Raw genomic sequence first — 62,453 nt, 5'->3', positions numbered from 1 at the left:
GGAGCAGTGAAAGAACAGCAAGCACAACAGACTGCTTCCAGTCTCCTGTGCTGCCTGTTGCCTTGCTGAAGGGACTGAGCATAACATGCAGGCAAGGAATTGGAGACCACCGTGGAGTGGGGGATGGCACGGGGGGAAGAGAGGGAAGAGTGGTATCTGGAAGAAAGCAGCAGTGTTTTCCCTAAGTGTTTTATTTATTTTTTCTTTTAATACCAAAACCAGTAACTAAAAGCTGTTTAATTGGCAATAAATTAAATTGATTAAAACTCCCCAACTCAAAACTTATTGCCCCCAAAAAGTTATGTCCTCAACTGAGGTTAGTATAAAATTAAGGGCTTCCTGGCCCTTCTAAAAGCAAACAGTACACAGGAGAACCCATGTTCTAAGTGTGTAATTATTCTGCTCCTTCAAAAGCTTAAGTCTTTTAACTAAATTTAAAAGGCCTTTAAGAAAAACTTTAAACAGAAGGAGGACTTGTGGTCTTTAAGTCATGGATTCCCACATAAATAAAAAAAGGAAATATTTTGTAGTTTCCTAAAAATCAATTAAATACAAAATTGACAAAAGCGCTCAACATAAAGAGGTAGCTTAATCAAAGTATTATTAGATACAGGAAGGAAAGGTAGTGCAATCAAAGTATCCATATGAAAAATATATTTCCAGTTTCTACATGACTTACTCAAATTTTAACAAGAACAAAATAAAATTTGGGTTAGACTTCGGGAAGTGACAAGGATCAAATACTCAAAACCAGTCTTTTAGAGGCATACTTGAAATCACAGCAACCACAATAAATTCTTTTATCACAAATCACCCAGCAGTTGTCTGCTCTATAACAATTTTCATCAGTGTCTGCAACACTGATTTTTTTTTTTCTACAAACTAACATCAGAAGTGCCTGTCTCCCAATCAAGTTTCCGTCATTTAAAAACATTGTTTGAACACAGATGTGCCAGACATGTCCCATGGGACATCTTTAAGTAAATATAACTTTCAATATTGGCAAAGGTTTTCTTACTTTTTGCCTGCTTCCTGATAAAGTAGGTATAAAATGAGCACCTCAGATATGTTGGTGGGAAGCAGCAACATGCATGCTAAGGACCTGTTTCCTGTACAAACCTTTTGTAAATGAGGGTGGGCAAGTACTTATTTAACCATACTCCATTCTATAGGCTTGCTGTATATGAGAGGACCCTGACACCCTATGGTCCCACTTCATTCTGCATACACACTAGAGAAAGCAGATTATTTCTTTTAAACCATTCTTCTGGGGGCAGTCAGCTCTTGCTGCACAAACTTTTAGCCACCTGCCTATTTACTGGCAAACAAGCAGCCATGATAGGGCTGACTTGCAGTGAATTTTAGTTGTAATAGGGACTTTAAACTCTAGATATTATTACTTAGCAATGCCTTAGACTGTGCATTTTATAGAAATCTGCTAGATCCTATGACACTCCAGGCAAGCTGTTATTAGCAATGCTAATTTGTAACGCTGATGAATGAACTAACAAATTCCAACGTGCAGTTTTTAACCAGGTTGTATCAGTCTTAGAGTCAGCTTTGACATTTGCAACTCAGAAGCAGACAGGCTCTGCAGATTTCTATAACGGCTACATGGTATAAATTCTGCATGTTCTACAAAACCTACACTTTATCTTAAATCCTTCATTTAATTTCTTTGGTTTCTCAGAAACAAAAGCTATTTAAGTGAACTGAGCAATGAAAGACAAGCAAACAAAGGTAACTCTCTCTCTGTCCCCTAAAGCTCCAGAGATGCTTGTAAATACCAGTTTTAGCAGGTTGCATGGAAGAATTCCAAATGAATGCAGCTAGAACTAGTTTTGGACCATTGCTTTCTAGCAAAAACTGTCTTTGGCACTTACATAATCCAATTCTATGATGTTACTTTACACACAGTCCCATATCAAGTTGGCTGAGGAAATTAAAGATGACTTTTATAAAGCAGGCACTTCAAATTAAAATAGGAAAAATCTGCTCCCCATTAGGCAATATAGGAGCTTTTTTCAGAATGACGGAAACAGCAAGTAGTACCAAAAATAAGATGAGGGAATTCAGTAAATTCAGACTGTCAGGGTGAAAGTATTACCCAGCTCCATTAGACTTAAATAACAGTAGCACCTGGAAAATCTGAAGTCTACAATAGACTGGACAAGGCATTAAAAATACATAGCATGGAAAAATTCTGTATGAATTTGTTCACCCTCCAATTCTACATTTAGATCTGTCACAGAGGTTTTCTTATGTAGGTATCTTTCTTCCACTTAATACATCTTGCAGTAAGATACAAGCAATGAGACTCAAAATACAGCTATACCCTAAGTCTCCTGTTTGGGAAACAGCTGAATATAGACATTTCTGACACAGGCATTAAGTGTGTCAGGCCAGACCAACTTCCACCATCAAATGACAGCACCGCTCTTGGGCTTTTCTGACATATTTACTGCAAGGCTCACAACTTGCATGCACAGATGCCTACATTCAGCTGTGTCAAAGAGCATGATCAAAGAAGCTCTAACAGAGTAGGAAAAGGTATACATAGCACACTATCCTTCAGCTAAAACAAAACAACACTAACCAAATCTGCATTCGGTGATTATGCAGAAGACATGGGAACAAGAGTTTTAGCTCAAATGTTTCCATTAACACACTCTAGGAAAAGTAAGTTTGCTCCTCACTTTCCCCTTTTCCTCAGTACAACAAAAACATTCTCTTGTGAACTGCTTTTATATGCTTAGGTGAAACAGGCTGGAAAATGTACGGCTCAACTGTATCCCCCATGGTTCTGCAAAGGATATTCTGCTAACCTCAATACATCCATACAATCTAGAAACCCTAGCATGGATTGTGCACTGTGAGCAGAGGGGCATGTGGCTGCAATCCTTAAAGCCTTGACTGTAACAAAGGTGGCAACTCACTACAACCTGCTCCATGTTAATTAGGTGTCTCTAGAGAGGTGTGGACATGTTCTTCACTCAGCACCCTGACCTGAACACCAAGTCACCTGTGGCCATCCTTTAACACAGAGCTTCTAAGTTTCTGGTGTGTCAGGGAGTCTCTGAACAGCACTTACCCAATCCCTAAATGGAGAGCACTAGCTTTGTTTTCAGGAGAAGTAGTTTAAAATAAACTTGTCATATCACTTCCCTGTTCAATTCTCTTCAGCCTATCAAAAACAGCCAGGGAGTAAAATCCTTTCAGAAGACTGAATTATCACTTCACAAGAAGTTGTGTGACAAAAATGCACCAAATAAGTCTAATCTTCTTGTCTTTCTAAAGGGAAGCTGGCAAATTAAGCAATGACCAGTTATACAGCATTCTCCAAAACAAGGTTTTATAAATTTTAATAATTTTAGTGACATGCCATTTCATAGAAAAGCTGAGTCCAAAAGAAAACTGAAATGTGCCACATTTTATATTGATCAAAAGAAATGTTTCTTCACTAAAGCAGTAGTGCTGAACAAAGTTGACATTAAAAAGGAAATGATGAAACTGGTGTCCCCAGTAGGATATCCTGGAACCAATGCTAGCTCTGAAAGGAGAAGCTTCAAGTCAACACAAGCAGCAAGAAGGGTATTTCCACCCAATGGCTACTAAAGTGTTTCTGTTGAATCCTCTATTCTTTCAACTCCCTCCAGCTAATTCTCCTCCATGCTGTATCACATGACCTGTCACTCTCCTTCACTCCTAGCTGTATTCAAGTATCACTTGTGAGGTCCCCAGATAGCAGAATCCCAAACATACCTCACCTGAGACAGTATTAAGATCTGACTAATCAGCACCATGGGAAAGCCTCTCTCATCTCTAGCATAACCCCACTAAGTGAGCTGGCTGAAAAAAATGACAGCTACAAAACCAAAGGAACACAGGGAAGAATTCCCATCTTGGGTGTAGGTATCCTAACGCCTGCACAACACAAAAAACAGTTAACAGTGCAGGCTGCTTAGTATACAAAACACTCTAGCAAAAAACGTGGGATAAGGTTGTCACACTTCACTCAGCTATAGCAAGGATATTGGGTCTCAGACTCTTAGCATTACAATATGTCATAAACTGTGATATATGTAGTACTGTATTAGCCTCTGCTCTCCAGTAACTCCTCAGGGCAAACTTACTGCCCAAACACTGAGATTTATTAATTGGGCCTACACAGACTGCTTACATATAACTTCAAAGTCACAAGTTCTCCCTGACCTTCTGACTTGGGCTTTCAAGTAACATAGTTGTGAGACCCATAACAGCAGGCACTGTTCAACTGAAGAACTTCTGCTTAGCAATAATGCTCCAACTAGATACAGAAAATGCTGACCACATAGGCTACAAAACACTGTGCAGCATCTCTCTCCAGTGAATGCTACATATAGCACAAGTATCTCAATATTATAAAACACTACACTCTATGGGTAAGAAAAAAGTGATCCTACAGGTTTCTGTACCAGAAGGCCAGTTCTTACAAAACAAACCTCTCTAAAAGAAACTTAATGCATCTAACAGATTTGGATGTCAGAACACAAAGGGGGAGAGGAAGTAATTGTAAGAAGCCTGATACTACATTGCTGAGCTCCTCCTGGAGGAATTCTCTCCTATAAAGCTTCTGAATTAACTGGCCAGGGAAAGTAACAATAGAGAGTTCCTATGGTTGACACAAGAAAAGATGCTGCCCTTTAAAAGTCCAAAGGTGCAAACACAGCACAGATTTAAGGTTAAAAAAAGGGCAGCAACTTTTATGGAAAACACCTGCTGATGTTTTCTTCAGTCTTGTTTTTGCAATTTTACATATGTATACTTATGATATAAAAGTGCATGAGTGGAGACATAAGTTATAATTATAAGTTGAGGACTGTCACAAAATCCTGATCAGGTCCTGCAAAGAGTGATCTCCTCCACCTGAACCATTACAGCATCCTACTGTTCTAATGAAAATTATGTTGAGGTGTCCCGTGGCATGACCAGGGGGACATGCCTGGACATTATCTGCCAGTAGCAGATAATGACAGTAAAACTATCAGGAGGGAGGGAAGGCTCACAGTCCCTGTCTGCCTTTCAGGTGACTTACTCCACCTACTGTCCAAAGAGGGACAGAGGCAGCAAACACCTAAAAAAAAAATGTTGGGTCTTGGTAGCGTGTTAATACCACCAGGCTTACCACTGTTTGCTTCTAAGTAAGCAGGTTTTATTTGTTTAGAAGCCATCAGCAACAAAAAGTCATGTTGCCAGCTGTCCATAATTCAAAATGTGAATGCAAAACGAAAAAATTCTTTGAACAAATAGATTCAACCTTTGCAATTATTTCCAAGTACCCTATTTGGAGCAATTTTCTTGCATACAAAAGGACCAAATAAGGCAGAAAGACTATCCAGCTGGGTTTAAAACTGCCCTGCCACATCTACAACAACTATTCAACAGTCTGGAAAAAACAAAGGTGAACACTGCAGGCTGGAATTCTTCTAGTGAAGCTCATAACAGGCAAAAATCACAACAATACCGACACATTGTCCATAGGGACTGAAGTTCACAACTTTGCTCACAGTCCATGCCTGGATCAAGTTGAGGCCAAGTGGAAGTACTGCATGCATGCATCTACAGTCTCTGGGCTGCCCTCTGCACCAACCAGGCTAGTTGCACTTTGCCCAGTGTTACAGTTCCCAGTGAACAACGTTCAAGCAGCTAGCTGCAAACTTCAGACGCTGTTTACCTTCACATCCTTTCAGAGTAAAGGAGCTTCCCAGTTTAACCAGAAAATATTCAGCAGCCAGCTTTTCAAATTTTTTTAATCCAGTTTTTTTAGTCTGACATCCACAAAAATGGCTAGCGAGCCTGACAATATACTTGCTGCCATTGTGTGGCACTTCGCTAGGAACTCCAAGTATAAAGACTAACAAGCATTTTATGGAAATCAATCTCAGTAAATAGAAAGCCACAGGTTAGAGGATGAAGATGACAATGTAATCAAGAAAACTGAATCCTTGTAAGGCCTCATCTTTGTAGTTGGAACATTTCATATGTTCATGTTTCATATTTCAAGATTCCATATCCCTCTAATGAAGCACTGACAGAAAGTTCAGCATAAACAGGAGAGTGAAGTTGTCTTCCTCAACAAGGTCAAGTAACCAAGTGCTTGAGCAAGCATCTGGTTAAGAAACAACATCAAGTAAACAAATGCTGTCTCAAAGAGGTTTGCCTTTTAAAAATGAGAACTTTATCTACACACAAGAATTTTAAACAAATACTAGCAGCTTCTTGGCAATAATCGCCAAAACTTAACAGCAACCCGTAGTTCCTCTTACCACTTCAGAGTTAAGTTTCTTCCAGAAATAAAGACACAGATAGGTCCACAAAAATGAGCTATATATTCTAACACACATGTCACACACAGTATGTGATAAATACCTCACCTATGTCCCACCCATGAAATTATATCCTTCACAGAAATTATTTCACTGCACAGAGAAGATGCTGAGCTTCAATATTTATGGCAAAGTGAGGACAAGGTAAAAGTAGGCAAAGCTATAAATAGCAGTGCTGAGATGTGGGGAACGTGTGGCAAATGTATGCATAAGCCCACAAAAATGCTTGGTGGATAAAAAAGGAAAAAAATCAGTAATGTTCTTTATGTCTGCAGGCTTTATGGTTGCTCTTTTCTGTAGTCCTTCCTCCCAGCCTTCCATTATCACTAAGTTAATGCACAGCTCATGACTAACCAGCTGCACCCTGTAACTCTATACAGGTGTCTATGTGCAGAGAGAGAAACCTTATGTTCATAGTTGCCTCTCTCCAATATGCAGAAGCCATTTTAACATACAATTTCAGGAATTTGTTCCCATTGGAGTAGCACACAGCACATTCTGTGACCACTTTCACTCTACAGAAAAAAAACCAGTGGGTGTTTTCAAGTTTATCAATTTATACGGAACCAAAATCAACCACCTTTAAAATAAAATACAAACGTGTATTGATGATCTGTCCAAATCTGTCTAAGCCCAAGTAATTTCCTAGGCTTCAGAAATACATGATCCCACCTTTGCTGTCTCGCCTGGCTTCAAATGCAGTTCGTGCACTGTCATTCTGAACCACAAGAATTTGAACAGCTGTCTCATATGGAGAGCATCAGTAGTACAATTAGTCAGAACAGTACTCAAACCCCTCTCCTAGTCAGGAAAAACACAGGCACTTGCCCAATTACATTCCCTGACAGGTGAGGTCCTCAGTACTCGTCTTACAGCTGGACTGACTGGACAAGTACAAAAAGGCATAAAATAGGCCAGTGTTTCTTCTGTTCATTACTTGATCATATGAGTCTCTTCATCAGCATCATAAAACTCCTCATCTTCACTTCCACTCCCTGCAGAACTGTCTTTGTCTCCAGACTAGAAACAAAAATGAAGTCATTGGTTAGCGCAGAAGCCACTAAATCTCAAAATATGTAAGCATGAACCAGTACACCTCTGTTGGAATGCTGGTAGAGAAAAAGTAAGAAAAGACAGGTCAAATCACTATTAAAACTTTGTAAGAAACATTATGTGAATTAAGATTTCTTTGTCCTTGGTTCTTCAAAATCTCTTTAAAAGAGATGGGCTTCTAGTGGACAGACTTTCTCTGCTCCATCAGTACACTAGAGAATACATGCAGGAGAGAGACTGGCTAGAATGGTTCTGAAGTGATAATCTACTCAGCTTTCTTAAGTCTAGGGTCCCTACCCTGTGGTGAGCTACTGGAAATAGAGGCTCAGAACACACAGATTACTGATTAGGTAAAAGCTTCTCCATCCTGAATTATTACTTATCCATGTGTAGCATGGGCATTTTCTAATGCAAGTTTAATTAAAATGATCCCCCTGCAATACTAACTAAAGGTGTTACTGAAAAGGAAAAAACATTACCACTTCATATGTTCTGAAAGTAAACTCCCTATTGTAGGCATACCTACTCCAGCCAGAGTCCTTTTAACAACATAATTTATATCATATACCCAAACTAAAGTCAGCTATTACAGCTAATTGATTTTTATTTGGCCAGTGTAGCATTTTTCCACAGAACAGATACAAATTATTCCAGTTAAAAAGACTCTCTTGCTAGTATAAACTCCATCTAGTTTGAGTATTTAGGATTTTTTTTCCCAGTATGCTTGCATCCACCCTAAGACTTCCGCCTGCCTAGTCATATGTGAAGAAGGGTGAGAGAGAGGGTGAAAAAGAGAAATGGAAATTATGTTCCTGACTGACAGTACCATGCAAGCAAAATCTGTAGCTTTAGATCTGTCTTCAGAGGAGTTTTGCTACAGCAATGTGCGTTAACTGCAAAGGAATTTCAAACAGTTTGAGCACTAAGACCTGTCAGAAGATATAAAGGGAACCATGTTATGCTTTTTTCTAGATTTCTAAAATTATTTGAGGAATGTCAGGCTATCACTGGATGCTGTCCAACTTGAATATCACATTCATGTATGTTAACAGGGACAAAACCTCCATTCTGGGCAACCAGAATGCATGTTATCTTGAAAGTGGTACAAAAGGACAATGAATTCCACAGGGGGAATTCAGGGTATGCCAAATAAATTCTACATCTTTCTTACAGCAGCTTCGTAAGACCTCTCCATGGCCTTGTCAAATAGGGTTAATGTTTAACATCTTTCCATTTTATCAGTGCTTTGTGAGCTTTAAAATAAAACCCTAATGTGTCACAGACATTCCAGATATAACTTCACTGAAGTACAGGATTACTTCAGGCCTGAACCAATGACTTGTTTTTCATTTGGATTCAATAATTTTAATCCATCTGTGGAAAAGTGTTCCTGAAGAATGTTCTCAATTTTTTCTTTTTTTTTCTTTTGTGGATCCTGTTCAGATTGGGATTTTTAAGAAGCCTGCAGAAGTGCAAGCAGGGAAGATTTAAACCCGAGAAGACTGCCTGACATAAGTGAACCAAGTTGTGCAAATACTGATAGACAGACAATACTTGTCACTCCAAATAGCAGTATTGACCTCACTTGGTTAGAAAGGAAAATAAAAATGTGACTTTCCCCCTTCTAAGTTGTAACACCTGCACTGTTTGCTAGAACTGTTTTTTATTAGTAAGCCATCTGCACAGTTAAGATGTAATAATGATGTAATTACCAAAATAACAGCTGGTGTAAACTTGATGTAAATGTGTACAATGGATTTGTGTAGCCAGCAAGAATGTGGTGCCATAACACATTATCCAGTATGGTTAAAAATGTTTATAAAATGTGCATGTAAAGTAGCTAAAGTATAAAATTAATTGTTACAGGGCTGCCTCTTTCAAGCTTTCTTCAAGGGTGCTTTTGTCACTAAACTGTGCTGTCCTGTCAAGAATTATTACAGCTAAAATTGGTAAACAAGGCAACATGTTGAAGCCTTTGAAAGGAAGCAACTATTCTCATTCTAGAAATAAACATTACTCTGCCTCCTCATTTCTGTGAAAATAAGTTTATGAATACCTGTGAATCTCAGACTGCTTGAACAAAAATTAATCAAATGAAAGTAAACGGTATTATAAGGATCCTGTCTCATCTCAGCCTAATGGGACAACTAACATTTTTTGTTATGAGTTGCCCTTCAAGTCTTCTGACCACTTATTCAATTATTATTAGTCCATCGATACTTAAAATTTTCGGACCAGGATTTAAACATTAAAACCTTACCCAAATTCAAACACCCACTTCCAGCTCTCTAGCTATTTCTCTCTAACCCGACTCCATTCACAGAGGAGCAGCCACGTAAAAAAACCTCCAGACAACTGGAGGATATACACACCTCAAGAGGTGTCCAGGAGTTTGACAGAATGAAGTATATAGTGATATGAAAAAGCTACAGTCAAGGAAACCTTACTGAAAAACACCCTGCTGCCACATTTATTTATGCTTATGCCTGGGAGTTTTGTAGTTCCAATGTTTTCAACAAATCTTGTTTCCCAGAATCAACAATGGGAGAGATCTCAGAGGTTAGTCTAGCTTTAACCTATTTAAAGACTCGCTAGGATAGGCTTAACTAACAATTGACATTGCAGAACAGCCAGTGCAGGTCAGGGCAGAAGTACAGGGTGCTGCCTTTGAGAACAGCCCTTCACAAACAGGCTTCTGTTTTCTTTAACATCTAAGGCTTCTCAAACTTCAATGGCCAGCTTTGCATGAAGCATGCTGCAGCAATCTGTCTTAGAGATTAGAGAGGCACAGATACCACCAAGTCCTTTACCCCAAAGGAAAAGATTGTAAGCTTTTGGCCTTGAAGGGATGAATTAACCCAGCTATGTTTCAGTCTGCATTTCCAGACAACATTTCAGACGTGATGGTAAGGTTACTAAACTATCTTCTGTATCTCCTTCGGGCCTATCCTCCACAGGCCAAGAATCACTATCCTAATCTATTTAGAGTGGCATATTCAAGCTGACAGCTGAAATAAACACAACAGAAAAGTACTAGGAAAAAACCCAAATATACCTGTGAGCCATCTAGGGCTTGCAATGACATGGCTTCATCACCCAGCCTCCAGTACGAGCATACCTGCAGGTCCGAAATAGTTTCTAGCAAAGGGCTGTTTAAGGTCTCTGGCAACAATAAACTTAAGAGCCCAGACAAAAGACCAGTCGCTCCAAACACAATGTAAGGCAGAGACCACTGTACAGATTTCTGGAAAAAAGAACAGAGAGACTTAGGTTGAGATAGGTTTCCTCTAGTTCATACTGCATATTAAAGCACTTAACCATTATAACCATTCCATCTGGCAAGCGTTTGTGTTCATATTTAGCATAAAAGTTACCAATCCTACTGTTTTTTTTTTTAACCAATATTGTCAATTTTATCTTATCAATACTATTAGATCCACAGAGATTTTGGGATGGACTTTAAATGAAATGCCTGCTGAATTTATACTCAGTTCTTGTCCATAACTATGTACTTTTTAACAAATGCAACACCACTTTGTAGTAGGGAAGAGATCACAGAATCACAGACATGCTGGTTGGAAGAGATCTCGAGGTCATCTAGGCCAACCACCTACTCTAAGCACAACTACAGCCAACACTAGACCAGGTCAATCATAGCTTTGTGTAACCAAGTATTGAAAAAACTCCAAAGACGGCAATTCCCTCTGAGCAGACTGTTCCAGGGCTACATTAAGCCTCTCAAAGAATATTTTCCAAATTTCCTAACCCCCAAGCCAAAACTTGTGGCCATTGACCCCCACTGAACTGTTTCACACTGCTGGGAAGATCAAAGGTGCAATATTCCCTCAAGCTTTCATCTGAAGCCATGTGCTCCAGGCCCCTGACCATCTTGGTTACCTTCCACTGGACCCTCCCCAGATTTTTCAACATCCCTCTAGAACTGGGAGGGAACTTAATGTGTTGGCCACATACTGAATTGGGCCTGATGTAGCTCAGTGTGAAGTTTGCCTGTTTGTGATGAGAGGACACTGCTAGCTCCCATTTAACTTGTCACCCATTGTTGTATCCAGGTCTCTTCTAGCAAGGCTGCTACTCAGCTAGTTGGTTGCCAGCCTGTACTGACCATGTAATTAGTCCACACCAGAAACAGAACTTTATTCTTCTTGTTGGCCTTCGTGGGATTTCTGTTGGCCCAAAAGGTCCCACTGGACTCAAGATCTACCATTTGGTGTGTCAATCACTCCTTATTTTGCATCCTCTAAAAATAAGAGGAGGATATATTCTGTCTTGTCTTCCACTTGTCACCAGCCACCAAATACTGAGCCTGTCACTATCCCTTTGAGCCTGGTGGTCCATGCAACGTTCAAATCTAATATTCCTTTCATCCAGGACACACTTCCTCAGCTTCCAAACAAGAATGCTGTGGGACAGTGTCAAAGGCCTTACAAAAGCCTTTCCTCATCCATATTACCTTCTGTGGTGAAATGGCTGACTGTCAAATCAAAGTAGCTGAGAACGAATGAGTTGTCCTTCATAAAACCCTGTTCACTGATCCTGATTACCTTCTTGGCCTTCACACGCTCAGAAACAGACTCTGAGAGGTCATGTCCCATGATCTTCCCAGAGACTGAGTTTGAGCTGCTCAGCCTGTAACTCCCTGGGATCCACTTTCTCATCTTAAAGATGCACATAGCATTAGCTTTTTTCCCACAGTTATCAGTAACCTTTCTCTACAAAAATGGTTCATCACAGCTGATGGACACTTGCCTCTATCACAGCCAGCTCTTTCACTACCTCTTAGGGAATCCTATCCCATGGAATGGAAAGCTTTCAGCTTTAAAGTGTTCTTGAACCTATTGGTCTTCCACTGTTTGCTGGCCCTCTGCTTCCTCAACTGTGCTGATAGGCAAAGCCTGACCTCAAGACGCTGTGCATATGAAGACTAAAGCAAAAGTGTTAAGTATTTCAGCTTATTCCATCTCATCCACCAATAGAATGTCCATCCCATTCAACAACGGGCTAAATATTTTCTCTAAATTTCCTTTAGCTGATGGAATCCCTATTTATGCTCCTTGCTAGTTCTAGCTTCCTAGTTTTAGCTTCAACTGAGCTTTGGCCTTCCTGTCATCACCCCTGACAGCCTAAGCAACGTTTATACTCTTCCTTTGATGCCCGCCCCTGTTTTCACATGGCTTGTTACATGCAAAACTACGCTGGGGAAAGGTGTGTGTAAAAATATGAGTCATCTACAATATAGCTCCAAAATGTGTACATTCAGACAACCAGTAAAGCAGGCTCATTTAAAAAAGGCAAGAGTTCAGCTGTTTCAAAAACTCACTTTGTATAGTAAAGAGCAATTCTAAATTGAGAAAATAACAGGCTGTGATCAAATACAAGACCAACATTTCATCTCTTATCTCAGCAATTAACTTTTCCCATTCCCACCCTTTTTAAGATCCCCAGACAAAAGATACTGAAAATGCATTAAAATAGTTGAAGAAATTCCAAAACACAAAAATACTTAATTCTTTCCTCAAATCAATGTTCATTTGTTATTTAAAACAACTATTTTCACTTTGATGGGACTCCTTCAAACATGAAGATCCAAGATCTGTGTCTCCTGCAGTGCCAAATCTCTGCTAGATATAACATAATGGATGCCCCAACTGCTACATAAAAGCTGCCTATTAAATCTACCTGGGAGACCTGCACCAGTCTTGGCTTTGCCTGTTGTACCCTGGAGGTGCTCACACTCTCACCTACCCAATGTTTCATTCTGCAGATTACAAGGCTCACTGTGCTCATCTGCCTTTTGCTAGTCCTCTGCCTGACATAACAAGACGGCAAATGGCAGAGAGGAAAGTTATTCCAGATGAAATCTGTTACATTAAAGGAATTGTCACTTGACCTCAACAAGCAGTTTGTGTGAAAAACTGGCACACCTTTACCTGCATACATGTAAGCCTATGAACACAGAGGAAAATAATGGTATCACCCCCATGTTTCGTTCTTCAGAATTTTATTTTGCCTTAACAGACTGCTGTGAAGTTTGTGCTCAAAAGCCTTGCCGGTATATATCAGGTCTCCACATCATCATCTTCATTCATTGAAAGATAAACCACTTTGCTGATAATTATAATCCATGGATATTCAATGAAGTGCACTGATGGTAAAGCTAATTTATTCTCAGAAATATATTATATTGAGCCCATATGCTTTATCTTGATGCAGTAGATCTTTTAACTATGTGGGTTTTTTGCTATTGCTCACTTAGGGTTTAAAATTGGGTATCACCATCTTGGTATTCTGAAATTACTATATTGCTAAAGTCCACTAGCTAAGTCTCAAAATTCTTACAGGGCTAAAACACCTTCTGAACTAAATAATGTTGAGTTTTTGTCTAATCACACAGATTATATCGCAATGCCTTTGGCCTACCATGATACTGTTAAGACATGCAATTTACATATCTTAGTTTATATACATAATTTATCCAAAATATTCCCACCTCTGTAAGCCTCTGATAGAGCCACAAAACAAAAATATATATAACAGTGAGAAGTTCAGACAAACCAACGAAGGGACGAAAGGAGCAATGATTCCACCAACACGGGAAAACATGGAGCAGGCACCCATTCCAACATTCCTAAGAAAACAGAAATCATTAATCAGTGACATTTGCATAGGAGAAATTATGACTTTTGAAAAGGGCCATTGAACAAGGGAAAAAACACAACTCAGTCATGACCCTAACCACATTAACTGGCAAAGAAAAGTCAAATGTAACTGAAAGCATCCCAAGACAGGAATTAAAACATATGCTTTGTGCTTAGAGAAGCAAAAATCCCCTGCATGTTCAAATTTCTAACATACATATACATAGAGGCAAAAAAATGCCATTTCAGTTAATGCATCTTGTCTGTCTGAAACTTTGGCTAAATTCCTTTATCCAAATTCTACTTATCAGCAGATTTGCCCACCTGTGAAAAACACCACAGTATAGTTTCACTGGTGGCTGATGATCAGCAATAATACCTGGTTAAAATATCTATTAAAAATTGCACCCATATGATAGATGCTTTTGTCTGCTCTGTCAGCACAAGTATGGAGTATTTCTGCCTCTAGTGAGTGAAACCTTACTGTTGCTTACATCAGCCTATGAAGCACCAAGTTACTTTTACAAAGCTTATTGACCAGCCGACTTCAGTGTTGCTGGTTAAGCAAGTATGAATGTTTAATAGAGTGGTCTGGTTTATAAAGCACTGAAAAAGTTACAGATATCACTCATTAAAGAAATACCAGCAATACTATTGTAATCCTCATTAGCGGAGAGAGGGCTGTGAGCATATCAAGCAGCCAAAGGACTATTTTACTGTTATATAAAGAATATGGTTAGTCTGAAGAGAACACTGCAAGTTTGAGGGAAGAAGCAGCAAGAAGAGGATAAAGGAAGAAATTTAGCATATAAAACTACAGTTAATCATTATATGTAACTGAAAATCTCAAATGAAGAGGTATAGTTAATAGAAAAGAGGGAAGTAAAAGGTGATCAAGTAAGAGAACCAAAAAAATGAAGACCTTAAAATTAACTTGTGTTACCTGATCACTGTAGGATAAAGTTCTGATGTGTAGATGTAGACAATGTTAAATGCAGCACTGATTGTCAGTTTCCCCAGCAAAGACAGAGAGCGACTATTCACCACTGCAAACACTCCAGTATCTGACAGAGAAAATGTGACCCTTGTAAGGCTTTTGAGCACTCAAATATATCTCCATAATAATTTCAATCACACAACAGGATAGAGTGAAAAGGAATCTACTGAAGAATCTGCCATGACAGCCAAGCATTTTTCTATTAAAGGATGGTATTTGTCAGAGGTGATCTGTACCTTCAGGAGAACTCTCAAAACTCAAGAGAATCCAAGGAGCTTTCTTTTAAGTAGCAATGGCAGAAATCATCCAGCATAATTTTTATTCTGTGTCTACAGATTACCTTTATCTGTGCAATCAGATTTGTACAAAGATGAAAACTCTCCGTGTAACACACTGAAAAAACAGATTTTAAATTCATGGCAGACTTGCTACTAGCCCAAAATTGTTTCCATTCTATTAAATATAATCCAATAGAAAAAGACTGGGTTAAATGACTGAACAGTCCCAGACACTACAGAATGGAACTATTTCTTAATACCAGAAAAAAAAAGAGAACTGAGTTTTCCTTTCCTTGTCCTCAGTGTTACAATAAGTGACATCGTTAAAGCATTGAAATCCTGCTTTAGAAGGATTTAGAAGTGCAAGATAAAAATCCTATAAACATAGTAAGAGCTGAAACTAAAACTAAATATTTTCTGAGTTTACCACTAATAAAATACTAAACTAGTTCTGTCAGTTGAAGAAAAGAATAATGGATACATTTTTCAAATGTGAGCAAGTTTTTTTTAGTAACAGGAGCCCTATTCAGTGTCAATTCCACAGTATGATAACATGCTTCTAACATTACTTTGGAAGAAAAACGAGAGACAGGAAGATGCTGTAAAGAACCATAGCAAATATCCCATCCAGTTCAGTTTTGTTCGAACAGCCAGTGCTTATTCACTTATACCAGGCACATCAGAACACATGTTAAATGCCTACCAAGGAAGGCTACAGCATAAACCATTACTGCTTTGAACAAACCATGCTCAGTAGAGACAGGTGCTTGCTTCTGGCCAGTTAGCCATTTCACTTCCTAAGGCACTTTGCTCCTGGCTGGCTTTGGTAGTTCAGCACACAGCTGATTTCCTTGCAGTTCTATCCTTTGAAAATATCTTTCTTTTCACATGTTATACTTGGACTGATATGCAAAAACTACTTGATGACTGGTACCAGCCTACCCAGAATATCTCTGAGTGTTTGGGCTCTAGCATCTGGAATACTTCTGGAAACTTGAGTTGCACCCCTTTAAAAAAGTTTTACCTATTAGATTCACTGCCATCTAGAGCAACTTATGCACTTTCTCATCATAAATGTTTAATCTTTTTGACAGGTGTAATCCTTATGACAGGTGTTACACATCCACAAATCTTACAAGCTGAGATGAATTTATGTACCCAGTTTTAAAAGGAAAATTGCTCACACTGCAATTTTGTTTCTATCATTTTGAAAAACATCTGAAAATGAAGAAATGAACGTTGTGTCTTTACAAAAAAGACATTTCATCTCATTTCTTAAAGACCCCTTGCTTCAGAAGATTTTCAGAATGTCTTCTGAACTATAAGTTATGTGGCCACATTACCAATACTACAATCACACCAGTCTTGTACATTACAGAACAGTGAGGAAAAGATGGAAACTTGCCCCAAGGTTCAATTCTCAGGATCTTTTGACATTGGTCTTTCACTTTGAGAGATACATACAAATTGCATGGGTACTACTTACACTGACATATCATTCAGCTAATGGAGACACCCCAAGAAACATCATTCATTGGGATTAAGTCAGAAACACTGGAAAGGAATGATTGATGTGATCAGAAGTAAAGGGCAGAATCCAAAGACAAAAGTTCAAATCCAAACCTTTTTAACAAGCTTTCCTTAAGGTCTTAGGAAGGTTGCTGTTTATCCTTTTTGTGAGTTAGCTTCTCTGGCTTCAAAAATTGAGACTCGTATGTGGTATGAGCCTAATCTATTGGGAAGCATCAAATTCTTAGGCTGTAGGATGCTGTGTTTACCAATTTTTACCACATACTCCAGAAACAAAAGGAAATATTTACCTTTCTTTTTAGGAAGAAACATGACAATAAGACAAGCCAATCCTCCCAGGAACAGAAATGCACTCAATGTTCGCTTCCGACCAAACCTGATGTGCAAGGATAACAAAGCTTTATTCTGCATTAGATCTGTAGTTTGCAGAGCAATGAGTCCTCTAAATTCACGTTGTCTCTTTATTTGCAGTTGGAAATTCTGAGTGTCAGCTCCCACAAACTTTTCCTCTCACACTGTTTTTAAACAAGCTTCTACCGCACTCTTAACAAAATGAGCACCAAGAAGTCTTTATGCAGTGGCTGACAGTTTCTAGGATTTTGATTTGCTTCCCACTGTGTGTGCACGTTTGTAAAGCTCCTCAGGAGACATGTAGAGAAGAGATTGGGAGGCGAATTCTACAAAAAGTGAAAGACATTGTCCAGAGTATCATGGCTCAAGAAAAGGCTAAATATCTGAATCAACAGCGCTGCTCACATGCTAGTGCACACAGCAACTATTACACGAAACCACACGACAGCTTCAGCTGAGTTTAGTTGCAACAGCTTTGACACAACAGTGAGAATAGGGGTTACGAGACAGAGGTGGGAAGAACGCCATCTTGTGTTAGCATCGAGTCAGCACAGCTAGGTTCGACTGATGTACATCAGCCTCATCTCTGAGCCAAATTCAGATGGCTCATTAATAATGAGCTACTGAGAACAAATTAAACTTATTTGAAATAAAGATATATCAATGGCACTTTCAAATTGAAGCAGGAAGCCCCACACAACATATAAGCTAGGAGATGCAATATACAGGAAACCTATCTTTGAGAAAAATTGTAACAAAACCCTGAATGGGTTAACAAATTTCATACTTACCATTTTTGGTTAATCAAGTAAATACAGATTGGGTATGCTGGGATTTCTATCAACCCTGAAAGGGCTAAATTGGCATAAATACTTCCACCTAAGTCACCCACATTAAGGGTAAGACCATAGTAAACCAAGCTGCACACAAACCTGCAAAAGACAGAAAAAGTAAAATCAGAGCTGCCGCTTTGCCTGCCAAATCAAAGCACTGGTCTGGCACAATACACTATAAGCTACATTTAGTGTTTCAGAAGACAGGTCTAAAATGTTTCTCTACAAGTGTATGATGCTTTCTAGGTAAAGAAACCATTTTGTCTCTGCACAGACCCAATTCCTGACTTACTACTCAGTTAAATTTAAGACTACACTTAAGAAGAATGTGCATAAACCAGAATAAAATTAATATGATCTTATTATTTGACTTGAGAAATTATGTCTTTGTTTTTTGTTTTTATCAGGTTTCACTTTTGTCCATACTTTTCCAATTGTGTGTAAATCCTTTCTCAAACAGTTGAGATGACACTTCTGCCTTCTTTTAATTTCTACACTCTGGTCCAGTTTTATTCATTCTTTAATTCTGATTTTTTACTTTTCTTTTGTAACCCTGACTGGCTGTTGTCTTTAGAGAGAGGAAAGGAACAGGTCACTAATTCATTCTGCAGGAAATCAGCAATTCTCATTTAAAGAACAGAAAAATCAGCTATTCTACAGTAAGCATTTGGAAAAGCAACAGGAAAACAGCTGTGTTGTCTGCTGACAAAATAATGCCATTTGATTTTTCTTAATCAATGCATCTTCCCCAAATATATGCGTTGTAAAAGCAACTGTATGAACAGTAATGCCAGAGGACTCACATACCATGTCATACACAAGGTTTATTTCAAAGTAGCAGCAAAAGACCTCAGGGCTAGCAGCGCTATCTGAAACAAAACAGGCACTTTTGGAGTTAAATTTCTGCTAGTGATTAGAGGTAGCATCATGGGTTCCTGCTCCTTACTACAGAAACTGCTAGCACTGGCAGCACTTTCTCTTAAGAAAATAAACACACTCATTAGACAAGGTAGGCCACCCACCTGCTAATGGGCTCCTTACACACAAAACAAAGAATAATCCATGTGACTGAACATACTGACACAGCACTTGGCCAAAGAGGAGGACAGCATGACTAATCTCAGCAGCCTTTGAGAGTCAGAAAGGAAGAGGTAGTTCTCAACTATTTTGAGACTCAAAAAGTATGACAGAAATGCAAAGATAAAACACCTCAGAACTAGACCATAAAAATGGCCTCATGTTAGAAATGCACTAAGGAAATACTATAATACAAGGATCCTTTTTAGGTATAGTGACCCTAATAATACAGGCTGAGACTAAGTACAATCTGCAGGATGAACCAATTCTCAGCAACATGTTCTCTCAAAGACTTAAAGAGGTAACAGTAGCACAGCTGGGCCTACAAAGTAGTTCACATACCAGGTAAACATCATGATCAAGGTGCGTCCCAAGAGAATCTTATATCGGAACAGATCCAAGAAGCTGCCAGCCTCTCTGGAGCTCCTCTCTGCTGGGAGTTTTAATGAAAAAGTGCACTTCTGCTTGCGGTTCCTCTTCGCAATGAGGTAGAGGGCATCTTCTGCTTCATTCAGCCGGCCTTGTGAATAGAGCCAGCGGGGGGACTCTGGAATGAATCTGAAACACACATACATACACAGACAGCTTTAAGGCTTTTCTTTTCTACGAGGCTGGACTTGTTTACAGAAATAAGGCTGAAATACATTTCAGTATAAAAGAATTTTTCAAACAACCCTTCATGTATAAAATTCACTTACTGAAACAGAGACAAAGCATGTCAAAAGGAAAGGGAACATAAGCCATATGTAATTTAGATACCAAGAAATTACACTGAGTATATACATATATACACACATACATATATGCACACTACAAGTTACAGTATCATTAGGATCCTGTCTTCAGAGACTTCTGAATTAAGGAGGCACCACATTACAAGAAGAAACACAGCATGTTTTTGTAACACCAACTAGCTGTCTTCGTCTTCCACTTCTCATTTTCCAACTTTTTCCCAAATTCTCTCCTGTAGACAGGAAGGCAGAGGCTGTACATAGGTCATGCTCTTGCTCCCCATGAGCACTGTTTACTTGATAGGTCTGTAACTCCAACACAGCCTACAAAACAAATCTATTACTTTCAGATTCCCAGAACTAATTTAAACTTTAGTCTTTTGCCAGAAGCTTTAAGATTTTTGCCTCTGACCAGAAGTGACATTTTTGCTTTAAATTTAAAGGAAAGTCATTCAGTGCTTTTATAAAAGAAAAGAGCTTAGAAAGGAACATGTTTTCTTCCTCATGCTAAAAAAATGTGGTAGTATTTTCTGCACAGACTAATTTTTAAGTCATGTGGGAAGGAGGCAGTGTGAAATTTGGAATAAAAAATCCTTTCTTAGAGGAAGACAGGCCTCTGAGCACAGCTCTGAAGTCCCAAGCATAAAGCACATAAAATTGTACATATCAATCTGAAAGTTAAAAATTTTTTCCAAAGGCCCCAAACACCACTAAGTTTTGAAATATCAGAAGTGTCATCTCTGCCTTTCACCTCACGAATAGCCTCTAAGACCTTTCCCTGAGTTCTGATGTTTCCTTTGAAAGGGTGTGTTGACTCTTTAGCAAAGAGCTTTATTCAAAAAGTTAGTTACTGAAGTTAAATACATTTGGAAGGAAAAAAGCCTTAAGTTTAAACAGCAGCTAAAGTTATTTTATTCTTTCAGTTACTGAGATTTTGCTGTCAGGAAGTATATAAGAAAAGAAGAGAACACTGCATCTTATAGCTTTCAGTTCTGAAGTCCACAAACACAAACCCCCTACTATCTTAATAAAGAAGCCTTCTTCCTATTCTTTGCTAATCACATTTGAAAAATAAAAGGAAGCTGCCCATTTCTTTTGCATGTCAGCTTTAAGACTGTACGTGCAAGCAATTTTGACGCTGTTCCTTCTGTATAAGCACAATTATAAGAGAAACATCATGTTATCACATAACCGCAAAAACATTTCTGTATCTTTTAACATGTATATATAGTGTCTTGTAGCATATCAGACAACAGTTTAGATCACCTACATATACCAGTTGAAGAATAGGATGCGCTTCTACACCACTGTAGAGACTGTTCCCATCTACAGTAATAATGCATATACAATACAATGTACACTTACATTTTCAAATACTGCAGCACTGCTATTTAAAGAAAGCACAGAACATGGGGTGGTAGAGGTTGAGACAAATACCTTAGTCACACCATTTCATGCCATCCTAGAAAGGCACCTTGACTTAGTAGTTTGGTTTGTTCATTTTTTTTTGTTTGTTTTCTTATTTTTTGACATCTTTCTTGATGAAACTCCATTTGAAAACACTTACAGAGAGAGAAGAAAGACGACTGTTCCTTCCAGGTTAACCACAACAGCCAGAGTCCTCCAGGAACGAATGAAGTACCCTAATAAAGCATACTGGGCAATTCCCACAGCAAAGAACAAGCCACCAATAGATCCTAACATACAATTAAAAACAAAACAAAACATTGTCACTCCTTTAAGGAACATTACTAACCCTCAACACATGGGATGAGACAGAAACTAACACTTTATTAAGAAAAATTCACTTAGCAATATAGGCAAAGCCACAGCTATTTGACCAAAGAATATTCTGTCTTTCACCCATGCAGGGCCAAAGTATTACATCTAATTGCAAAGATCAGTACAAGTCCAAAGCCCCATAAACAATTAAGTCTTGTAATTCCAAATATAAGTATGTTTCAGCTTTCTATGTGTAAAATAAATACTACAAACCATTGGAAAACTGGTATTTTTAGAAATATATAGTATTCATTTGTAGCTCTCATGATTTGTAAGATATCCTGTTTTAAAACAGTCTCAGTATAGCACTTCCTTGGCACTTGTCACAGACTGGGTAAGTCAGGCCCCAGAGCTTTAATGGTACAATTTATACGCATCATACCTGAAGGACAGCTTCAACACTAGCAACCAAGACAGTTATGGGTGTCTGTATCTTTTGTTCTAAGGTTGATTACCACATGGGACAACTTTTTTTTTTAACATATAAAAAACAGTTGTCTCATCTTCCCATTACATAAAAACACTTTGATTTCTTTGAGAACTGCCAAGAATGAAAGAATTGCTATTTAGCATACAAACACTAAGCTCTGTTTAGCAGAGTCCAAAATTCTGATGGATAGAGCTCAGCTATCACAAACCTTGGATGAGTATTTAGCTGTGTAACATTCACATGGGATGTTTCAACTGGACCTTTGTCAACTTGAGTGATGCAGAAATCTGAATGGCCCCAAGTCATCTACTGTGCTTGTCTAAGGTTCACATTAAACAAAGCAGGGCTCAAAGGCTGTGGTCACACAGATGCTCAAGCAGAGTTAAATTTGCAGCTGCTATGGTGTTAGTTTTGCTGTGTCTCAAGTAGTGTGTGTGACTGAAATCTACAAATTCTGATAATAAAGACACTGGCACTCAAACTTTACCTGCTAATGCCCAGTAGGCAGTACCCACACACTCATTCAGTAGAACAAAGGCCACCAGTGACATCCCACCATTCATCATCCCTACCAAGAAGCGAGAGATGGCAAAGAATTCATATGAGGGTGAGAATCCATTTGCAATGGCAAACAAGATGTCAAGAGCAAAACCTGGAAAACAAGGCAAAAGGTTTCATTTCAGAAGAGTACCTAAATTAAAACAGAAGCATTTATCAGTATCTTTACTTGATGTTCAGTGGCATCTGTCCTAAGTAATCACAATCAACAACTACAGCACAGGTTTGGGCAGAAATTTAAGTACCTAAAGTCAGTATCATAAAGGGGGGACACAAAAGGAGTGGTTTCTGATACATAATTTGCAGTACTAAGCCTTCAAATTCAGTTCACGGCAGACAACTTTTTCATATACTCAGAACTACTGTCTGGCTCCAGTTAAGATGGCTTGATATTTATCCCCATACAGAAGCCACAGATTAAATATATGACCAAATATCTCCCCTCATTCTTGGAAAGTAGTCTATACAAACTAGAGAAGAGAAACATTACCAGGGGACAGTACATGGGGAGTTTGCACTGCATAGCAGGCCCACCTTTATCTGCTTTGAATGAGGCTGTTCCTTTAAAAAAAAATTTGTTTTTTAATTCTACATGCTCATCCATCAACACACAACTTTATAAATACATACACAAAACATGAAGTTCCAAATGTTCTTTGATCTGGGGACAGTGAAAAAGCTTATGAGCTTTAAAACACAATGAGGATCACAAATACACACAAATTAAGTCATGCTGACAGGAGATAAAAGGTGCAACAAATTCTGAGCAGGTTATACATGTAAGAACATTGCTAACAAATTACTAGAAATATAAATTGCAACATATGGATATCCCATGAGCATGACATGCATGAGTGTAAGCCCTTATGGTATGATTCCTAAATCCAGAACACCTCTCAGATATTCAGATGGTGACTGAATAGTCAAATACTAATTTCTTGTCCCTACTTATATTCCTGAAGTATAGTGGAAGGACAAAACAAAAAAATAAAAATCACAGCACATGATTCACTGCGGCGTATCAAGCTCTCAGCAGAAACTGGGCTCTTGCCACTGATCTTCAGAGACACAACACCTCCACTTCATTCATTTTGTTAGGTGGCAATGGTTACCTGTGAGATAGACTTTCTTCCTCCCGAAGCGATCTGAGAGCTGGCCAAAGGAGATTGCTCCAACAAACACACCACTGAAGTAGGAAGAACTGGCAGCACTGACTTTGTACGATGTGTTGCCAATTAAAAACCACTGGATGGAGGGGGAAAAAAAAAAAAGGCGAATTAACCAGAATCCAAACAGTTCAGCAGTTCACCAACAGGTAATAGTTGGAGGAGGGATGACACATACTTTAAGGAAGATGAAACTTTGCATAAGTCTCTTGAGCATCACATTCAGTCAGTCATCAGATAGTCACCAAAACACAACTGCTGTCTCAGACTCACCGGGTGGTACTAACCAATTGCACAGTTCCCCCAAATCACGTGCAGTCTTTGATTTTGAAATCAAGGACAGATCCCTCAAAGAATACTGTAATTTTTGCAGCCTTCTCCCACTCTCCCTTTTATTGCCTTTTCTCACATAAATCTATTAGCTTAAACAGACTCAGTCCTACCTCTTGACATATGTCACCACAGTGTGTAGGCACACTATGCAAAAATAAAAATTGTGGTTTATGTCCAAAGATAATCTGGCATATACTCCTCCTTATGAACTGTCTTGTCACTGAGAAACACCGTGGTAGCATTAGACAGGTTTTCTGGTATTGCAAATACTCATCTTTTTTACAGTGGACTTTGTGTCATTTCCAGTTCTTCTCAATTCCAAATACAAACCTGATCTTCCTATGTTTGCTTCTTACAGACTTAATGTCTCAGGTTGAACCTGACAGGAAATTCTTTCCCCCACAAAACTGTAGAATGAAAATATGCCACGCTCTCACTGTTCAAAAGTTATTTCCTTTTGTATTCTAAAAACTCCACATCTTGTGTTCTTTAATTTTCTACTCCTCTTGCATCTTGAGATAATGCTTCCTTTTAGTGACACCCAGCTTTTCTTCCTGTACTGGTAAGCTGGTGATTATGTCGTTATCCCTGCAATAACACTCTAATCTTCTCCTCATAATCGTCTCTTCCTCTACCAAAATCCCATTAGATATCCTTCCTAGCAAAGCTTATATTATTTCAAAGCTCAGTTATAAACTACCTCACCATGAGAACAGAGCCATGCAATTAAACCTCACCAAGATTAGGGAGCTAACAAAACAAAATCATTCAGAAGCTCCAAGAAAATAACTTGCTTACTCTCAGTATATGCTTCATTTTGAATTGTCACTTTAATGGTGAGGTGTTTACTGATACAGTAGGTAATGTGCCCATAAAGCATCAAGACTAACAAAATTCAATTCTAAAACTAACCATGTGACCACAAATCAGCTTTTGAGGCTTCTCTAGATTTTAAAAACAATTCCTACAAAAATACATTTGTATAATAATAGCATATGAGATTAATTTTATCTTGAAATAACACGGTCAGTTTGTTTTAGAGCTACAAGAATCATGCCCTAACTTTTGGTATAAAAATTAAAAAAGCTGCCAACACTGAAACTCAGCGACATTAGATGCTTTCTGAATCATTCAGGGATTAAGGGATAATTTGGTTGCAAAGCAAGATTTGTTCTGCAAATTAATCTCAACAGCTAAGAAGCCCTTTAAAGGGATCAAGGCTTTTCTCTTCTACATAAAACATGTTACATATAGATGCTTGATATTCATAAATCAAGCTTTTCACATCAGAATATTTTTCCGTGTAAAGTTGCAATGGTCACGTTATTACTAAGTGATGCCACAAGATAAGCATTAAAAACATCTTCCTCAAATGTAGAAAAAGCTTCTTTACACATCAGTAATGAAATTAGATAGTGATAAGATATCCCCCAAATAAGTGCAATCTCACTAAAATCTTTGTATTTAGCACATAACTTCCAAACATACCACATATCCAGCTAACAAATTTTGAAAAAAATGTATTTAAACAGTGGGAAATGGGACAGGTAACAAGATTTTATACACATGGGCCTTTACTGAGAAGTATGTTAAAGAACTACAAAGCAGAATCCACACAAGTTGCCTTGGGATTTTTTTCTTTTTTAGTTTTGTATTTTTAAAGTAAACTTTGTTCTTTACCTGCATTTCTTATTTATGCAACTAAAATGCATAAGAATCTTTATAAAATTTATGTCCTAAAACACTGCTGGGCTCCACAAACATGTCTGACTCGTCAAGTTTAAAAGAATAAAAGATTCTTGGATAAATTAAAAAGCAAAAAAGAAACAGCCCAGAGAAAGTTTGAAAACCTTACTGAGCTTTAAATAATGCTTAAAAAAATCCACCGACCATTAGGATTTTAATTTAAATAGTGGCATAAGTACTCGTATCCTCTTTATTACCAGAATAAGAAGCAATGCCTGTTGTACACAACTGCTTGGTACTATTCCAAAGCTCGCAGTTTTTATTAATATGCTCATAACCAATAAAATTAAGTGCTTTACCGGACTAATTCAGATAGCATTAATACCTCTGGACAATAGCCATGAATTATCAAGCGGTACGACACTTGACTCAACTGTACAGCTCTAAACTCAGGTCTTGTAACAGATGCACTCAGATAAGGCTCTTGCGCAGAACAATTTGACGTTAACAGATACTGAAAGCCCCAGGAAGGGCAGGTGTTGCACACACAGCGCAGAGTCTGGAATCATTTCTGTAGGGACTGTGGCTAGACCATGAAAAACGACACTTAGAAAACACAGAGGCTACACCAATAAAGCTAAAGCTTGTTTTGGGATAGAATGGGGGCAGTTGCATTGTCCACCTGACTCCCCACTGCCCATGTCTTCCCTCATATCTGGAGCTGCAAAGACTGCAGAAGCCACTTCCTCTCCAGTTCCTCCACTGCTTGCTAGCTGCATGATGGATGCACCACACGTATTTGACCTTAGCAAGGGAATCACAAGAGGTGGCCAGAAAGAGCTCAGGGTCCATAAAGGATTTTGAGCACATGAATACAATGAATGGCATGATTCCAGCTCAATTGTGGAACCAGCGTACAGGATCCAATACATAACTTCCACATGGAAAAGGTGGGAAGTTTTGGAGCAGAACTTTGGTCAAGATCTGCATAGCAAAATAAGGCTAGTTTTTGTTGCCAGTAAAGATATGAATAGATTACCTGTTCTCTACCTGGAGGTAGCACCTGTTTCCTCAAAACATGCATTGGTATGGAAGAAAGAAACAGTACAACCAGCACCCTGCAACTGACCCAGTAAGATTTACTACTCACACACGAGGCAGCGAAGCACATTTCAGACTTACCTCAGAGACTATTGATGTGAAGCTGCTGCTGAAGTGTACGTGTTTATGCACCTCACTGCCATTGGCGGTCAGAAGCCATTCCCCAAAAGCTCTCTGCTCACTCGCTGACTGGTTGCTATGGCTCTGATTAACTGACAGCTCTTGGAGATCCCAGTGGTAGGGAGGAGTTGCACCCACCAATGCGATGAGGATGGCTTCAGTGGCCACATAGAGCTGGCATGAAAGACAAAAAACATCAAAGATGCTAAACATACATCCAAGCAATGTTTCCTCTGCAGTTGGATCAAATCAGTATTAAAAAACATTCCTATTTTATATTTGCCTTCTACCACTACAAGATGCCATGTATAGCCCCCATCTACCAAGTATCACACACTAAAGAACCACAACTTCAACATGGTTGTTCTTGCACTTTTTATCTGTTGATTATTTGAGAGAAAAGTTCCCCTCTTGACACCCTTCCCTCAGTCAGAGGCCCCCCCAACTCCTACACATAGCAAGTACACCTCCTGGACGCACGAGAAGTTGTTAGTAGTACTAAAGAGACAAAATAAAACTATTCCTTAGTGCAATTATATTACTCTACTATATCCTCTCCCTCCACCTCTGTTGTTCATTCCTCTAATTTGATATTTGGAATAGATCTCCTCCTCTGTTGTTCATTCCTCTAATTTGATATTTGGAATAGATCTCCTCCTCACTGTTTCATATCTAATCTTTCCCAGTTTCACCAAAATTAATTGTTTCCTATTTTTTAATCTTCTGTGAACCTGTTTTACTCTTAAAAAAGAGATAGAGGTGCACATGTGAATGTACATATGCATTTTTTTTATACATCTACATGCTTATACATACACAAAGACTAAATACAGTGATTAACAGCTGGCTTTGTTTAGGAAAGAATAAATAAAACTGCTGGAAACCCAGTTGTTTCAAGCCTGATCTAGAGCTGGGTCACTGCTGCTTGCTCAGAAGAACATTCACAGGCCACTGCTTTAACAGTCTACATTGCAACTCCATCTTAAACCCCAGTGTTTTCAGACCTGTTTGAACATAGAAGTGCCATGAGTTCTGCAACAGCAGACAGATGATGAAGTCTTCTGAGACAAAAGCAGTTGCTGGTAACACCACAAAGACTCCCCACTCTCCAAATAAAACTGCCTCATCTCAAGCCCTCACTGAGGAACAGTAACTCAGCACAGCAGCTCCTGACAAAAAAAAAAAAGAAAAGAGGATCCTGTTAACTTCTCCTGCTTATTTCCTCCATAAAAAAACCTCAGCCATGCCACTCCATTCCTCAAACCCTGCTTCAGACACCTCCTGAATACAGTCCTTGCTCTGCTCCCCGCATCTCCTCTGTATGTTCTTGGTAAGAGTGTACCCACAGGAAGTGTGTTCTCTCAGAAGGCTGCGACACAAATAATTCTCAAAACTGGGAAGACCATAAATAGGCACAAAAAAAAGAAGTCTGAGGATCTCTGAATTCTGATGCAAGCAACACCAGGTAATCCTATTCTGTACAACAGCTGAGCAGTCAGAGTTACACCCAGATCTAAATGAGAATTACTACTAAATTAACAGAGACCCCATGCTTACCCAAAAGCATTTTCTTTCCTTCAGCTCCTTTTTGCATTCTACATGATAAACTGCTGCGGTAGTGGCAGGAAGTAAATAAGTATTTCAGAAAAATCATTCTCTCTCCATTTTCTAATATAAAATTATTGAATATCAAAAGGAATTTGGAAGAAAAACTACAATCTGTTAAGTATGTTATTATTTAAGCTAAAGAACAACTTCTAGATAGACAATGATGAAAAGTAGACGACCTCATCTGCGAAAGGCAGCAATGACTAAGATTACATGGGGAAAGAGGTGTTAAAGAGCTGAGTGGCCATGTTGCTAGGGATGTATGGATACGGTACTCAAGAACAGTTTGAAATTACTGAGAAATGAGAATTACAGGTCATGATCTGTGGTGCATCCCTGTACTCTGACTCGCTCAGACAATTCCGTGTCAGGACTAAGTGATAACATCCTTGCTTTTGTCTTGTGAAATAATAAACATATTTTTGAAGTAGTTCAGGAAATGAAATCCTCAAGGCATTTGGTTTAGAGAAAGAAAGCATAACGCTTTTCATTTTTGCTCTAGGTGAAACCCGCCCCAGCTACAGAAAACTAAATCAAAAAATAAGTGATTGCAGGCACACAAAGAAACACTACAGATATTTCTTCAATAAAAAAAATTCAGCCTTAAGCATCCTAGTGGCTGCAGCAAGCAAGGATATAACAAAGATAGAAACACTTTCAATTGATCTGTTGAATCAGAAAAATGTATGAAGATGGAGACATGTCTTGATGTTATCAAATATTATTGTTCTATATTCAAGTTCACTGGAGTCACTGCTGTCACAAGATTGTTTTTCCTAGTGATCATCTGCCTTGTACTTTGGGTAATAGGCATGGTAAACCTTCTTCATTTCATTGCAAAAACAAAACCGAAAACCACAAAACACCCCTCAAAATTCATTTACACTTCTGAAGACCAGAAACGTTTTCTAGAAGTGGTCTTAAACATGACAAAGTAAACTCCAAACTTAAAAACTGTATTCTGAATTTCTTTAACATTGAAATAAAGGGCAAGGGTTTCTGTTAATGAATCTGGAGATTCCCCCCTTAAGAATTCTAAATGCTTGCACTTAGCAATAACATAGTTGTGTAGACTGGTGATCAATATAAAATGCTATCAAATCAGAATAGAAATAACAACTTTATAAGGCATAAAATGGCTACTATATGCACTGTGGCAAACAAAGCCTGTCATTTTTCATTTGTTCTATAACCCATATAGTACAAGTCAAGCCAAATTTCTGTTATTTAATGTATACCTTCTATTTATAAAACATTTTAATTGGCTCTACATGGATGTTAACAGTTCCCCACCGAATTCCCTGCACTGATCTGTATTAATCAAGATGAATACCAAGCACAGGGGGAAGAGGCAGCAGCTCATAGTCACTGATGATGAAATGCTGAGAGTTTTGTTAGTTTGGTTTAAGTTTCTCCTGTTTGTTTATATTGTCTACAGGTTAAAATTTTATAGTTGTCTAGATTAGAAGTCCATGGTGTAAGGAAATGTATTAAAAGGTAACATCTGAATAACCTGTAAACTTTCATTTTCTCTGCTAAGTAGAAGGAATTTTAGTTAGCCATTTACAGCTATTTCATTAACAGGTTTTGAAGTTAACTTAAAATTAACATTTTAAAATTAATGTTAATAGAAATGCCTGGAATATATTGACCAGCTTTCTTGGTGTTCATTTTCATAATAAATTACTTCCAAGAAAAATGTAGAATCTCTAGTAAGACTAGCAAGGAAGGAGGAGGAAGAACTTAAATATTTTCATTTGTGAATAATGAAAATATACACACAAAAATAATTTAAGAAACTCTTTTAGACCTCATAATTTACCTGTTATGAAGCACAAATGAAAAACAAAAGCAAGACTTGAATTCTATTAAGTGCTTTCAACTTTTTAAATCAGCTCATTAGCAATTCACAACCAGCCTGGTCATTCTAGACAAGTATCAGCTGAAGCATTCACTGCTGAACAAAACAATGAGTAAGCCACTAACTTCTGACCTTTCAAATAGAGAAACATTAAAACTGCACCTTGAGGAAAGACAGAAATTAAGGACGAACAATGAATGACCTTGCTCTGGTAGAAGCCTACAATGAAGACAGGGTTATATTTTAGGATTAGAGTCATTTCTCCTGAACCCATGACAAGCAGCTGAAAAGCTGGAGGGCCACCTTATTTTTGCAAGTCTGATGATCTCATCTGCTCTGAGTTATTTCAAAAGGATGATTTGTCTTTAAATTCACATGATTTCCACCCCCCCCTTCAATAACTCTTGTGTAGAAAAGCCCTAAAACATCTTTCTGCTGCAAAAGTATTATCTGCTGCTAACACACTCTTCTAGCAAAGTATCTTCCCCCTCTTGGTAGCACAATAAGAGAGAACACCTTAAGACAGAAGGAAAGTCTATGTTGTAGTTACAAAGCAAAGAATCACCATATGCGGAAGAGCACAAGGTAATCTCTCAGACACTTAACAACCCCAGCCACATTCTGATAGGAAAAATTCCCCATGAAGAATGTAACCACTGTTGATTATTACCCGTGCAACAATGCATTTGACACATATTTTGAAAGAACTTAGAGCTTCTGTAGAGAAACTGAGAAAAATCTACCTAATTTAGAGTTTTTCAACCTTAAAAGGTAGGCCTCCAGAATCCACAGAAAAAAGTCTAAAGTCTGTCCACGCCCATACATAGCTTTATTCTAGAATTCTTGAACATCTACATTGAAATCTAACACTGTACAGCAAACCACAACTCTCAGAGCCTCATTTCCTACAGGTTTGTGGAAAATGTCCCCTTAGCTTCCCCTTCTCCTCTGTTCCAAATGTCCAAACACACACATATCAACTCTGTTTCACGCTCAGTATCATTTTGGTGGGCAATGGCAGCGGTAGGGGTTCGGTGCTCCTTCTGCTCAGACCAGCCAGGCAGCACATCTGCAGATCAGTCAGGTGACTGCTGCCACCAAACAGCACATGCACAGACAAGGCCTGCTTTACTTCCCATCAGCACAGGCAAACATTTGAGTCTCAAGAGCAAATAGCTTCATTGTACAAGTTTTCTGCAAAGGTAGTTCAAATAGTAGCCAACTCCTGTGTACATACCTTTGCCTGACAGGGCCATGGGAACACTACACACACCTTGTACTTGTACTCCTGCCTACCTAATGATGACAAAACTGGTTATAGCAATGGTGATAGGACTGCTGAACACATACTCAGGCTCTCAACTCCAGGTGCTTTAATAATTATTTTGTAGTCTATCACAAGAAAATTAATCTACCCTTTTTCTGGCAACATGCAGAAGCGATCTTTACCAGCAAAATTTAGTGAAGTACTTTCAGCTCTGCACTTTTGTCACCAGTGCCGTTCTAGAGATCCAGTTTTTTAGGTAAATTGATACCATTTGAGATTTCTCAGTTATTGTCAATGAACCCAAGACAGAGGGTATGTCAAAGTCTGCTTATAACTGGAGAGCAAAACAGAGGGTGGAATGCAGACAGTGACAAAGGAAAGTCAAAACAAAGTTCCACAAAGGGTTCTCCAAGAACAAAACAATATTCTTCACACAACAAGATCACGAGTGAATTTAACTCTGAATATGCATACTTCATTAAAATGTGCCAATAGCATGAGATTCTTCTACCTCTTCCACCACCCCATTGTCCCAAACACCACAATACACAAATAAGAAAACTTACCATCAAAAGACAGGTTGCTATTACTTCCTGCAAGCTATATTTCTCCACAGTGCTATAGATACAGATAATGAATTTGCTGTTGAGTGCTCAAAAGCACTCAACTGCTCAAAGTCAGCTGTCAGTCTTGTACTGAAGCAAAATCTTGCAAGACAATTATCTATATGCTTTGCTCTGGGACAGATGAAACAACTCACAGGACTGAAAAAAGAGCTCAATAGGATTCCTCTACTGTGGTATACCAGTCTCTCGAATAAATTAACACCTAGTGTGCTAACCTACCCCAGAAACATAAAAAGTGACCATAAATACATCTTTTTTTTTCCTTCAAAATAACATGTAGAGGCAATGCACATAATACTAAGGAGACCTGGAATTTGCTAGAGACCTAGAATGGAGAAGCAGGTGCTACAATGCTTCTGGCACATTACAAAGTACACCACCCAGAAAAACCTCACAGCCTTGCCCTACAAAGCATCAAGTTCAGTGACAGAAATTAACAAAAGTTTTACTATATGTTTAAACAGTTAGCACAGCAGCTGACTGCATGCTGGTAGACTGAAAGCACGAGTCCAGAACTGCTTCAGGCAGTATAGCCTAAAGCATTTGCATTTTTGTAGTATGCTGGACTACGTGCAGCAACAGTTAAGAAAGGCAAACATACTTATCTAGCATGGACTCATATACTGCATCTCAAAGGGCTGGGACAGGACTTGCCACTGCTACGAGTGGATCACCCTGAGCAAGGGAAAAAGTCACCCTCACATCACAGGTTGACAGGCCTCTAAACATGAATAAAGAAGTTGGAAGTATTATTTTTCTGCCTTTAAAAACAAAAGGCAGAAAGAAAGCTTAGGTGCCTTATTAAAATATCTACATGTAAACTTCTAGTTCCTCTCTGCCAAAAATGCTCACACTGCTAAGTTAGAGAACCAAGCCAATAAACAAGAACCAAGAACCAAAATTACAAAAAGCACTATAAATACTACCTCTGCTTGAACAGGAATATTCAAGGAAGTTAAATTACATTAATGTGTGATCAAGCGCCAAAACTCCTCAGTTGAACACCAACTATACAGTTTCATCAATACCATGTCAGAAGTGCCACTCCTCTCTTCTTATATAAAGAAGGACTTTTAGGAGAACAAAGCAAAAAAGTGCCAGAAGTTCCTATTTCAGTTTATGAATATACTACAAACCAGCCCAGGACTGAAGCATCTCAATGACATTATAGGATAACATGAAGAAAGAGTCAACAACTACTGGTAAAATAAAAAAAGCAGGAATTGTGGGCTGACAAGTATCAGGCAGGGTTTAGTCCTGCTTCCACAAGCATGATTATTCTTTTGTCTGCATCTCATCTTTGTCCCTCTTTCTCTCCATATCTTCCAGCCTGCTTTGGCTATCAACTTATCTGAGTCAGAGCCAGTATCATAAGAGATCAAAGTTCACACCTTAGCATGCTGGTTTGGGACACCGCCAAAGAATATTGGGTGAGCTTCTTGGTCTCACAAGAGGGAGCTCTGCTAAGACTATGAGAAGAGCACATTCTCGGCTGTGCCAGGACTTCCTCGCTACCAAACGACTAAAGCATTTAACTTGGTAAAAAGATGCAATAAAAGCATACACTGATTACTTCAGAAGTTTCTGCTATTTAAGTATCCAGACTAAAAGTCGTTGCTGACATTTGTATAAGCTGCTTTCATTCATTTATTCATTAAGGACTTGCCTGAGGATAAGCAATTGGATCTACTTGTTTTTGGTTTTTTTTTTTTAAATTAAAAAAGTCTTGGGTTTACTGCTATTTCAGAGCAACATGATGGTCCAGAACTGAAAGAATAGTGTTTTCCAATTTTGTGGTGGAACTTGCTAAACTAGTGATTTTCAACTTACAGCCTACAGGCCTCAGAAGTCCCTGAATTACTACTTAAAGTTCTGGGAAAAAGAATTAAGAAACACAAAGCTGTCAGTCTTAAATTTACTGTACAAGGATTTAACATCTCCAGTGGGAAGTCTGTAGGGGGTCTGCAAACTGAAAGAGACTGAAGAGCTCTGGTCTTTCTCGATATATTTAAGACACCAATAACTGAACAGCATACCACAAACAGCTGGAATAAGCTATACATACAACTCTCTTCAGCTTTCCTTATCTGAGGATCTCAAAAGCTTCATTGCGCCTTCCAAGGCAAATTCTTAACACTCTTTCCCCCAAAGCCCACCAGGATTAGGAAAATGACCAGGTGAACACAAACACAATGTTTAACCAGGTTAAGTCCCAAACTCAGTCAGAGATCATATTGTAAACAGACAAGACCTAGAAAACAGATGCTATTGCTCCAGAGGGACTCCAGTCCCACTGGGCTGGTACTTGCAAAAAGCAAGCAGAGGTTTTACTTAATGCAAACAATACACATGAAGCATTACATTACCTATAAATAGAAGTAGTTATATTAACTACTCCAGTTAAAAAAAGCATTTGAGAGCACAAAACTTTATTTGGTCAGAAATAAAGAGCAACAATCATGTGCAAGTTGGAAACAATTATTCTGAGTTCAATTACACATCTACCAGTTCTATCACCCGAGAGAAAAGAAATTAGAGTCTCTAAAATGGAGGAAGTGTCAGTGAGGAGAGCCTTGATGATGTGGCTTGCTAGTGGAAAAATACAGGTAATTTATTGCCTACAAAACTTGGGAAGTTAGAGACTGTGTGTACACATGTGCAGGGAAGGAGGAAAGGGAGAAAATGTGTCATAATACAAATATTTTTAATCCATAGTCTTTGCTGTCCAGTAGAACTACGCCTGTTAACTCCCAGGCTCATCTTCTGAGGGTGCTCAGAGGACAGACTGGCTAGATGGATTGTTTCAACAGTTTGCCAGGCTGAAAGCCATCTTGATTAATAGCAGAAGATGGGATTGCTTCAGCTCCCGCTGAATCCAAATACCATCCCATTGCACAAAATATTCTATGTAACAATAACTTTATTGTTAATAATCTGAAAACATCTCCTCATATGTTTTACCCACAGTCCATATAAAGATGCCAATCACCATTGACACAGTGCCTCCCAGGCACCTTTCATTCCCAGTTCTTAAAGACATTGCAAAAGCAAGGCATTTAGCCACAGCTAAAGAGCCCCAGAACGAGTTCCTTCTGACAACTGCACTCTTTACACAGCATGTAGCCTTCACTTTTAAAAAAAAAGTTTCATTTGTTTTTTTTAAATAGGCAGAAGTATCTGCTTCCTTCCCTCTGTTACTAGGCCTTCAGAATGTCTACTTCTCTGTGCTTCTCCCAAAACTCATGCTTCTTGCTATGCCCATCAGCAATAATTCTGTTAAGGTCTTTACAACAGCACATTGAACATGCATCTTCTAGGACCGAACTGCACAGAAGCTGAAGTCACCCTTGTAAGCCAAGTTGCAAAAGCTGACTAGATGTGTTTATATGGATACATGCACACAGAATGTGGTTTCAGTGTCGGAGCGAACGTAGTGATCATTAGAAGAGCAAGAAGACCTGGTAATTGTGAATGACACTTAGAACCACCTAAACATGAGCTCAGTTACCTGTGCCTTGCAGTTCACATGCAGCTAAAGAAGGGAAAGTCTCAAAGCTACAGCTCATGTTTCTTCTATGCCTCAAGCTTGCTCTGACCATACTTTTCCCCTGCATACAAGCATAAATTTCAAGCTTAGCTATATGGATGATACACTGGTTTGGATTAAGACACAACATAATTTTGAGGGAAGATGGAGACGCAGGCAGCTAAGGTATTCATGACTCCACTCAGGATTATTTTTGGAAGAAATGATAGCAAGTTAGCTATTTAAAATTAATCAGCAAGGAAGCAGTTATTAGAATTTAGACTTCTGCGTTATATCTGAGAGTTGAGGACCCCACTGCTAATGAAACATGTCACAACTCAACATTGTTATTTCAGGTTTTCTGCAGAATATAATGCAATGTCTGCATCAGCTGCATTCATGTTTTTAAGGTTATAACTATAATAAAAGAAAATCACTTATCTTTTCTGATAAGGAACAGTTAAGGATCTGAAAGAAGTAATTACAGACAGACCACACCGGGTCTTGACTGTATTTCTGATTCTTCTAGCAGCTATGTTTTATTTACAGAAGGCCACTAAAGGCCCAAGGAGTCTTGGTTAGCATCTAAATCATTGAAATGAAATGTAACATGTGACCAAAGAATTACCTTTCTTCCTTAAAAGATTCCCCCCACCCAAATGGAGCAAACGGTAGGATTGGTCTTCACTTAGAAGTTCCACCAACTTTCAGGTAGAAATATTCTTCACTAAATGAGTAGCAGCATATCTTTCTGCGTGGTTGTGGGTGACTTACACCCACCTAGTTTGTCTTCCTAAGCAGGAATAAGCTATACCAGAACAAGGAATTATATTCAGTGATGCAACTACTCTAAAAGCCTTCATCACTTCTACAAGGAATGCCACACCATCCTTTAGCATAAGCATGTTCTGAGTAAGATACAATGCACAAAAAGATGTGGTACTAAGAAGCTTACCTCAAGAAATAAAAATTGGAGCCCCTACTTTTTATGTTTGTATTCATGCCGCATTTGAAACCACCTCTCCGCGTAAGTGGCTGCACATTTGACACACATTCCGCAACTGCTTTCTTGAGAATCAGAGAGACTTAAAACTCTTACTTCTCCCATAGACATAAAGAAAAAAGCCAAACAGTGAGATAATCAAAGTGAAGGAAGGTTACACAGCAACTCTGTAAATCCCTTTTTATATCTGCCACCTTGCTTACATACCTTACAGATACTTATAGTTCAACTATGTCTAAGTTACAGTGCAAGTAACTTCAGGTAAACAGCATACCTGTCATGGAAGCCCCTGGAACACCTTCAGCACCCCATACTAGCAATGGTAATGCAATTTGTGTAATACCCATCTCTCCTTCATTTTAAAAATTGTTCATTACATTTCAGATTTGTTTTGCACTTTCTATTCAGATAAAGTCCTAATAGTATACCTCATCAAGGACCAGGAGTAAGCTAAAAGTATTTCATTACTCTCATTACAACTACAGAGTGATGTCTCATGCCATTTGAGAGGTAGAACGTGTACGGGGGGTAGATAAGAAATGTCAAGAAACAGAGTTAAACACGGCTATGTATGGGATCACATCTGTATCCTATCTGAATACAGACACTACTTCTTTTGAATTGTTTCTAAAGATTTGGGATGAGCCTGCCTTACTTAAGCCACATCCCAGAATCTGCTTTCCCTCAAAACAGTTGTGCAGATGGGCTGATTAAAGAGCAGCTTTCTGCATTGGGATATTCTAATGATAGAAGTCATAAATGATCTTGCTGCCAACAGCAGAGATGTTAGCAGCACCACTCATTACAGCTGCACTGCATCAAGAATGCCTTTGCCTTAAAACAAAGTAACATCAAGTTCCTTGAATAATAGTATCTTAACTGTTTTTCCATCTTCCTTGCAGTTAGTAATAAGTCTCCAAGATGGAGGGAAACACCACCCTTGGTAATTAACCATACTGTTGTGCAATGCACATTACCAACTTCAGGTAAAGCCTTTTTCAGCTGTGCAAACAAGACCTCCCTTTTAAACTCTAACATGTTTTAAAAAGCCTTTTAATAGAGATATAGTAGGAACACACTTCTGTTCTCAGATTTCTGCAGGTTCAGTTTGGACTTGGGTAATCCTGTAGCTCAGATTCACTGCTAAAGGCAAACCTCTTTCAACCGCATATGTTGAGTCACAAGAAACCAAGAAACTTTTTTTTTTTAATACGCTTATACACTCTCAAGCATCTGATCAAGATGTGAGATTTTGTCTAATGCTGCTACACACACTAAACAAACACCAAAAGACACCATTCTTTAATAATGCTTCAACATAATTTCTTCAAAGGTAGTGAGCACCCTTCTAGTAACCAATAGGTGTCAAGCAATTACTTTTAGTTCAAAGTAAAGTCCTAAGTATTTTAAGAGTTATCAGCTCCCTTTATTCCTCCCTCACTCTCTTATAGATACACTGGAAATGCAAGACTAATCCAGCCTCAAACTCACATCATTAGTCTATCCCCACATTCTTCAGATAAATCTGGTCTTTGGGCAATTCCATAGATTTGGGAAAAAAAAAGTTTCTCTACATTAGCTGTCATCACTCCATTATAAAGTTAGCAACCACTGCTACAGAACATTCCTAAAAATCTTCCAAAGTCCTAATAAGTTGGTAGTGAATAAGGCAGGCATACTTCAATATAGTCACAGCTCAACAAGTTAATGAACAACAGCAGCAGGTAGCAGAAGAATAATACAAATCAGTGAAGAAGTGAAGAAGGTGAAAGAAGCAGCCCACAAGACTTACACTTAATCTAGTTTTACACTGATGAATACAAAAACATTTTTCTGACTAAAAGCAACTTGGAGGGTTTTTTTGCCAGAGTGTCAGTAAGCTCATTCCACAGGTCAAGTACCAGTTCACTCAAGTCCACATGAAAATTGACTACCATGGGGAAAATCTCACCCAGACATATGTGTTTGGTACAACTTGACTCAAAGAAGTTCTGAGCTAAACTATGTTTGTAATTAGAATTCAGAGACCACATAAATTGGCATATCAGTAAGGCTACATGGTAGAAGTAGTTTACTGCAGAAATTTATATGAGAAAAATGCTAAGATGAGGGGAAAATACATATAAAGTATGAAATTCAAGAGATTAGAAACATGCAGAGATGAAAAAGTACAAAAGCCTACAACGAAAGCAAGAACATCTGCTGGGAATCTTACGGGGCAGGGAAAGCAGAGAGTTTAAGCTCAGTATATTAGCATCAGAGACGAAGGGACTTGACACAGCAAAGACAAAAAGTTTTCACCCATGTGGTATTCTTATCTTTAAGAAAACAGAAATATTTTTTATACCAATAGGCCAATGTGAAAATACAAGCCAACTGAGGGAGCACGTGGGAAGGGACAGGGAAACAAGCAATAAAATGGAATAATCAGTCCATAGCAGAGCCAGTGACATAGACTAACAGGAGTTCTCATTCTGCAGCCAGATGCTGCATCTAATCCACTAAAGGAGCCCATGATTACCTAAATCTACATCACACACACCAGATACATTACTTACCTTTGGGTCCATCCTCCAAAGACTGACAATAAACCAGACAAAAGACTAACAGCGGTCATGGAACCTGCCTTCAGTCTTGCTCTGGCACATCCCAGTGACACATTATGTAACTTGGCACCAATAAAGGAACACAGAAAGCAATCAACCACCCAAGCAGTAGCCAGTTGTATAAGTCCAAATCTATTCACAGACTGAAAGGCAACAAGCTTCACGTCTAAATCCTTTACAAAGTCCCGCACCTGCATGATCTGAAGCAAAGAAAATGTATCAGTCAGGGGATGATCCTCATTGCTAAAGTTTAAGAATTAAAGACAACATGAGAAGAAAAAAACAGACCTGCAAACCTGCTACCTTTTTTTCTTTATGTATTCTGAATTAGTTCCGGGATTTGTAAAGATCTTTCTGTTTACTCCTCCCATGAGAAATGCAAGTTAATCCATTAAAAAGAAAAACAAACAAACAAAAGCATTACAGAACAGCTGACCCATACTACTTAAAACTCTGGGAATACAGAGCACTTGTCATAGTTGCAGTTCATTCCAGAACATGACCAGCACTGGAAGAAAAAATAACTATTGCTTCCTTAATCCTTACTCTTCAGTGAGCATACAAATTTTCTAGCCAGTCAGCCAGCAGAACAAGCTCTAGGCAATGTCTAATTTTAAAGGATTAATCAGCTAAATCAGTTTAAAAAAAAAAAAGAGAGAAACAGTTCAAGGAAATAGAAACCTACGAAGCTTTTGCTGTTCACCATCATAGCTTTGCAAGCAAGTACAGAGTTCCAAACTGACAGAACTAGGCATCTGAATTTTCTTTGGTCATCTCATAAAGCTTCTTAATATTTCTGTCAGTCCCCTACTTGCCAGGAGAAGACATCTTCAATCTCACAGCTCATGACTGGAAGTTCTTGATTACTACAAAATAACGGTCAGCAGAGGCAGGAGGACACTTAACTTCCCCTCTTCCCTCCTGCAGCTGGTAAGTTTCCACAGTGGCAGTAATCCAGCATTTGTCAGCCTAGCTGAATTCACTACAATTAAGTTTTTGAAGAGTTAACATGGAGTAAACCAAACTTGTCTCAGATTCAAACTATATTTTACACCTAGGCCTGACTGTGAAGGTGCACATATTATCCTCATCTGCCCTCCCCACCCCCACAGGAATACACACAAAGATGAAGCAAAGCTGGAAGTAAAGCCAACAAACCTGGTTGCAGAGCACATCACTTGGTCATGCAGTCTCTGAATGATATTATAGTCCACTGTTACTTTGGACTCCATTTTTATCACGAAACTTATGAGAGTTCCAGTTTCATATCTCACAGAATACAAACCTGACTACCCAAAATGTAGAGCCTCATCCAAATACCTAATGCAGAGACACTGCCCCTACATTCTAAGAGTTAAGTCAAGGCAAATCAAAGCACCATAAGCAGTCATAGCCCATCAGCTGATTAGATGAAAGCTTCTGCACACAGAGGTCACTACAGTGACCATCTGCAGCTTTTCAAACATTTCCACCACAAACAAGCCACACACGGCCTAGAAATCACTAGCATAGGCCATTAACTCCAGGTTCTGTAGGATTCCCAGCAGAGTCTCTGACAGAAGTCAGTCTTCCAGTCTAGCTCATGGAAATCTCAGTTTAATTGCACTTCAACCAGCCCTTCACCTGACAAGCTGCATACTCCCAATTTGCTCACCGAGTGACACAAGGCATTACTCCTCAAGCAACGCAGCACAGATGGCATCGGCCATTTGCCCCAAATTCACTCTGCGGAAGTTCACTCTGCCTTTGGACAGAGGTCACCTTTGCCCCAGGAGCACAGCAAACCACTGCAGGCTAAATCCTGAGAAGACCAGTTACTGCCACCAGCAGCCCTCAGCAGAAGACCGCCAACACCAACCTTCACGCCAGGCTGCACTCATCACAGGCACATCCACCCAGCCACTCGAGAGGGCAACTGCCCACAGCACCCACGCTGTGCGGGTGGGGGCATCCTCCTCCCGGCGCTGCCTCCCCCACGGGCGCTCCCACGCGAGCCAGGGCGCTGCACCCCAACCCTTGGGAAAGGGGCGGGAAGGGAGGCGACCTCTCACCTGGAGGAGCACGGCCAGCAGGACGCACAGATACACCTGGTAGGGCCCCATCTGCCCCACCAGCGGGAACGCCTCCTCCACCTCCATCCCGCTCCCCGCCCGCCGCGCAGCTCCCACCAGCGGCCGCCGAGCAGCGCATCCCCGGCCCGGGGCGGGGAGCAACGGCCGGACCCTCGCGGAGGAGGAGGAAAGGGCGGGAGGCGCGAGGCGGCGCTCATGCGCAGGCGCCGGGGAGCGCAGCTGGGTAAGGGGCCTGCCCAGGGACGCACGCGCAGCCTCCCTCCTTCCCGGCGCCCGCCAAGGAAGCGGAAGCGCAACGGCCGCCGTGTTACCGTTACGAGCGGTAGCGCAGGCGCACGTTCCTGATTTAAAGGCGGCGGGAGGGGGGGGGAAGGGAAGGGAGGCTCGCGCGCTGCTCTGGTTGCCATTGGCCCCCAGCGGGGAGAGCGGGGCGTGTGAGGGATCTGGGGGGGGGGGTGGTGGTGAGATGGTGCGCGAGGGGGTGTGTGACAGCACTGCCGGGGGTCTGTGAGAGAGGACTGTGAGGGGGTCTCTGAGGGGTGCGTGAGGTGGGGTGTGGGGTCTGCGAGGGGTGCGTGAGGGCGTTTGTGAGAGGACTGCGAGGTGTCGGGGGGGGGTGTGAGAGGTCTGTGAGGGGTGTGTGAGGGGTGTCAGGGAGGCAGCGCGGAGGTGCCTGGGGCGGCTGGGTTGCTTACAGCGAGCTGGCGCAGGACTGGGGAGACGGGTGCTAGGCGGAGGGGGGGGTGGTGTCCTCATGAGGTGGAGCAGCTCTGGTCATAGTTGTTTAGCAGGGGAGGGGTAAAGAGGCATTACCCCTGGACCCTTGGTTAGACCAAGGCAGCGCGCTGGCCCCGCGGGCTTGACAAGAAGGCTGCTCTGGGTCCATGCTGGCAAGGTAGTTCTGGGTTTTATGGCATACTGCCATGCAGCAGCTTAGCTCTGATCCAGTTTCATCATAAGAGCACGGCGAAGTTACAGTCTGCGCTCAGTGGATTTGCACCTTCATTGAACAGTGTTAGCCCTGTGTCTGGGAAGCTGTACCCACATAGTGCACACTGCTTAAGCTCTGTAAATTCATGCAGGACCCCTAAATGCTGACATACCTCAACTGTGAAATATTCTGTAATTATTCTTCATAGTATACCTGCTGATAGTTGAAAGAAACAAATTTGGCATGAGACTATTATGTAGGTGCCACTAGAGTTCAGTTCTGGACCTACACAAATCTTGCTGTTCTTGATTTAATGCCTAGTGAGGACATGCGCCTCTCTGTTACAGCAGCCTTCATAAAACTGTAGCCATAATGTGTTTTATGAAAAGTATTTGCCATTTATTTGGAGAGCCTTCATTGTGAACATGTGGTAGAAGTTCTCACTTAGAAGTAATGGGGCTGGTTTGTGATGGAATGTGAACTCTACTGAGTAGGAAGGGAAGGGAGATAAGTACACATGTGAAATAATAATATTCATGCAAAGTGGCGATGAGCTTTTCGTGTTCCGTTTTCATTCCACCTTTACAATAAAGCTCCAAGAACATGAAACAACTTGGATTATTTGAGACTTTTTTGCCTGGGGGTACCAAAAAGCAGCAGCAACATCTTTATGCTTGTGGCTTTCATTGCACGAGCAACAGCTGGAGAGAAAGGAAGAGAGTTGTGTCGTGAGGTGTGACCTTTAGGACTGTGCCAGGAGCCTGGGAAATAATACCATTTCCTTGCTGTAAAAATCTCGGCAAATTGACAAGCATCAAAGCAATTTACTCTTAATATGAAATTCACCTTTGCCCTAAGCACTTCTTTTCATATTTGAGGCTTAGTACAGATTGATTAAAGGCAAAACAGCAGAGGATTTCTGAAATGTCAGGACCTTTCTGGTGTTCACCCGACCGCACTTGTCTCATTTTATTTATTACTCGGCTAAGATGCAGAGGAGGTGTCCCGGTGCTCAGGACGCTCTGCGTACCCCTCCCCTGCACCCTTCCCGCCCTCCCAGTCAGTTCAGCCGCGCTCTATGGCAACCGCAGCTTTATTGCAGCTTGCCCAGCACCAGGGAGGGCTGTTGCCTTTGCCGTCGGCTCTCAGCCCCGCCTCGACTCTGGAGTCGAGGTGAGCAGAGTTAGCGGAAGGTGATGGTGCTTGCTCCCCCGTCAGGAGGGTACTGCCTCCCGAATCGCTGCACTCCCTTCAGTCCCCGGGCACTTCTCCTCTCCTTCCTCTCGCTTGGGACCTCCAGCACCCCTGCCTGGGAGTTGTCCTTCCTGTGTTCCCTGCTTCCTTACAGCCACCCAAGCTACAGTGGGTGGCTGTAGCGTGGGTGGCTCTGCCTGCTGCGTGGGCAGCGATGAGAACGGGCATCTCTCTGCTTTCTCACCTCCGTGTGGTGCTGCCCTTCCAGACGATGCTCTTGCTCTGCTCCTGCCATGGCTCTGCTGAGATGATAACGCCTCTGACTCCCACAGCCTCCAGTCCTGACCGTACCAAAGTTCCCAGGCTGGCTTTAGGCATGTCCGTACCACGCAGCAATGCCCTATGCCTGGGGAAAACAGCTATCGGGGAGCTGTCTCCTCTTGTGCGGGTGCTTCCCAAACAGGGTCCAACAGAGGACCATGAAGATGATGGAGGGACTGGAGCATCTGTCATGTGAGGAGAGGCTGAGAGAGCCGGGACTGTTCAGCCTGCAGCAGAGGAGGCTCAGGGAAGCACTTCCCAATGTGTATGAATACCTGATGGGAGGGAACGAAGAGGAGGAGCCCAGTGGTGCCTACCAGCAGGACAAGAGGCAATGGGCACAAATTAAAAAAAAATGAAACTCAATCGATATACAATAAATTTATTTATTTATTACTGTGAAGGCGGTCAAACACTGGAACAGGTTGCCTAGACAGGTTATGGAGTGTCCATCGTCTGTGGAGATATTCAACACCCAACTGGACATGGTCCTGGACAACCTGCTCTAGCTGACCCTGCTTGAGCAGAGGGAGTGGACTAGATGATCTCCAGAGGTTACTTCCAACCTCAACCATTTTATGATTCTGTAGTTTGCATATCCCAGTTAATGACTGAGCCTCTGGTATTCCCACTTCATTCTAAACCTTACAGATTTTGGTCACACCACCAAAAATGTGTGATTTTAGTAGGGATTTGGCTTTTCATTTTTTGCAGTGAAACCTGAGTGTTGGCAGACAGGGTGCTGTTTCAGGGTCAGCCTGAAGTATGGGACTCAGTGGGAGTGTATCTATGGGACACTGACCAGAGGTATGAAGCAAGGAACCCAGGTGGAGTGTCGGGGGAGGAGAGGAAGAACTAGCTGGGTGAAGTAAAATACCCATTAACCATCACCCTAAACACCAAACATGCAGGTCACCTCATGTCACATTCTGCAATGACCATACGGTGAATTTAGAGGAAAACAGACTTTTTCATCTTCCTGATTTTCACTGACAATGAAAGGCATCTGCCCCATGAGGCCGGTGGTTTTGGAAAGGATTGGATGTAATGTTCAGAGGTTTCAGCATTTTGTCGACATAATGATAGCGCTGCACTCCACTTGGCCAATGATCTCTCCTCACTGGAGCCCTCAGATCTTCCCAGAGTATTATTGTCTGTGAAGTTCATTAATGTGCAATTTGCTCCCTCCTCCTCCTCATTAATAACCATGTCAAATAAGAATAGTCTTAACAATCCTGTCTGTGGGGAATTTTTCTTTTAATGAGAGTGATTCAGGCTTCTTACTCAGACATAAATATGGTATCCCCTAGGTTTTCCCACATTGCTCCCAACCCCTGCCCCCCCCCTGTTACTAGTGCTTCATGGTTTTGTTGCTCTTTAGAAGCTTACATGTCAAATTCACGTGGGCACCCCAAAACTGAGACAGCTGCATGGCTTCTTTTTCAGCCTTTCTGAAATAATTGTTCCATGTATGTTCAGCTCCTTTCTGTCTGTCTGTAATGATGACCTAGAGCATTCAAAGCACTAGATATATGTAAATGCAAAGGGATAACCCTAAGCTAAGTTCCTCTCTAAAAAAAAAGTTAGATATCTTAGAGCTAAAAACTCATTCTGGTTCACTGGCATTGTGTTTCCGGATTTGTTGTATTCGTTTGTAGTAGGCTCTGACACGGCTGTTGTTAATTTTGACTTGGAAACACACCCAATAATAGTTTGAAAAAAGACCTTAAAAGAACTATTGGTGTTCCCAGCTTCTAGGTGGGGATTTCTCACCCATTCAAAGGGAGGCCACACAAATCATTGATTCAGCACTTAGCACAGCTGAGATCTAAAGAAGATCTGTTCCTGATGGAGGAAGTTTCAGCTCGTCCATCAGTGGATGCTGTGAGTAGGGGCTGTGAAACTTCTTAGCCCAGGCTGCTGTGGATGCCAGAAGATCAAGTGGGTTCAAGTGAAGGCTCGACAAGTATACAGAAGGAAAGTCCACTGAGGTTTATCTAATGCAAAGAGGAAACACCTCTGGTTCCGGAAAGTTCCCGAGAGACAAACTGTTCAAAGCTGATACCTGGAGGAAATACTTACCCTCTCTTCTTATACTCCTGCCTAGGCATCAGCTTTTGACCACAGCAGCAGATGGGATTTGGGGCAAAAGGGGCATTTGCTCTCTTGCTGCACAGCCACTTTTGTGATCTCACACTTCATAGAATCATAGAATCATTTAGGTTGGAAAAAACCTTTAAGATCATCAAGTCCAACCATTAACCTAGCACTGCCAAGTCCACCACTAAGCCATGTCCCTAAGCATCACATCTACATATCTTTTAAATACCTCCAGGCATGGTGACTCCACCACTTCTCTGGGCAGCCTGTTCCAGTGCTTGACAAGCCTTTCAGTGAAGGAACTTTTCCTAATATCCCATCTAAACCTCCCCTGCCACAACTTGAGGCCATTTCCTCTCATCCTATCACTTGTTACTAGGGAAAAGAGACTGACATCCATCTCGCTACAACCTCCTTTCAGGTACTTGTAGAGAGCAATAAAGTCTGCCCTGAGCCTCCTTTTCTCCAGGCTAAACAACCCCAGTTCCCTCAGCTGCTCCTCATAAGACTTGTGCTCTAGACCCTTCAGCAGCTTCACTGCCCTTCTTTGGACACGCTCCAGCACCTCAATGTCTTTCTTGTAGTGAGGGGCCCAAAACTGAACACAGTATTTGAGGTGCGGCCTCACCAGTGCCGAGTACAGGGGGACAACCACTTCCCTAGTCCTGCTGGCCACACTATTTCTGATACAAGCCAGGATGCTATTGGCCTTCTTGGCCACCTGGGCACACTGCTGGCTCATATTCAGCCAGCTGTCGACCAATACCTCCAGGTCCTTTTCCGCTGGGCAGCTTTCCAGACACTCTTCCCCAAGCCTGTACCTGTAGCGTTGCATGGGGTTGTTGTGACCCAAGTGCAGGACCCAGCACTTAGCCTTGTTGAACCTCATACAATTGGACTCGGCTCATTGACCCAGCCTGTCCAGATCTCTCTGTAGAGCCTTCCTACCCTCAAGCAGATCAACACTCCCGCCCAACTTGGTGTTGTCTGCAGACTTACTGAGGGTGCACTCAATCCCCTCACCCAGATCATTGATAAAGAGATTAACCAGAACCGGCCCCAATACTGAGCCCTGGGGAACACCATTTGTGACCGGACGCCAGCTGGATTTAACTCCATTTACCACAACACTTTGGGCCTGGCCATCCAGCCAGGTTTTTACCCAGCGAAGAGTACACGCATCCAAGCCATGAACAGCCAATTTCTCCAGGAGACTGCTGTGGCAAATGGTGTTAAAGGCTTTACTAAAGTCTAGGTAGACAAAATCCACAGCCTTTCCCTCATCCACTGAGTGGGTCACCTTGTCATAGAAGGAGATCAGGTTAGTCAAGCAGGACCTGCCTTTCATAAACCCATGCTGACTGGGCCTGATCACCTGGTTGTCCTGTACGTGCCGCGTGATGGCACTCAAGACGATCTGCTCCATAACCTTCCCCCACACCAAGGTCAGAGTGACAGGCCTGTAGTTCCCCGGATCCTCCTTCTGGCCCTTCTTGTAGATGGGTGTCACAACTTCCAGTCAACTGGGACCTCCCCAGTTAGCCAGGACTGCTGATAAATGATGGAAAGTGGGTTGGTGAGCACTTCCGCCAGCTCCCTCAGCACCCTTGAGTGGATCCCATCCAGCCCCATAGACTTGTGTGTGTCTAAGTGGTGTAGCAGGTCGCTAACCATTTCCCCTTGGATTATGGGGGCTTCATTCTGCTCCCCGTCCCTGTCTTCCAGCTCAGGGGGCTGGGTACCCCGAGAACAACTGGTCTTACTATTAAAGACTGAGGCAAAGAAGGCATTAAGTACCTCAGCCTTTTCCTCATCCTTCGTCACTATGTTTCCCCCCCCATCCAATAAAGGATGGAGATTCTCCTTAACCCTCCTTTTGTTGCTAATGTATTTATAGAAACATCTTTTATTGTCTTTTATGGCAGTAGCCAGATTAAGTTCTAGTTGGGCTTTGGCCCTTCTAATTTTCTCCCTGCATAACCTCAGGACATCCTTGTAGTCCTCGTGAGTTGCCTGCCCCTTCTTCCAAAGTTCATAAACTCTCCTTTTTTTCCTGAATTCCAGCCAAAGCTCTCTGTTCAGCCAGGCGCGTCTTCTTCCCTGCCAGCTTGTCTTTCAGCACATGGGGATGGTCTGCTCCTGCACCTTGAAGATTTCCTTCTTGAAGAATGTCCAGCTTTTCTGGACTCCTTTGCCCTTCAGGACTGCTTCCCAAAGGACTCTGTCAACCAGTCTCCTAAACAGGCCAAAGTCTGCCCTCCGGAAGTCCAAGGTAGCAGTTCTGCTGGCCCCCCTCCTTACTTCTCCAAGAATTGAAAACTCTATCATTTTGTGATGACTATGCCCAAGACGGCCTCCAACCATCACGCCACCCACAAGTCCTTCTCTGTTCGCAAACAACAGGTCCAGCGGGGCGCCTTCCCTAGTTGGCTTACTCACCAGCTGTGTCAGGAAGTTCTCTTCCACACGCTCCGGGAACCTCCTAGACTGGTTCCTCTCTGCTGTATTGTATTTCCAGCAGACATCTGGATGAATGTTCAGCAGACATTCATCAGGTTCCCATCCCCTCCTGACCTCCATCCCCTTAACTCACAGGAGGTTTCCACCACATCAGCTGAGCTGGATGCTGAATGGTGAATGACTGAGCTCTGACTGAGGCAACGAGAATGGCAGTGGCAGGAAGAGGTGGTGGAAGCCTCTTCCGTAAGAATATAAAAGAGTTATGGTTCATAAAAGCAGTTACTATTAAACAAGCCTAGGGCTAAAGGAGGGTCCCTCCTTTAGGACAAAAATAAAACAGAGGTTCTCTTGCTCTCTTAGCTTCATCTGATCCACAGCAAGATGACAGGAGCAATCAGAGGGGTTGATGGTACCCGCCAGAATGCTTGCCTTTGCTGGCCTCCTGTTATGGAAAATGAAGATTTTCCCAACCAAACTAATCAGCTGCACGTTGCAGCTGGCTTACCCCATAATACTATGCAAAGCTAGCATATGGCTCATTACAATACACCCTGACTAAGTGTTCAGCCAAACAATCCACCAAGGCATTTTTGCTTCTCTGATGTGCCATTTGCACTTTTTGCAAACAAAGCAACAAACAATTCCTTTGGAGGCACTTTTCAATTTTAGATGAGGCTTGGGGGTGCTGAATTTCTGGCTGTACTGTGAATGATGTGACAAGCTGATTCCCTATCCCTTGCTAGATGGACAGTTGTCTGTTGCAAACCAGCTCCAGTTCAGGTTCCAGAGAGATCTGAGCTTCCTCACACATCACGTATCTCTGACAGTGCATAGTTGGTCTCAGGATGTCTCCCCTGGTCATGTCCCAAGGTGCACATCTGCGTCCAACACCCTTCTTGGCCAACGGCACCTGTAACTACTGTCCTGATCCTGTTCACTTTCCCATCACTTAGACATTACCTGCAGTGTCCACCCTGGGGTGGGAGCTCTGGTTTCACCACAAACACCTTCAGGGGTTTCAGGCTGAGCAAAGGGGTTTATGATGAACCACACTTTTGTGCTTAAACATACTAAAAACTTAGGCATAAAAAAAAAGAAAAACAATGTAGTCCTAAGAGGCAGAATTGACCATTGTGGTCTCCCAACAGTGACTGGGACGGAGATAACAATGTTGAACATAAAGGTGAGTGCTTGTATCTCAAAATGGTTGTCTTGAACAGTTGTGCCGTACTGCCTTTGAGAGAACCCATGTGTTCTTCGTAGGCTCTTTTCTTTCCAAGCAGTCATCATTTGGCTGGAGTAGTGCTCATAATCTTGACATTTATACCCTTCATTCTCTGCCTTATCACCAGCGTACAGAAGACTGGTTTGGACCGCGTCTCTCGCTCTGGAGACTGCGGAAGATCTCACAGAAGTACACAGAAGCACTTACAGGTGGTTTGTCTGGCAGAAGCAACAGCACTCTGGATTTGAAGGCAGAGAGGACACTTGGCAGGTGGTAGCTTCCTCACAATGCCCTCAAAACACAAAAAGCCCTTAACAAGGACAACCGCATGGATTTCAGCAGCTATTCCTACTCCAGGTGTGCCATAGTGCAGTACTGGTATTCTGCTCAGTATGTTTGGCCCCCATTAAATTTCTTAATCACCGCTGCTGCAGGTTATCACAGGAGTAACTTGTCCTTCAACAGCAACTCCAAGCTGCAAAATAAGGCTTTTGGTCCTGTCCTGCCCTTGCAAAAGAAGTGATATAACTTAGGAAAACCCCTTAGAAACGAAGGTGTAAAGACAGCCAGGCATCAGCCAGGTCGTGCTGAGTGTCAGGCAGAAGCTCACAGTCAAAATTAGCAGAAGTTTGGAGACCTAAGAGCACTGTGGCAGCGACATGGAAAGTCTCACGAGGCCCTACTTGCCTGACCTGATGGGTTGGCACAGACTGTGCTATATGGACTGCCAGGCACGGGCTGGCACTAGCTCAGGGCTATCTGAAGTATGATCTACTGCACTGTGTAGACATACCTTAGGCTTCTGCACAAAAAGAGAAAGCATCCATGGGTGATGGGGTTCTGCATTTTTAGCTCTAGACATGGGAGTTGGGGGATACTCATTATGTCAATAATCGGGATGCCACAGGGAGGTTTTCTATAGGTAGTAGTAGGGCATTTCTCCAGCAAACAAGTTTGCACCTTGGGGGAGTTCCCAAGACACAAAGGTCTTGTGGACTCAGTTTCTCCAAAGAGCTGTAGTTTTCAAAGTGATCTTGGGATCCTGTAGGAGCAGCTACAAAAGATGTCTGCAAGGGAAGACCCTCACTCGATAACACTAGGAAGGGACAGTGCACACAATCAGGGTTTCGCAGCAAAGAACACTTTTGAAGCTTGTGCAGCTAGGCAGTGGAAAAAGAATTTCAGGTGCTTGCCGTTACCCAAGGAAACAGGAGGTTTCAAGTCATCCTTGTGTTCAGACATTCCAGTTGATATGCGGGGAAAAGAAAGACACCAAACCCCTTACCCATCACAGCATCCCAGAAAAACAGCTGGCTTTGCTCTGCAGCTCCTGGACACCTACAGTTAGAAGGATCTCTCAGCCATCCACGATACTAGTTTTTATTTTCACTGAGTTGATTGTTGCCTCAGAAATTTACAGTCTGGTGCAAGACATGAGTCTATGAGAGAAACGAGGGACAGTGAAAGAGGGAGGCAGTAATGTGAAACCAAATGAATACACAAGTTAGCTGGATGCAGAAAACATGGAGACAATGGGTTTTGCCACTGAGGTAAATGGTTCAGTACAAATGAGAAAAACACACTGGCACTGAACTGCCCGTTATGGTTAGTATGTGCTGGCAGATTTCCACAGGCACTCAGGTAGAAAGAGGCCCTGAGGAAGGCTTTCAAATGGAGTGGGTTTGGACTATATGGGGTTTCTCCAGCAGAGGCGATGGCAGGGGATGTTACGTATCCTGGATGTGAAAGTGCAGATGGTGTGATAGCTGATATTACAGTGCCCTGAGAGCAGGAAAGATGCTTGACTGCCTATATGCTAAGGACCTCAGGAAGCCTGGAGGTCTCAGCTGGAGCCTTCCCGTACATTTGGTTCAGGACAACCTGCAAACCACTGCAACAGGATGGACATCCAGCTGGGGTCAAAACATTCAGCTAGCTGTACAAAGAAACAACATGGCTACATCTGAATTTTGGAGAAGGTCAGACCTGTACCAAGGCTGGCTGTCCCACTGCTCATAGTCTGAACATTAGTAGCTGTTTGGTGAGTCTGGGAAGTAACTTCTGGATTCAAAACACTTCATCTCACCTCATTTTTATTATGCAGTTAAAACCAGCTTTAACACAAGCTTAAATCACCCAGACACAAAAGTTGAGCATAACCATTGAAGTAATTCCTAAGATAGGCCCAAGAACAGGGCTTTGCAACTCAGCTGGGAAGGATTAGCGTCCTTTTTTTTGTACAGAGCACAGTTTCTCATGTTCCTGCTCAGCATCCTCAGCAATCCGCACTTCTGGAAAAAGAACTGGGTGGGAGGAAAGCAAAGCATGCCCCTCTGAGGTGGGGGTGAGGCTCCTTCTGAGCCCCAACGCTGGCCCGACGCAGATGAAACAAACGCGGGACAGCGGACTCCTTCCACCAGCAAAAGGGCCGCGCAGAAGAACCGGGGAAGATGCCTAAATCACTTTCCAGGACGGGAAAAAAAAACCAAAACCAAAACCAAACCATAAACAAACAAACAGCTCTGTGTGGTTTCCCCCCGCACTGGGAACAAAGAGTGCCTGCGGCGCCGGCCGGGGCCAGCAGGGAGCGGCCGAGCGCTACCGCGCCCGCGGGGCCTGGGCCGGGGCCGGGGCCGGGCTCTCTCCGCGGGGGCGGCGGGGCCGGCGCGCAGCGCTGCCCGCTGGCAGCAGGGCCGGGGTTGCCTGCTTGCAGCCGGCCCCGGCCTTCTGGCCGTCGGGAGGATGGTTGCGAGCGTCAATCTCCCCATAGCGCGGTGGCAGGTTTTCCCCCTCACCCGGCACGCTTTCTGCATGTGCTTGCGTTCAGCCCTGAAGTTAGGAAGATGCGGTGGGGAGCAAGGAGGAACTCCGACTCACTGTGCATTTTATTTAATTGCCGCAAATTAGTTCAGCGGCCACACGAGTGTCGGCTGCAAACTGCTTACACAGAGCAGCATTCAAGCATCGGTCCTCTTGGTGTGTCTCCTGAAGCAGGAGTCGCATAGGGCATTACAACAACTTGCACATCTTGCTGCTTAAATATGCTATTTAAATATGACCGCACTGGCATGTCTGAAATCTGGGTTTGAATGCTGTAGCCTGGATTAATCTTTGTCAGAATATGAAAGCAGTCTCGTCAGATGTTTCTGGCAAAAGATACACAAATTTGCCATTCAGACTTGTAAAGATCTAGTTCTTAATTGCTATTACTATCAATCACTGTGCCCATTGCTGTACCATGCTATACAGGCATGGACCTATAATATACAACAAAAGCCAAAGAACATTTTTCTACCAGAGGTGAGAACAGCAGCTGCTCTATAGAGGATTGACTTACTCGACATGGCAATGCTAAGTACCAAGCTTATCAGCATATCGGTCACTTGGCCATGATGGTCACATTTTCCAGACTGCTGGGGAGTATTAAATTGCCATAACAGGTACAGAATAGCTGCAAAATTTGTTTATGATGGCAAAACCTGGGAGAAGGGCAGAGAGAGAATGTGGCCATTCCAGCTCTAAATCACATAGCTGAATTCCTGGAGGTAAATGCATGAGGCGTTTTTATACCTATTTAAGCCTCTGGACTATAGCACAGAAGCAAATTTGTCTTGAGTTAGCTTAGGCTGAATGGGAGAAATCCTTCCAGAAAACTGAAATGGTAGAATCCAAGTCTTGTGCAGCAAATTCGAAGACTTTTTAGAAAATCTGGACGATGCTGAGATCTGAGGGAGTCACCCTTGTCCTCCAAAAGGAGAAGGATGTCTCCGCAGTAAAAATACATGCTCTTCTGATACAATGCATTCTAGAGGAACTTAAAATACATTCAGCAAGAGGCTACCAAATTTCTGGTCTTTCTGGATTTGTATGATAAAGGAAAGGGAGATCTTAATTCCACTAATATTTTTATCCTGGAAAATTGTGGATGATTCCCCGAACAAACTTGGTGACTCTGCTGCACGCATTCCAGGCCAGATTCTGTTCTCTGTAGGTCTGTGAAAATGTGGATGGTCTTTCCAAAACTTAGTGTTGCTCTTCTGGGTGGATTTCAGTAAAAGTTCTTACCCAGCTCCATAAGAGTGGGTTTGGATGTTCCCCTCAATCCAGAGTCAAAGGCCATGAATGCCTGCACTTCTGTTCCCATGAATGCCTTATGGCCGCAGGGAAGGCATACTCCGCCCAGGCTAGCCAGGGTGGGCATCTGACTTTGAAATGAGCTCATTCTAGGACCTACCCAGTCCCGTTAACCCTTACCAGTACCATTAGTATGCACTTCATATAAAAGTAGCTGTACTGGGTCTGACCAAAGACCAGTACTGTCTCCACCACTGACCAGTGGCAGATATCAAGGGAAGAGTATAGGGAAGAGGGAAAGCATACCCCAAGACTTTTCAGCCCCCTTTCCCAGTCTTCCTGCAATGTGTGGCTGGTTCAGCCACAGGTGATGCCTTTATGGTTAGTAGGTCTGAACAGATTTTCTTCCATTGCCCAATCCCCTTTGGAAGCCCTGCCAACTCTTTTGTTCACTGTGTCCTGTGGCAAGGATTTCCACTGTGTAACTGCATGTTCTGTGAAAGAGGACCTCCTTTTGTTATCCTGGGACCCGCCACCTGCCAATGCGATGTTCTTCGTTTGGTGAAACGGAGGAGAGTTCACATCCTCCATGCCACTTGTAGTTTTATAAACTTTGATGGGCACTGTTAGATCTCCCACTATTCTTCTGGGACAGCGCACAGAGTAAGAACTTCCTGGGGAAAGCTCCTTAGCTGGAAATGCAGAGAGAAATTGCGTAAAAGGTTCTCAGATGTGTGATTTTCTGTGACCAGCTCCCAAACCACTTTGCTCAGTCCAGAGCTGGCCATTTGGAGCAATCTGATTTAGGACTGCTGCTATAAATGAAATGAAAGCTGGAGAGCACTTTTGCTGCCAAAGGTGGCGGTGGTGCTGAATTTAAGCTACACATAGCCTTCATATCTACAGACTTCTCAGTGAAGGTTGCAGGCAGTGCTCTTGCTCCATTTCCTCCTTCTGGGAGCCCTGGGTTGTGAGAATAGTCCATCCAACTGGGTCTGGCTTCTCAGTGTAATTCTTTCTGATAGTAGCAAGCAGGCAAAGAAGGTAGGATACACATTCCTCCCCCCCAAAATCTGGACATCCACAAGCTGTACTTGTCACCTGGCCCCAGACCCTGCAGTTCTCCCTGGGATCGCTCTGGCCATCCACCCCCAGACCTGTCTCCAGGAGACCTGTGTGGAGCCAAGGGAAGAAGTTTCCTCAGCAGGAGACAGTTCACACAAGCGGCTCTATTGGATTCTGGTGACAAGCAAAGTTAGTAGGAACCGACACCAACTCCAAGCCCCAGTAGGCAGCAGCAGTAGAGAACTTCCCTTCTGCTGTTTCCACTACTGCCACCCGGGGCCTGAGGCCTCCTCTCGGAGACCGGGTTCATTCTTCATCGCTTAGCTCCTCGTTGACTCGAACTGCCAAAGAGGACATCTGGTAGCAAGGGGAGCTGGTGCTTTTTCTGAGGCGGAAAGACAGTATCTTTATTAGCAGCTGCATTTACACTTCTAACTAATTTCATCTAGGCCACTGAACAGTTGGAGGATGACAGCAACTCCACTGAGTTTTGAGGGTACAAGTGCACCTAAAGGCTTCAGCTGTATTAACATGTTTGGCTACTGTGTGACAGATCTGCCATTGGGTATGAATTCAGGGATGGCATTCTAAGAGGAGCTGGCATTTTTGATCGGTTCGTTGGTCACGACACCTGAGGCAGGAGTTTGCATAAGTCTCAGACCCTATTTCCGATGCCTTTAATGGTTGCAGTCACTGAAGTGAGTTGTGTCGAGGGGGCAGAGGCTCCATTAGGAGGGATAAAGGAAGCACAAGTGTGAACAGCTGCGTTACTCTTCACTGGGGCTGGGATATCCATCCTAACCCCAGGGTGGGCAAAAGAAAGGGCTCCAAGCTTCTCAGCAGAGATTAACTTCCTCACTGCCTCACAGTTTATTTTTAAAATCCTCATGTGTGGGTATTGGGAACTGAATCCCACCCTAGATTACCAGATCTCCCAAGGGGTAGAGTGGAGCAAGAACTCAGAAATCAGTATAGGAGACTTAGGGAAATGGAGGCCATGAGCTAAACTGATTTTGTAAGCTTTATGACATCCACAGGGAGTCAGCAACAGTGCTGGAAGATGTTAGGAGGTGTTTTTCCACATGTAGCTGTGAAGTGGACTGCCACTATCCCTGGTCTTGTTGCAAAGTGAGAGAGCGTAGTGAACAGAGAAACAGATATGATATTTGATGAGGAAGGACAAGACCATAGCATGCTCTGGGCTGGCAACCTTCCTGCAGGGAGGGGTCCAAAGGTAGAAAACTCCCCAAAAGGGTAGACACAGTAGGACAACAGAGATCTAGGAGGATAATATAAGGTCTCTACAGGGATTTGGATTTTAAATAATTTGCGAGATGCACAGGAAGCCAGAAGGGTTTTAAACAGGGATTTTAGGGACAAGCTCATTGCTCAAGCAAAGAGAATCCTGATCCGGTTGATGCCTCAGATGCATGCCATGTTTTTTATATTGAGTGGAAAAAGAAACCTGACTTCTTGGACTTGACTTGCTTTGCTTCCTGTATGATGTGTTGCTAAGGATCCATTTGTGGAGCTGAAAGAGGTGCATGGGACAAGAACGGAGCATGGTGCGGTGACACTAACACACCATAGCATTTCCAGTACCCTGAATCAAGTATCTCTGCATGACACAGCGTGGACCTACCAGCTCATTCAAAACCAACTTACAACTCTTAACCTTGACATCCACTTGTACAACGGACTCAGCCATTCTGGGCTTGCTGAGAGGGACTTTGCTTGTTATTTCTTCACTGGGCATTTTTTCCTAGTTAAAAACTCCATGTTCAGTTCAAGTTACAGCAGTGGGAGAGGGAAAGCTACCAATGTTTGCTTTCCATACCAAGAACAATAATGTTGGAAGCACTAATGAAGAGTAGGAAGGGTGTTTTCATAGACAACATGTTGCCTATGTTTCATCTGAGAACGCGAAAAAAACTGTGGTTGCCAGCTCTAAACTTGACAGGTTGCTGCCAAAACAGAAGCATTGCCAATAAAAGCAAGGAAAGATTTGCTAAGAATACAGGCAGAGCTGCCTTTGCTCCTCATGAGCGGAGAATAGTTGGGAAGTGATTAGTCCATAGTGCCACTTCGAACAACTTTATCATATGTGCCATATGGGCTGCAACCCAAACTTCTCTATACTTTAATATTTGCTAATAAAGAAAGAAGCAGAAAGAAGTTAAGTGAAAAAAATTGCATATATGTCTATGTAGACTGAAAGGGAAAATGTCAAAATGGAAATGGGGAGTCTTTTTCTGGCATGGATGCACTGCTAGACTTACAAGCAAACAGTCAAGGGGTGGGACCCCCAGATTTGACCACAGGGAGGAGAGAAGAACTAGCCATCAGCCAGCATGGATGATATAGCTCCTGGGAAAGGGAATGCAACACTTGAGGTAGAACTGAACAGCCCCTTCTTCAAAATCTGCTGTGATTTTAGTAGTCTGAGCAGAGTCCTATGATGTTCCCCTCTGGCATGTTCTGGCCCATCTTGACCACTAGTTAAGTTATATTCTTAATACAAAAAGAGGAACCACACTCCATAATTCAGATGGGCATCTAGTTTTTCAGCTATTTGAAAGTCAATAGAGACTTGTCAATTGAGAGCTGTGATCAGAGCCAGGTCAGTCCTATGCAGAAACCACAGCACAGGAAGTCAGTTCCTAGGTTTTAGGTTGGGGGATCAAGCTTTTCCCTAAGCCAGCAAAAGCTGGAGGCAGATTTGAATAGTCTAAGGTATTTTCACCCCACGTGCTAGAATGTACCTGCTGCCACCCCACCCATCCATCATTATTGCCTCTAAGCCAGACCGTTTTAAGTATACACTCATTAACTGCTGATTTCTTTGGAGTTCCAGTTGGGCTCATTGAATGAGTTTATATTCCATTTCCAATTATCTGTAAATAAAACATAACAGCTACATAGACACCAAAGGAGTGGGAAGGCAGAAATGGAAGACAGAATAGTCAAGGGAGCTTTTTGGATTCAATTAAAAGAAGTTTGTCCTTAATTCATGCTATACCAAATCCATATGAGGCTTTGGGATTTTTTTAGATTGAAAAGTTTCTTGAAGCTATTTGAATTTGCACTTTGAAGTTTAGCCCATTTCACATCAACTGAACATCCTCACCCCATGACCAGTGCTTCCTAAAACTTGTGTATTTACCTAGTATCAATCTCAGATTATCCAAGCAGCACCAGACATGCCATTTCACCTCTGTGCCTCCATTTCTCCCCCTCCCCCCCAAAAGGAAATAGATTATTCTTCTTGCCTACATGCCAGGATTTTCCAGAACCTGCATATTTCCTTATTTTGGCACTGATCCAAAAGCTACTTAAGGTCAATGCAAAGATTTCCACTAATTTCCCTGGGCTTTACCTTAATTAATAAATATACTTTGAAGTCTTTGGACAAATAGTACTGCAGAAATGCACTGTTAGTACTAGTGCATCTTATGCTGTCTTCAGTCAGTTCTTTGGCTGGCAGTATTCCCACAGAAGACAGACTGAGTGAAAGCCACGTGTCAAGCTCCAGATTTCACCCATTGTCTTCTAAAACAACTGACTTGTAATGCAAATTGTCTGCTTTGTTAGGAATGAAGTGTAGCAACTCACCAGAAGTGTTTATTCCCAGGGACATTCCTTGATAGGCAAGATGCATTGCACCCAGGCAGGGAGATCTAGCTTTTTGTTACATCCTAGGCAGTGCAAGCCCAAAGAGAGCTTCCCTAGTGAGCAGAACTATCCTTATTTCCTAAGTAGGGAAGAAGAGGCAATGACAGTTTAAAGCCAAGCTCCTGGCAGACAACAGGAAGGCTCCCATTAGCCTCAGAAGTGCCCAGATTTATCTAATGCATCGGTAGCATAGGCAGGGAACTCACCCAAACCTCACATGAGCAACAGTAGCTCTGCAGATTGGCCCCATGACTCTGCTCCTTCTTTTAACGTTGTCTAAACTCCTTGCATTCATTTAGACGTGTTGACGAATGCTTGTCCGCTTTGGCCATTCGTCAGCGCTGATGCTGACAAACAGTGTGGAGGCACTTGTGGCCTTTTAGGTCTCATTTGGTTTAACACTGATCTGCTGAGGTCTCTGCTTAGTGCTTAAGACCCCTACAGGAATCTTTCTGTGGTGAAGATCCAGCACTAGTTAATACTGGAAAAGAATCCTGCCAGACAGAGAAATCCTGCAACGTTTCCTCAGTGACTCCCAGGCTATAAGGGTTTACCTCTTAAACAAGATCGCCGAGATGAACAGATGTGCCCTGACCTGAAAATTCTCAGCATTTTGATCAGTGTCTTAACACACAACACTTGAATTGTCAAAATTATTTACACCTCCAAACACGTTCCTTTTGCCAGGCGGTTGGAAGAAGTGTGTTGAATGTCTAAACAAAGGCACTGACCTATATGTGAGACTCAGCTAGCTCTTTGGATCGTACACCTTGTAATGTTGCTTGTCAAAGCAGGACAGAGGTAGCAGTCCCTGAGTCTGAATTGCCACTCTGGAGTCACACCAGCCATGACAGATGTTTCTTTCTGGCCTAGAAGAGGTGCCACATGCAGAGAATCCCCTGTAAGCTTTCAGTGGTGCCGCTCATGCAAGTACACTGTGTCAGATGGGTAAGCAGGGAAAGTCAATCACGCCGCTTCTCACAAGCTGCTTCCCAGGGCTGGGCAAGAGGGGCAGCATTTATGGTCAGATAAAAGTCAGGAATCAGTAGGTTTCAGGGCACGTTTCTATGATCTGTTAATAAGCAAGTTCATCTTCAGATCCTGTTACAAAAATGTGCTGCAGCATTCATCCTCAGGGGTTATCTTTGACGGGTAGAGGTTGAAAATTTCAGTTTCTGCAGCCTAGGATGTCTTCGAGAAGCTGCCAACATCTTATTTCTGTCTGTCAAGTAATATACCAAAGCCATCGGTTCATCTCAGAGAGGACCCAGGGAGCAAGGAAGAAATGGGTAACAATAGTTCATTATTAGACCTGGGCTGTTGACTCCTTCCACCAGTGGATAGTTCAGATGTCAGGGATCAAAGACATTGCTTCCAGCAGGAGGGATCTGCACACACATCTGCCTGGCACTAACAAAGTAACTACTAAACAAAGTGGAGACTCCAGCCTTTGAAACCTGTCCATCTATTGTTTGGAGCTCAGGGCTCACAGTTCCTTGGGCCTCATTTGCAGTGATTTTAAGGATCCAACAAAAGGCATCTTTTCTGATGTAGCAGTCTCTGTCAAAGTGGGGAGGAAATATTGGGGGAACTGGTAAGTCAGTGTACACGTGTGTATTTTAGTGCTGGCTGCCATATCATTGTAAAAAGACATCTTCACCCCTAAGGAGACTTCTCTTTTATAGATGGAGCCCTTTCTGGTTCTTACGCAGTGAGCATGTGGCAATATGGAAGAGAATGACTGCTTGCAGCCCTGCAAGATCCACAGCAAGAATAAGACTACATGGAAAGAAAGTAACTTGCAGAAATGGTGCAGGGATACTCTATTTCCAGTCTCAAAACAATGTGGCCAAGCCTGCAAGGCAGTGTTCCTGCTTTGGTGCTAACACCGTTGGTCAAGGGGCACATGGACACAAAAGTTAAAGCTACCCCTTTCACATCTCACTGGAGGAAAAGGTTAAGTACCAAGTGAGATGATACACTTGTTGTGGGTAAACACCCCCACACCCACATGATATAGGGAAACCTGCAATGTATTTGGTGAGTACAGTGACCCCAGGGAAATGAGAGTTCAGAGAGCTGCTTTTGGGGAAGTTACAATGTATTGGTGCTTACACAAACATATAATGCAGAAGAAACATACACAGAAGAAGAAACATATACTTAAAGCAACAACAACAACAAAACGGCATTGAAACTCACTGAAGATCTCTGCAAGTGATCCCATCTCTGAACTGAAAGAACTTCAGTTTGTCCAGAGACACAGAGCTAGGCTTGGTGAAAGAGTAGCAAAGGCTGCTGAACTGAACCAAAGACAGCATCAAACCAATGGCTGCTACAGTAGAACAAGTGTATTTGCCAGAGCTAACAGTTTTCATGAAGCAGGAAAGCCAACTAATAAATCATAATTCAGTGCACACCCCACAGAAACAGTTCAAGAGACAAGGAGGATAACATACAGGTCATGAGCAGGTGTGGAAGATGTTGGTGAAACAGTATCATTTCACCTCCTAGTGGGGTATCTTCTGCAGAAGGAAAGCACAGCTGTGTAATGGATGGTAAGGTACATGACACAGACTTCCAGTGAAGAGGATTTCTGTAGTGTGATAACAGAGCCAGGGAGATTCACACATGCTAGGCACATCTCTGAAGACTGCCATTCAGCTACCATCATAGTAACTCTGCTCTAAGATCAATGACCAATTTGATTTCTGCTGGGCTGCAGACCCAGCTGCCATGTAATACTAACAAAAATGATAAGCAGGAAAATGAGCTAGGAGAAATACATCCGTGTGCTGATGATATCCATTGGCCAGTGCAGGGCAAATGCAATTCTTAGTAGGAAATTCATTATTCTGTACAAGAAATGGCAACCTATTATGTGCTTGAAACAGTTAAACACATGCTGCTCTCGGGAAGGATTCAAAGGAAGCCACAACCATGCCTCAGAAAAGTCAGGAGCAAAACCACAACAGTGGGAAGAATTTCAGTATTGATGTGTGCAGTGTACTAAAGTAAGCTTATCTGGGTGCCAACGTCTCCTTGAAGGTCATAGGCATGACGACTGCCTTGTCTCTCTGGATCTACCACAACAACATTGAGCCTTTTCTCCTGACAACAGCCAGAAAACTCACTGCTTTTTATTGCCATGAAGTTGACCAGACAGGACATGCCTGACAGTACCAACATGACACCTGTCCAGGAGCAGCATGACAAGGGCTACTCCGCAAGGGAGGGCAGGCAGGGAGCTGAGGGTGACCTCAACACAGGCAAGGCAGCACCTTCACCAACGCAGTCTCACAGTACCTGAGCAGGGCAGAGTGGTGACAGTCCACTGACAGTCCCAGACAAGGTGAAGTGATATGTCAGGTCAGGGAGCCCGATCAGGACCAGTAGGAGATGGGTTCAGAGCCAGGACTTGGAACAAAGCTGCTTACAAAATAGGTCTGGCATCCAGCCTTGAAAACCAGCCAGTAAGGCAGGACGAGGCAGAGGTACACCTAGGACGCAGCTCAGGCTAGATCTGGGCACCTGTGCCCTGAGCTTATATAGAGTCCTTGGGCCTATGGGCAGAGGGTGTGTTGATGGAGAGCCTAATAAAGGCTGGGCAGGGCAATTAAAGTCAATGGGTGCCCTCAGGTCCTAATAGCACCCAGAAACACACTTTTCAGGTAGTGACTATTTCAAACTTCCAGTTTGAAAACCTCAGGAAACAAGAGGTGCTGTTGCTTAGTTTATGATATAGGATCATGGTGGAATGCCAGAACATCCTCACCATGTGTAAGAGTGAAGAGG

General features: G+C 41.9%; 1 protein-coding gene across 1 annotated transcript; it reads right to left on the bottom strand.

Annotated features, from left to right (window-relative positions):
- Positions 1 to 6,203: 6,203 nt before the first annotated feature.
- SLC22A15 (solute carrier family 22 member 15) lies at positions 6,204 to 41,777 on the bottom strand. Its single transcript, XM_050904720.1, has 12 exons — positions 41,596 to 41,777; positions 27,009 to 27,221; positions 23,754 to 23,886; positions 22,571 to 22,735; positions 21,439 to 21,568; positions 19,483 to 19,698; positions 18,022 to 18,162; positions 17,170 to 17,255; positions 15,018 to 15,138; positions 13,992 to 14,064; positions 10,474 to 10,662; positions 6,204 to 7,385 (listed from the first exon to the last, which is right to left on the bottom strand). Exons 1-12 carry the CDS (start codon positions 41,680 to 41,682, stop codon positions 7,299 to 7,301), a joined length of 1,641 nt encoding a protein of 546 aa, XP_050760677.1. The 5' UTR covers positions 41,683 to 41,777; the 3' UTR covers positions 6,204 to 7,298.
- Between the last annotated feature and the right edge of the window lie 20,676 nt (positions 41,778 to 62,453).

Source organism: Gymnogyps californianus, chromosome 1 (assembly GCF_018139145.2).
Source record: "Gymnogyps californianus isolate 813 chromosome 1, ASM1813914v2, whole genome shotgun sequence".
NCBI lineage: Eukaryota > Metazoa > Chordata > Aves > Accipitriformes > Cathartidae > Gymnogyps > Gymnogyps californianus.
The sequence above is the reverse complement of the archived record's forward strand: the minus strand, read 5'-3'. Positions and strand labels throughout refer to the sequence as shown.

Excerpts from the sequence above, each read along its gene's own strand:
- SLC22A15 (XM_050904720.1), bottom strand. The coding sequence starts at position 41,682 with ATGGAGGTGGAGGAGGCGTTCCCGCTGGTGGGGCAGATGGGGCCCTAC. Across the intron at positions 18,163-19,482 it reads TTGATCATGATGTTTACCTG|GTTTGTGTGCAGCTTGGTTT; the intron begins GTATGTGAACTA and ends TGTCTTTTGCAG. Across the intron at positions 15,139-17,169 it reads GTTTCTTCCTAAAAAGAAAG|ATACTGGAGTGTTTGCAGTG; the intron begins GTAAATATTTCC and ends TTTCTCTGTCAG.